The following is a 72,089-nucleotide window of genomic DNA, read 5'->3' as shown; positions in this document are numbered from 1 at the left end:
AGGCGCGCTGACTTTCTAGAAAATCTTTATTTTCTTGATTTCTTGGCTGGTTTGAGTTGGAAATCCTCGAGCAATCTTCCTGAGCACCATCCTAACACCAATTTAGCACCAAAACAATGTTAAATCTCCTGATTCTTTTATATATGCCTGAAATGCAAAAACACTACAAAAACACATCAAATACATAAATAACTCGAGTACAAAACATCAATTCAAGCCTTTATAAAGCATTTGTTAGGAATATGTTGTGAACTTGCTGATAAGTTAAACAAAACACCTTAGTAGATTTAATTTAGTGAAATTTGTAGCTCTCGAAGGATAATCTAATATAGTCCCGACGGATGAACTTTATAGTCCCGGCGGATGACAATTTGATTATCCATCGAGAGTGTAGCTTATGTAACAAATAAGTACTGTAGCTTATTTATGCAAATAACATGTTTTAGTCCAGTAGATTGTATAGGGTTATCTAAGTCATGTTGACTACTAGATTGATATGCAAAATAGGTTGACTAATTGTAAATATGAGATGTCTTGTAATTATGTATAAGTGAAATAAAGTCAAGTGGAAAATAGACTCCCGATGGATGATCTACAAGACTCCCGATGAATGATCAACAAAGTTCCCGACGGATGACAAATATAGTCCTGACGGATGATAAAATTCAAAATAGTTGTTGATAGTGACAACACAGTCACATGCGTTGGTTGTTTGCAAAAGGAATGTGGTAGCTTGTTAAGTAGGATTTTGAGAACAAAGAAGCATTACCATTTCCATGCAAATGTGAAGATATGTAAAGATGCTGGAATAGAGTAGTGAAGAAGCATGGAGTTAGACTAGATATGTTTTGTTTTATTATCTTGTCTTACTATCTTGTAAACTTGGTGATATATAAACCAAATGTAGCAAGTAGAATAATTAACTAAGCAAATACATTTTCCAGAGAAACATATCAAGTTGTATTCTGTAAGTATTTCTCTGTGGTTTGTTTGTTCAACTTGTAATAGTAGCTGTGAGCCATTCAAAGCTTCACAGAGTTCTCAAACTGATATATATATATGGTGGATACTTTCTAATCCTCCAGAAAGTTTTAAAGCTTGTGTTTTATTACTTAGTATTTTGATTTCCATTATCTTTCTATTCCGCAATAAAGCAAATCAAACACTGTTATATGTATTGAGTTAGAACTATTTTAAAATCTTGAAAAGAAGCCAGAATTACATTCAACCCCCCTTGTAATTCTTTGTATTGTTAGGGAATAACAATTGGTATCAGAGCAAGCTCTTGAAGTACAAAGAGTGTAAAGATCACAACAAATAACAAGATGAACAAAAAGGATGTTGGAGTTAAAATTCCATTTCTGAACAAAGATAATTATCACCACTGGAAGGTGAAGATGCACCTACATCTTCTTTCCCAAGATAAGGCCTATGTGGACTGCATAGAGAGAGGTCCTCATGTACCAATGAGAGCTGCAACTGGAAATGAGCCATCTGTTCCAAAACCTAGGCATGAATGGTCAGACCCTGATATTGAGCAAGTCAGGAAGGATAAGAAGGCCATGAATATATTATTCAATGGAGTTGATGGTGATATGTTTGATAACATCATTAATTGTAAAACAACCAAAGAGGTTTGGGACACAATACAAATTATCTGTGATGGTACTGAGCAATTAAGGGAGAACAAGATGCAGCTACTGATTCAGCAATATGAGCATTTCCACTGTGAAGAAAGTGAGTCTATCACTGATATATTTAGTAGATTTCAAAAGCTACTAAATGCATTTTCTAGAAACTCTCCATATTCTAGATATACAGATATGCCATTTGAATTTCACGTAGTGTATCCCTCAAAAGGGTTTATAAGTCTAGTTCCTATACACCTAGCTTCCTTGGGGTTTTTGACTGACCTTAGCATTTATCGGTTTTCCACCTAAATTAGGGCATTACTACCATGTATGATTCATGTAGGCCTACTTTAACCCGGGTTTCATCAACTTGGCTTTCCCATACCATATGTAAACGCTTGCTTTGTGGGATCCATATATATTTTGATCCAATCCAATATGAAATTTAAATTAAAGTTATTTAATTTTCAAGTACTCACTCTAAGGCAAATATCTAGTTTTAAATTTACTTTTAAATTATAACCTTTTTAAGGCATCGCCTTGGGGTAGACATTCATAAATACGTAACTACCCCCGTGTTCTTTAGTCTAAATTAACTTTCAGTGAAGAACTAAGCTTAAAATATTCAAATCATGGGATTCATACCCTTGGGTATCCAACCCTAGGATGCCTAAATCCAGGGTGCTCGCATCCCAACCAGATATCAAAGCATAATTGAACATAAATAAAGAATACAAGTCATAAATTGTGTAACAACTAACAAGTAGTTATATAAAAAGAGAGAAACATGCATGATTTCATCAAGACAAATTGTTATAACATGTTTCTCCTGGAGGCGTACATACACTACCCCCTCCCTCCACGGAGCATCTAGTGAAACAGATTGAACATATAAAAAATAAATCCTAAAATTGCAACATCCCCAACTAATAGGCCACCTTTGTAATATCCCATATTTTAGATATTATTATTATTATTATTATTATTATTATTTGGAATTATTTATGTGACCTTATGTGAATTTTAGTGAATTATATGATAATTAAAATTGATGTTGGGATGTTTATATGTGATATTATTTGAGTATTTTAATTTTTATATGCCCAGAATAAAATATAGATAATTGTGATATTTTTCTGGTAATTTTTGGATTGTTACATGATTTTATAATGATCTATAGATTTAATAATTATTTTCTGAATAATCACCAAAATTATTTTATAAAGCCGGGAATCGTCCAACTTCATCTGTTTTTACGTTATTACAACCCGAAACTCTTCCGAAAACTCCTTCATAACCTAACCTGGTAATTCTGGACATTTTTTGTGTTTTAACTTTTTCAATCCGGGTTACGGTTTGACCCGTACGCATCCCTGCGTACAATTTTCGATACGATAACCATTTCGATAAATCAACAAAACCCGTATTCTCGAGAGACGGGATATTTTTACATTATTTTCGTATATGGTGTTTTATAAGAAGCTCAGTTTTGATAATAATCCAAATTTGGTATTAAATTGTATCATTTTTATAGTTACTTAGCGGCTAAGTAATCTACTTTTGGATCGTTTTGCAGTTACTTAGCGGCTCAGCAACTAATTTATCGATCCAAAATGATCCAACACTTTCCAATATTCCATAAATATATATAGCTTTTTTCTTATTTCATTTTATTCGTTAAAATCATATCAGTATGTAATAATATAGAATTTACAGAGAAATCATATTTTTTCATTACGTTCTTGAAAATTAATCGCACAAACGAAAGCGTTATCGAACTCCAATTCGGGCGTGCAATATATCAAAATGAAGCTCTCGAAAAGTACTTTTTGATTCAATCAACCATTTCACTGCAGAAATCAAGGTGATTTTGTTATTTATTTATTTTAATTCGAATTATTTGATAATTAAAAATATGAATTTTTGTTCTTGATATTGTTGATGTGATTTGATGCTAGAATCTTGTAGATAATTTTTTCCTGATCAGTTTGGTATATTATATGACTAATTTGGGATTCAATAACATATAGAAAATTGAGTTTGATTCTCGAATTCAAAATTAGGGTTTATATGTTTGAATATTCTTGATTGGAAATTGGGCGTTTCTTTATTTGGGGTTATTAGTTGATTCTGAGGATTGGGTTATGCTCCTTATTTGATTTACAATTGATTTATGTATTCGCTGATAACAAACGATACCTGGATCAGTTTAATTGAACATCGCCGGAAAATACAACGGGACGGCGGCGGGAACTTCGATCTGATTTTCTGGCTTGTTCAGGGATTGTTTATGATTGGTGTTTGTACGATGGTATTCCTGGGAGTTAGAGCTTTAATCCCTGTTAATTTCAGTCGATTCTGGGTAAGGTTTCAGGTGGCCGGAAAGCTCGGGGTCGCCGTTAATGGCGACCGCCGGTGAACGTCGGGGAAGGTGGCAAAATTGCTACTTTGCCCATGTAGTTTTGTAAACGTTACAAATTAGTCCTTCCTGTTTTCAAACTTATAAAAATTGGATTTCTGTTTATAAAAACTTAAAAACTGATATTCTGTTTATTTTTATTTTTAGAAAATTGTTTTAATTATTTTAAATTACAAAAATCAATATTTTAAATTCTGAAATTTGTTATTTTTTATTTGAAAAATAAATCTTAATTATTTAGTTAATTAATTTTAGTTGATAATTAATTATTTAATTAGTCAATTAATTTAAATATTAATTGATTAATTAATTTAATTAGCTATTAATTAATTTTAATTATTATTTAATTAGATTTAATTATTTATTTGGATTTAAAATTCTGAAAAATAGTTTTGAGCTTTAAAATATTATTTTAAAATTATTTTCAAGGCTCGATAATTATTATAAAATTATTTTAAAGTCATATTCGGTTATTCAAACTCTATTATTTAATTTAAAATGATTCGGAGACCCGTTTTAATTCCGAGAAATGTTCAAAAATTCACAATTAAATAAACCGTTCGTCCGTTTAATACGAAAGGAACACGTACAGATTCAGAACTTTTGACCTGATTTGAGTTTTGAACGTACCAAGTCAAAGTTTTTACCGAACCGAGGCGTGTGTTATATGAATTATGTGATACGTGAGTTATGTATTTACGTGCTATGTGAATTATGTGCATATGTGGATCAAGAATCCTGTGTTTGTCTGTTATTTTTATGTGTGGGCAATCATATGGGTAGACAATAGGGTTTTGATGCGCAGTTCGTCGAGTGATTATCGATTAGACGATTAAAGTTCTATATTTTAATTATAGATGCGGATCTCTCGAGTTGATCGGGACAAGACGTTGGATAAAGAATAAGATGGAATGGTATTGGGTAGCTGGCTTCTAGCAATTGCAGGAGCAGCATATCAGTAAAGTGATGAAAAGAAAGACGGTGATATTTTGAGACAGAATGTCGGAATAGATGCGTCTTTGCGAGTGTGACTAACTACTAAATCTCAAAGGCAAGTATCCCTATCATCACTTATTGTTCAAGTGATAATTATTTTAAATCTTCTTATGCAAGTATTACTTTCCCTATTCTCAGTTCGGAATAGATAAATATTTTAAATATCGCTGAATTAAATGATTCTGTTTATGCAAGTACTTTTCTGCTATTCTACATTCAGAATAGCTAAGTGATTTTACTTATCAAATTACTAGATTTACAAATGTTTTGGATTTTGAGAAAAGTGATTTGGTTGCGAATATTCCTTTCTAAGTGAATAGGGGAATAAAATTATTTCGGGTGTCGATTATTAGGATTCCATTTCAATAAAAGGTTTTAAGATTGGATCATAATTGCGTAAGTGACCGGGACGGACGTTCCAGCGGAGGGCTATTTTTAAGTATCATATAGAATATTATGACATAATTTTTGCCACAGGCAGGTATATTGTCTTTTTGTTTGAGTACTCGTGTTTTTGGGGTCATGTTTCTACGAATCATGACTCAGTGCTATCACACGGGCTGATCAGCATGTGATAGTACGTCCGTCGGAGAATGATCCCAATCTAAATTATTATATCATTTTTGAAATTCATAGAATAAATGATTTATCAACTGTTTCTGTTTTGGAATAATGGTAAAATGCAGTTTTGATTCAGATTCTGATTTATGCCGATACTTACGTTGTTGTTAAATATCAAATGTGGTATTAGTATAGATGATTAATGTTGCTTCAGTATGGGATTTTGTGAGCATCAAAGTTCGTATTGATATCTAATTTGATATGACAGCAAAATAAGTATTAATTTCTAGAGTTCGGTTTTGAGTAAAGTTTATGATTCAATCCATAATCATTGTTTCTTGTTATTGTTGTTTAGGATATTTCCGTAAACACTGTTTTACGAGTTTGATTCTCGTCAAGATTCAAAGTATTGCTGAAGCATTTCACTTGAAAATATAAAAAGGGTTTTGAATACAATTAAGGAATCAATTCTGGGGTTCCTCAACTAAAATTTTCTGTTTTAGCAATTATAATTTCAAAATGTTCTGCGCTATTGCAGATGTCGGTTTTATATCAAAATGACCCGATATTTACTATAATGAACTTGCTGAGCATTTATTCTGCTCATACTTGCCTGTTTTTAAATTTAACCTCCAGTGAGGATTAGCTTGTGCTGTTTAACTGCGTAATTCGAGGAAGCAAAGAAAAAGCTTTTGGATGGTGATTATTCCAGGGTTTGTGGGCTAATGTAAGTTCTATTGTATAAAGTTGTTTATATTATATTATATTGTAATTATATTATTTTATAGTTGGGCCTAGTATGCTTCTTTTCGAAGTTATACTAGGGGGTTTAACTTTGAGTTTGGAATTTGTTGAAAAGAGTTTTAAAAGAAAGTGAAAATTTATTTGTGGAATTTGGATTTCTTGTTTCTAGAACTGTAACCTTAAAAGATCTTGGATTAGTTTGGGGTCATAGATGATAAATATCTTCCGCTGGCATTTATTTATTGATTTAACAGGTTATTTTGGATTGAGGTTTCATAGTGACGACCAAATCCCTTGACCCCGGATTTGGGGGCGTTACAGGTTGGTATCAGAGCTGGGGTTATAGTAAACTAGAAACGAGAGTGTGTAGGGGTGTGTATAGCTATGTGAGGATGTTTGAGCTCATATCGAGGTCCTGTTGGACTATTGGATATAGTACCAACGAGTAAGTTAAGATAGGCGCATTCGTTTGAGATGATTGTACTGAGGTGGATGGAACTCCATGAAGCTGCAAACTTATATTGTGGAATCTTCTTTGACTATGATTCGACAACGATGAAGATTATCGATATCCTTGGAACATGAAGAAGCGTCTAGAATCAGATGGCGCGTCAACTGGAGAGTTCAAATTGGAGATAAATATTAAGACTTTGGCAATACCTTCTTTTTCTATAAATTCTTTTGACTTCTCTCAAAAAGAAATATCAGTTAGAAGACATAATCCCTGACACCCGTTTATTCATTTTGTGCCAGAATTTTTATTCTCTGGACTTCATTTCCTTCAGAAATATCAGCTTTGAAATCTTTCCAGTTTTATTCATTTGATTTTGGATTCTTTTGATATTCTTTTATTCTAACTGAGATGAACAACCCTAACTATAGGGGACACAAGGTATACATGTCTGTGTGATAAGAGTTGGATGGGACGCCATCACTTGTGTGTGTTGTGAATACAAGAAGGTTAACAACCTTTAGTAGTGTCTTAATTTGGGCACGCAATACCAAGTTCATTTGATCATATTGATCTCTCAGTTATTCTTTTATTTCAACAATACTTTTTTCACAAATTCAGATTTTGGTCCCGCTATGACATGAAATTCTCTTCTCTTTGAAATTCCATGATTGTATCATCTGAAATATTCAAAGGTATGCCAATCAAGTTGGGCTGAGCTATCTTGAACAAGGAGTAGTAGGGTTATGTGATGGGATTACTAAGGACAACTGTGGATTGCAATGTGATTAGAATATCAGTGGCGTATAACGAAGTAAGTCTATTTCTTTATTTCTCTCTATATTTAACTCTATCTCTCTTTCTTTTTCTTTCTCTCCATCTTTCTTTCTATTCTTCTTTCTCGCAATCAGTAAAAGCGATTCTATTAAGGAATTGGTCAAAAGGATGTGGATGGAACACTGGTGCAAAACGAAGCTCGTGTAAAAGTTTTATTATACAAGGAATACAAGATTTATTTGAGATTTTGGAAAATTGAGGTTATTTGGGAAATGGAAAGTTGGTAAGAAGATCCATAGTGCTCTCTTCTGCTGATTCCGAGGACGGAATCCTTATAAGAGGGTAGATTGTAATATCCCATATTTTTAGATATTATTATTATAATTATTTGGAATTATTTATGTGACTTTATGTGAATTTTAGTGAATTATATGATAATTGGAATTGATTTTGGGATGTTTATATGTGATATTATTTGAGTATTTTAATTTTTATATGCTCAGAATAAAATATAGATTATTGTGATATTTTTCTGGTAATTTTTGGATTGTTACATGATTTTATAATGATCTATAGATTTAATAATTATTTTCTGAATAATCACCAAAATTATTTTATAAAGCCGGGAATCGTCCAACTTCATCCGTTTTTACATTTTGACAACCCGAAACTCTTCCGAAAACTCCTTCCTAACCTAATCTGGTAATTCCGGACATTTTCCGTGTTTTAACTTTTTCAATACGGGTTACGATTTGACCCGTACGCATCCCGGCGTACAATTTTCGATACAATAACCATATTGATAAATCAACAAAACCCGTATTCTCGAGAGACGGGATATTTTTAAATTATTTTCGTATATGGTGTTTTATAAGAAGCTCGGTTTTGATAATTATCCAAATTTGGTATTAAATTGTATCGTTTTTATAATTACTTAGCGGCTAAGTAATCTATTTTTGGATCGTTTTGCAGTTACTTAGCGGCTAAGCAACTAATTTATCGATCCAAAATGATCCAACACGATCCAATATTCCATAAATATATATAGCATTTTTCTTATTTTATTTTATTCATTAAAATCATATTAGTCTGTAATAATATAGAATTTACAGAGAAATCATATTTTTTCATTACGTTCTTGAAAATCAATCGCACAAACGAAGGCATTATCGAACTCCGATTCGGGCGTGTAATATATCAAAATGAAGCTCTCGAAAAGTACTTTTTGATTCAATCAACCATTTCACTGCAGAAATCAAGGTGATTTTGTTATTTATTTATTTTAATTCGAATTATTTGATAATTAAAATATGAATTTTTGTTCTTGATGTTGTTGATGTGATTTGATGCTAGAATCTTGTAGATAATTTATTCCTGGTCATTTTGGTATATTATATGACTAATTTGGGATTCAATAACATATAGAAAATTGAGTTTGATTCTCGAATTCAAAATTAGGGTTTATATGTTTGAATATTCTTGATTGGAAATTGGGCGTTTCTTTATTTGGGGTTATTAGTTGATTCTGAGGATTGGGTTATGCTCCTTATTTGATTTACAATCGATTTATGTATTCGCTGATAAAAAACGATACCTGGATCAGTTTAATTGAACATCGCCGGAAAATACAACGGGACGGCGACGGGAACTTCGATCTGATTTTTCGGCTTGTTCAGGGATTGTTTATGATTGGTGTTTGTACGATGGTATTCCTGGGAGTTAGAGCTTTAATCCCTGTTAATTTCAGTCGATTTTGTGTATGGTTTCAGGTGACCGGAAAGCTCGGGGTCGCCGTTAATGGTGACTGCCGGTGAACGTCGGGGAAGGTGGCAAAATTGCTACTTTGCCCCTTTAGTTTTGTAAACGTTACAAATTAGTTCTTCCTGTTTTCAAACTTATAAAAATTGGATTTCTGTTTATAAAAACTTTAAAACTGATATTCTCTTTATTTTTATTTTTAGAAAATTGTTTTAATTATTTTAAATTACAAAAATCAATATTTTAAATTCTGAAAATTATTATTTTTTATTTGAAAAATAAATCTTAATTATTTAGTTAATTAATTGTAGTGGATAATTAATTATTTAATTAGTCATTTAATTTAAATGTTAATTGATTAATTAATTTAATTATTTATTAATTAATTTTAATTGATTATTTAATTAAATTTAATTATTTATTTGGATTTAAAATTCTGAAATATAGTTTCAAGCTTTAAAATATTATTTTAAAATTATTTTCAAGGCTTGATAATTATTATAAAATTATTTTAAAGTCATATTCGGGTATTCAAACTCTATTATTTAATTATAAAATGATTCGGAGACCCGTTTTAATTCTGAAAAATGTTCGAAAATTCACCATAAATAAACCATTCGTCCGTTTAATACGAAACGAACACGTATAGACTCAGAAAAATATTCTGCTTTTAATAAAAATACTTTCGAGACCCAAATCCTTTTGTTTCGAAAGGTCGCTTATTTTACGAATCATTCTGAGTCAAGTTTTTTTATCGATAAATCATATTTTTGACCTGATTTGAGTTTTGAACGTACCAAGTCGAACCCTTTGACGAACCGAGGCGTGCGTTATATGAATTATGTGATACGTGAGTTATGTGTTTACGTGCTATGTGAATTATGTGCATATGTGGATCAAGAGTCCTGTGTTTGTCTGTTATTTTTATGTGTGGGCTATCGTATGGGTAGACAATAGGGTTTTGACGCGCAGTTCATCGAGTGATTATCGATTAGACGATTAAAGTTCTATATTTTAATTATAGATGTGGATCTCTCGAGTTGATCGGGACAAGACGTTGGATAAAGAATAAGATGGAATGGTATTGGGTAGCTGACTTCTAGCAATCGCAGGAGCAACATATCAATAAAGTGTTGAAAAGAAAGACGGTGATATTTTGAGACAGAATGTCGGAATAGATGCGTCTTTGCGAGTGTGACTAACTACTAAATCTCAAAGGCAAGTATCCCTATCATCACTTATTATTCAAGTGATATTATTTTAAATCTTCTTATGCAAGTATTGTTTTCCCTATTCTCAGTTCGGAATAGATAAATGTTTTACATATCGCTGAATTAAATGATTCTGTTTATGCCAGTACTCTTCTACTATTCTACATTCAGAATAGCTAAGTGATTTTACTTATCAAATTACTGGATTTACAAATGTTTTGGATTTTGAGAAAAGTGATTTGGTTGCGAATATTCCTGCCTAAGTGAATGAGGGAATAAAATTATTTCGGGTGTCGATTATTAGAACCCCATTTCAATAAAAGGTTTTAAGATTGGATCATAATTGCGTAAGTGACCGGGACGGACGGTCCAGCGGAGGGCTATTTTTAAGTGTCATATGGAATATTATGACACAATTTTTGCCACTGGCAGGTATATTGCCTTTTTGTTTGAGTACTCGTATTTTTGGGGTCATGTTTCTACGAATCATGACTCAGTGCTATCATACGGGCTGATCAGCATGTGATAGTACGTCCGTCAGAGAATTATCCCAATCTAAATTATCATATCAATTTTGATATTCATAGAATAAATGATTTATCAACTGTTTCTGTTTTGGAATAATGGTAAAATGCAGTTTTGATTCAGATTCTGATTTATGCTGATACTTACGTTGTTAAATATACAAGGTGGTATTAGTATATATGATTGATGTTGACTTCAGTATGGAATGTTGTGAGCATCAAAGTTCGTATTGATATCTAATTTGATATGATAGCAAAATAAGTATTAATTTCTAGAGTTCGGTTTTGAGTAAAGTTTATGATTCAATCCATAATCATTGTTTCTTGTTATTGTTGTTTACGATATTTCCTTAAATACTGTTTTACGAGTTTGATTCTTGTCAAGATTTAAAGTATTGCCGAAGAATTTCGCTTGAAAATATAAAAAGAGTTTTGAATCCAATTAAGGAATCAATTCTGGGGTTCCTCAACTAAAATTTTCTGTTTTAGCGATTATGATTTCAAAATATTATGCGCTATTGCAGATGTCGGTTTTATATCAAAATGACCCGATATTTACTATAATGAACTTGCTGAGCATTTCTTCCGCTCATACTTGCTTGTTTTTAAATTTAACCTCTAGTGAGGATTAGCTTGCGCTGTTTAACTGCGTAATTCGAGTAAGCAAAGAAGAAGCTTTTGGATGGTGATTATTCCAAGGTTTGTGGGCTAGTGTAAGTTCTATTGTATAAAGTTGTTTATATTATATTATATTATAATTGTATTATTTTATAGTTGGGCCTAGTATACTTCTTTTCGAAGTTATACTAGGGGGTTTAACTTTGAGTTTGGAATTTGTTGAAAAGAGTTTTAAAAGAAAGTGAAAATTTATTTGTGGAATTTGGATTTCTTGTTTCTAGAACTGTAACCTTAAAAGATCTTGGATTAGTTTGGGGTCATAGATGATAAATATCTTCCGCTGGCATTTATTTATTGATTTAACAGGTTATTTTGGATTGAGGTTTCATAGTGACGACCAAATGCCTTGACCCCGGATTTGGGGGCGTTACAACCTTTATTAATCTTATAGCCTGACAGAGGACTACAAGAATAGTACCTTGAATGGTTTATTGGTAATATTTCTTCAAAAGTTCGGCGTTCCACGCCCGCAGGTGTAACTTTCCACTCCAAATGAAATGTGCATTCCCATAAAACAATTTTTATCACGTACGGACATCCCAATTCACCCCGAAGGCCCCATATCCTAGAATAACTGACGAGTTGATGAGAATTCAGGCCTAAATCGAGCCTTATAGTAGTCTTAAGGCAGGCTTCAACTGCCAAAACCGAATGGTAAAATGTGATAATGTTTGAACTGAATTTAGAGGTTATATGAGCAATGGTGACTGAATATTTCATAATTAGTCGTTGAGGTGCTCAATCAAGTACTCCAGAATAGGGTTGTTCACGAATCGAGCCTACCGAGTTTTGGCGTAAATTCTTCGAGTTTTCATTTTTTTCTCTGATGAGCCGAGCTTACTTATCAAACGAAGAAACTTGTTCGAACTCGAGATCGTTAACTAACGAGCAAAACTCGAGCTTGTTTGCGAACAAATATGAGTTGTGTCGTACTGGAGCCTCAAACGAGAAACTCGTTAACAACTAATTATATTTTACAAATAAAAATGATTACCTTTTTGTGGCCCAACCCAACATCCAATCCCAACCCAACTTTCTCTCTTTTCTCCTAAATCTCTAGATAATGAAGGAGTCCAAGATGAAGAATTTAAGAAAAGGAAATCCAGAGCGACATACACGAACAAGATAAACCTAACTCAACTAACGCTGATGAAGATGAACAACAAAGAAGGTGTGTCCTCTTTCTAATATATATATCGTGTGTTTATATATTTACGATTAATTGGGGTTATATATTATTGCTTTAATTTGGAATATGAAGTTGAATATTGTTTTTAATTTTTAGGAGATTAAATTTCTTCATAAAAAGAGGGAGAAGAATTATGGTATCCCGGCTTTGCTTCACTTCACACAGCTGGTCAAGAGAGTTTTGTGGTCTTCACATTGCTTATTTTAAAGGTTCAGTGGGAACTCTTTTTATTTTGTTGTATTGATCGAAAGTTATGAACAAAGAGATATACAAGTATATTGCTGAAGAATGGTAAGTAGTTAAATTATGGTACAAATATTAAAGATATGTCGCATATTTTTCGAGTTTATGAATGAGCCAAGCCGAGCGAGCTCTTAACTAGCCAAGCTCGAACAGCTCGATTCTTGAATAACCATACTCTCAAACCTCTCTATTCGATATTTTGTAAAGAAAAAGATTGCTTAACCCCCATAAATTGCTTACATATCCTATATTTATAGAAATTAAATCCTTATGTACTTCTTTAGCTTTGGGACTCCTTCAACTGTGATAATCCACAAATTAGTTAAGCTTGTCTTCTTTCACACCATTTATGGTATAGCGGTTGAACCATGCCCTATTTCTACTATTATAGTTTAGTATGGAAAATCATTAAAACAAAATATATTATTCAAACAAATGCATCTTACTTAACAATTAACTTTTTCTAGGTTTTAAACTATTTTTGAACTTATTTAAAACATTTTTAAATTTAAATATCACTTCAAACTTTGAAGTTAGGCAAATTCGCTCTCAGATCTATGCAGGCATTATGTATGCACTATATCCAATCAGATTTTGGCCTTCTCATGAGAATCCCACTGATAGAAGGACACTGTAATTCCTATTTATTCGAGATTAATTGCCATCTTTATCCAGTTAAATGATATATGTATATATCTCATGCATATACATCATAGTCGTTTAAATTTTTTTCCTTTTCGTACTAATATAATATGTGTACAACTTCTTTCCCTTATTCATTAAGATTATCCATTAATAACCAGTCTTCTAGAATAACTCTACCTCCCAGAGACGTACATAATTGCAACCCTTGTTGGAAATGTTAAAAAATTGAAAGTTTGGAGCTTTAATATGGTAGGTTCTTTATATAATTTTCGGAAATTTTGGATATGAGTTTAAGTAATTTTCTTAATGTAATACGTAGATAAATAATCACAAAGATGTTTTTTTGTATGGAGTACATGTGTTCTGTATTGTCTAAGACAGGATCAAGGGCTTGAAATTTTGCCTCAAGGTCTTGATACAAACGGAAGCATTCTAAAGTCCTTGACCGTCAGAATCAAGGCCTTGACAGGAACGCTCTAAAGGTCTTGAGTGACAGAGTCAAGGCCTTGACCTGAATAGACACACACACACACACACATATATATATATATGTATTTATAGGATTATTATGTAAATAATAATAGATGGCTCTATATATATATGTGTGTGTATATATAGAGAGAGGAGGAGGGGGAATCTATGGATACCACATTTTTATCGGAGACCTCGAAGACCACTTACGTTCTGCAATCAAAACACTAAAAAATATATTATTTTGTGAAGGATGTTCAACGAATATTGTTAGTCGCTAAACACGCGCTAAAATTCACGCAAGTATACGCGTTCGCAAGTAGTATAAGATATAAATCAGATTCGTTCCCACAGAGACTGGTTTAGGTTAACTTTATAATTTATGCACTTATGCAACAATGATATGGCTATTATTCAATGCTTAGACGAATAACAAATTGAAGTTGTTTTATAACTAAGATTTAAACTAACAATTATAACTAAGATAATAAGAATGGTTGGATTAATATATATAACAAACATGGGATTCTAACTTCATTTAATACTTCATTCTATAGTCTTTTCGTTCTTAACCTTAGCATGTAATGGCGATGATTCTAATCAGATAACACGAAACTGATAAATGCCAACTTTCGTTGAACGAATACCATACTACCAGACATCCACAAAATAGATAGAAGTTCAATAGACACCAATTATATTGAGACCCTATATGTCTATAGAATTTGACAACATAACGGTTTAACGCACAAGTTATCTATCATCATTACATAGGGCAAGTAAGATGGTTAAAATTACCTCCAAATCATGCATAACAATAACACATGAACCTATGCTAGCATGGCAAGTTCTAAACCCTTAAATTCACTTTCACTTCATTAAGAATTAACAAGCTATCTTATAACTTCACGACGCTCATAAGATGAATAAGCACAACCACTACTAGGTTATCATACAATCACCACACACTAGGGTATCGAAACAAATTAACTAAAGAAATTCATAAATAAATCCGCTAGAACCCCACGATAACGATTAGCCCATAATCGGACTCATCATCAACGTAAGTTCCGATGAAAGCATGGTATAATAAATGTAGTCTTTATAAACGAATAATAAACAAAGTATGACACAAGAGTATAGGCTCAAGAATAAGAAAACTAGCATCCAACGTTACAACTTAAACAAAGAATCACAAGTCAAAACTAGGTCTTTTTTGCCTTGAATTAATTGTGCTAAAACGGCCTTCTTTTCTCATTTTCCTTGTTATTTGATGTGTCTCCCTTGAAAAACGAACTTAATTATGTATATATAGCAGCCCTATGCAGAGTAGAAGTCTTCTGGATCAAAACAGAGTAGAAACGGGATTCTTTAAATTCGACATGGCGCGGCCGCGCGCTTGACCATCGCGGGCGCGCTGAGTTTCTGGACTTTGGGCGCGGCCGCGCGCTATCACAGCGCGCGTGCGCTGACTCCCTGGATCAACTTCTGATTTCTTCACTTTCTTGCTGATTTGAGCCAGCTTTCCAAGGGCTTTTATTCCAACACCACCTTAACACCAAATTAGCACCAAAATAATGCTAATTTACCTGATTACCTAGATAATGCCTGAAAATGAAAAAACACTAAAAAACACATTAAAATACCAACAACTTGCGTACATTTACATCAATTCAAAGTTTTACGGAGCGTAATAAAGTGTCATAAATGCCACTTAACAAATATCACTAATTCATTAAAATTGCTGAAAATTATTTAAGTGAAATAAGTATAATGTGTTTGTTCTGCAATTTGAATAAATGTTCTGCAAACTAAACATGTTTCGTAGAATAAAATATTTTGTAATGTTCTACATGCAGTACATGTATGATGTTCAAGATTTTGAATAAAATATTGATCTTTGTAGAATATTATTCAAAAAATAATACATTTTGTAATATTTTTATACAAGATTTTAGTTTAGAACATATGTGGTCTCCGTGATTTTTAACGAAAATGCGGCATCCATAAAATTTGACTCTCTCTTTATATAATATACTCTGGATAGAAAAAAGAAAGGGAAGAAAAGAAAGACAACAATCGTACCAAGCCTCTTTTTTTCTCTCTCCCAAATATATGTACATATACGTGGATTTTTTGAGCGAATTGAGGTATGGTTGTTGAGCTTTACTGACTTATGACGGATTGCTCTATTTTTTTTTATACTGAAAGTGAATTCGCGGCATACCAACACAGCATAGCTGGGTGAATATGTCTTTGTCTTTTACGAGATTCGACGACTCATCTGTTATGCAATATTAAAGTACCAATATAGATAAGCTTTAATTCTCATTATTGTTTAATATTATTGATTCCTATTATCAAATTCGTTTGAATTTCGTAATTTGTTCTGTTAATTAATTTTAATTGCATATTCTTGAGTTCTGAATTGAATTGAATATAATTATCCTATACCCATGACCATAACAGCAAGTCAGCGACCCGTGATGCAACCCCCTTGGAAAATCCCATGGCAGAAGGCCTATAATACAAACTCGGAGGGGACCCCTTTAATCCATCATTCTACCGACCTCGGATGACCCATAGAAGGCCTCTGCCCCTTTTTGAATATGCTTTCAGACCCAAAATACTTAAAAAGCGGTTCAAGTCACAGTAAAATAACCAAAACTGAAGACCCACATGATGATTGATATACCAAATTATAGCATCAAAAATAAATCGACGTGTTACCTTATTATTTAGTATACTTAGGTAAACCCTATTAAAAAACATGCTCAGATGCAGATTTCCTGCGTGCTCCAATTTACATAAACAGCAAAGAATCGGGCATTCTGAAGTGATGTTTATTGTAAGTGTTAGAGGCCGCTAAATAGTGAGACCAAATTATCCACAAACTTTTTTAAATTTTGCAATTTTTTTTTATATCTGGATTTAGCAACAGTTCCTCCCCGCAAGCAAAAAAATTAATGTCAGACTCTATTTCAAAGTCAGCTCATTGTATTACTAACAAAATCAAACTCTATATACTTCATTTGTCTAGTTTATCAACATAAATTGTTTTTCCCCATCTACGTATAATATACCAATTCTAGGCTAACAGCCGTCTATAAATTAAGTTAAAGTAGAAAATATACAGTTATAGTAAAAGCTTTGTAAAACTAAGAAGTAGAATGCTGCCTCATCCATTTTGTAGCTGACCACTTTTCACCTGCAAGTACCTCACAGCCACCATGTATGCTATTTGGATCCGATTGACCATCTAGTCCCTGAAACAATTAGGACAAGTCAATTTCAGTGCAGGCCAAGCTCAAGTAAAATGAATCTTCCTAGAAAAATGTACATTTTTCCATTTTTTTATCTTCAAACAAGAGGGAATTAAGTATGTAAAGAATGATGTTAGAGGTATAGGAAATGTCTCTCAACAGACAATCTAATATGCACACATGATCAGTATCATCATTGTTAATCCATATAATATTATACTGAGCCATGCATATCCTAGTTTTATAAGATACACCAAAATGTAGAATCTTCTAATGCCACAAACACACTTGATTACTAGTTTTTAGAATGCAAGTTCCTTGACTTGGTCTACTGGAGTAACCAAACACTGTGTTACAATTAAAATAAGTACTATCATTAACTAAGAGCTTGTTTGGTTGACCATTAAGTATTTAGTATTTTACTTCCATTGGAAGTTATAATTCGTAGCTTTGTATTTCCTATAAGTCCCACTTTCATGTACATGTCAGTTTGACACCTCCATAAAATATTACTTCCGCGGTACTTAAAATTCCCTGGGTAGGTAAATGCTAACCAAACAAGCACCAAGTATTGGATTTAATGTCAAACGTTGATTACAAATTAGTTAATGTTAGAGATTTACTTGATTTCGTTTGATTTGGTCAGCTGGAGTTTTGGCTGGAGTTTAGGATAATGGAATAAATTAGTAGTCATCAAGAATAATTAGGAGATTGCATTCGGTTTTACAGCTTTCTGTTTTTACCCACTTTCTTCATATATATTGTATTGCCTGGTGCATAATAAAAGATGTCTTTGGACAATCACGTATATTCTTCTCCTCTCAGTTTATACAAATAGTTAGTGTTATATTGTGCTCTAATATTTGGTATCAGAGCGGAAAGAACTTGGGAATTGTTAGAGACATCAACGATGGACATGAACAAAGGAAAGGGAGGATCTATAGGCTTCAGTTACCCAATGCTTGCAAGAAGTAATTATACTGCTTGGGCACTCAAGATGAAAGTCTTCACGCAAGCACAAGGAGTCTGGAGCAATTTGGAAATCTAGATACAATGTGTATTGAAAAAGCTAGAGGATCTCTTAAGGCCCATGAGGAGTGAATAAAAGAAAAATAGAGGTGAATGAGAATCAATTATTGCTCACAGAGGAAGAGTGGGAAAACGTGAAACAGACAATGGCAAATTGTTACCCGTGAAGAGTGGTTTAAACGAGGTGATAAAGGATCAAACTACAGGGGAAGAAACAATCGTGACAAGAGTAGGATAAAATGCTACAATTGCAACATATATGGTCATATCGCTGCAGAATGTAGGAGACCAAGGAAGAGTAGAGAACAAAAACCGGAGTCGAATATGATCGTGACGGAAGATGATGAACCAGCAAGGCTGGAAAAACACGTAAAGGAAAATTCATGTTTAACACTGAATGGGAACAAAACGATCATGTCGTTACTGTCAAAAAATGAAGAAAAGGTGAGTGAGTCTAATCTATGGTATCTAGACAATGGTGCAATGGTATCTAGACAATGGTGCAAGCAATCATATGACGGGATTCAAGACAAAATTCACAGAATTGGATGAAAGTGTGAAAGGTCAAGTGCGTTTCGGAGATGGATCCACTGTTAGGATTGAAGGAAAAGGAACTGTTATGCTAATGTGTAAGAATGGAGAAGAAAAGGCTTTGAAAAAAGTATAATATATCCCAAACCTACGCAACAATATAATCAGCTTAGGGAAAATGTCCGAGCATATATAAGTCTGTATATATATGTGTTAATATATTAGTTGGGCCTTTTATTTGGGCCTGGGTATGTCAACTATTTGACTGGTCCACTAAGGCAAGGGGTGGCAAAATCATACATGACCCGAAACCCGACACGAACCCCACCCGCAAAAGTACGAATTAGGGTTGAGGATTTTGACTTTCGGGTCGGGTTCGGGTTGGGTAAAAATTTACCCGAAAAAATCGGGTCATTTTCGGGTTGACCCGAAATACCCGAACCCGGCCTGTTTATTTAAATAATTAATATATATATATGTATATAAATGGTAGGTTATATTTTATAAATCATTTATAATATTGTGTTTTATTATATTTCTATTTTTTTTATTAATTTGGCATAACATTTTAGTTTCGTAATGATGTAAATTATTTTTTTTAATTTTAATTTTATTATTTTTTTCTAATTTTTGAATTATTTCGGGTCAAACAGGTCAATTTCGGGTTACTCGGGTACCTACCAGGTCAGGTTCGTGTCATAAATTTTGAACCCGTTTCTGGTCGGGTCGAGTTCGGGTCTGACTAAAAAAAATCAGGTACATCGAACCCGACACGAACCCGACCCAAAACCCGAAATTGCCACCCCTAAAGGCACAAACTTAAATCTCTATCACATGCTACACTCAGCCTTATTGTTACTTTGCTGTCATTTTTTATAATTATGTTTGTAAAAAATTGTTTAATAAATATATATATGTTGTAAAATACTCGTTATATTATAACCACTAACTACGCAGATAGAGAGCAGAGAGATAAATGTGAAGCAACAAAGAAAGATAGCTGCTTGAGGTGTGTTTTGCTTCATTCCGAAGAAGGCTATTTGTAGCCAAAACAAGGAATAAGAGAATTTAATGCAATGTAAAATTTCCAAGTCTAAACCTAACCTTACTATTTAATGTTTGACAATAACGATCAATTTACAACACTCCCTTTGATTGTTATTTTGAAATGGATCATAAACTGCCTCGTTAAAACTCTGTCAAAGAAAAACCTAATAAGATAAAAAATTTGGAGAAGGAAAAAGAGTACAATCTCCCCTTGGAAAAACTAATCATTCTCCGAAGTTTTGTTTAACAAATCCTTGAGTCGACACATTTCAATGTTACGTCGTAACTTCCCAAATGTTGAATTCGGTAATGATTTCGTGAATAAATCAGCAAGGTTGTCACATGACCGAATTTGTTGTATATCAATTTCACCATTCTTTTGAAACTCATGAGTGTAGAAGAATTTTGGTGAAATGTGCTTCGTCCACCTAAATACCCTTTCCACGTACATTCTGCTGGAATGACATGTTATTTACTTCAGGGAATGGGGCAGATCCTGTTGGACGGAATTAATGATTCTTAATCACCAATTCATGATTTTGTTCAGCAACGAGGAGAGTTGATAGAATATCCCCGAACTTAGTAAATTTGCTCCCCATCTCTGCTAAGTTGATATTGTTGGGTTGAAAAGTTGATAGTGTTTTATCGATTTTTCTTTCCTCCGTAACTTTTTCACCACACATAAAAGCCTAGAACGTATTTTGAACAAAGCAGAGCTATATGCTCGGACACTCTTAAAATCCTGAAATCTTAAATTAGCCCAATCATTTTCAACTGCAGGTAGATAAACTAGTTTCTGGTGATCGAACCTATCCTTTAGATTTTCCCATAAAATAAAGGGATCTTCGATTTCTAAGTACTCAGATTTTAAATCTTTGTGCATATGGTGTCAGAGAAAAATTATAGAGGTAAAGTTTTTTTTCAGCCGTGGTTTTATTTTCTGCCTTTATTATGTTGCTTAATTTCTTTGAACCCAAGTGCAACTTAACATCTTGTACCAATGATAAATAATTATCTCCAGAAATATCCAAGGCAACGAACGATAAGCTTGTAATATTTGTCATACTAAATCTGAATTAACACGAAAATTAATCTTTAATTCATCAATATAAATATTACATAAAATCCTACTTAATCGGGTGCGTTAACAAGTATGCAATAATCAATATATATATATATATTATCATTGATATTATAAACAGATCTATATATAAAATGACAAATGAATTTTCATCCGCCATACGGACGTCTGCATATGCAGGTTATCTCCGTCCAATAATAAATTAAAGTGGACAATCCTGCCTAAGTTAGTTAGGGGCAAAAAGTTATTATCCGATAGTTATGCAATTTATAAATTAAGGTTGCCACTATACTTCGATATTATCCAAAATTAAATAGTACCGTAAAATAATTTTAATAGGTTATGCTCTGGCCATATATATTAATATTATTAGCAGAGTGTGTAACCACGTCTACTTCAGTCATATATATATTTAAATTATATGTAGAGGGTGTAACCACGTTTACTCGTATATATGTATATTTAAATTAAAATTATACTTTCTCAGTTTCGGCAGGGCTTCGTGCTGATAACGTGTTGTAAAATACTTGCTATATTATAAACACTAACTATGGAGATAAAGAGTAGAGAGATAATTGCGAAGCAGTAAAGAAAGATAGCTGCTTGAGGTGTGTTTTGCTTTATTCCGAAGAAGGCTATTTATAGCCAAAACAAGGAACAAGAGAATTTAATGTAATGTAAAATTTCCAAGTCTAAGCCTAGCCTTACTATTTAATGTGTGACAATAACAATCAATTTACAACAATATATTATTTTTTTAATATTTAAAATTATCCGTATCCCCCTGCACCTGAATCCTAATTTTTTAAAATTTACCGAATTTCCGTATCCCCGCACCATGCACTCACGCACCCGCACCCGTGCTTCACAGGTTTCCGTGGATATTTGACAAGCAAGAACGATTACTTATAAAGGTGAAACGTTCTCCAAACAGGTTGTACGAAATCCTCGTTGATACAAGTAAATAGGTGTGATTGTTGATGAAGACAAATGAAATATCACGGTTATGGCACACCAGACTTGGGCATGTCAATTACCAAGCTATGACCTTGATGACCAAACACAAAATGGTGATTGGAATGCCAGAAATTGTTCAGCCAAGGATGTTGTGTGATGGATGTCTATTGTCAAAGCAAACCAAAAAACAAATCCCGAACAAGGCCCCTTATAGTGCAAGCAAGATACTTGATCTGGTGCATGGTGACTTATGTGGGCCAATCTATCCGGCAACAATGCCTGGGTTCAGGTATTTATTTTTACTTGTGGATGATTACAGTCGCTACATGTAGGTTTACTTTCTTAAAAACAAGGACGAAGCACTTGATAACTTCAAGATTTTTCGAGCTCTAATTGAAAAAGGAACTGGTCGGAAGGTGAGAACTTTCAGGACAGATTGGGGAGGTGAATTCACCTCGAATGATTTTAAGGAATATTGTGAAGGCGCGGGGATAGAAAGACACTTTACCACACCATATACGCCGCAACAAAATGGTGTAGTGGAACGACGAAATCGAACAGTGGTAGAAATGAAAATAAGCAGCTTGAAGGAGATGAAACTTCCGAATGAATTTCGGGGTGAAGCAGTGAGAAACTCGGTCTATATTTTGAATAGACTTCCAACACATGCTCTGACAGGACAAACCCCCTATGAAGTTTGGAATGAAAGAAAGCCTGATATCAGCCACATTAGAGTATTCGGATGTCTGGCGCACATGAAAATGCACGGTACACAAATAAAAAAACTAGAAGATCGAATTAAAAGGGTAGTTAATCTCGGACGAGAACCAGGAACAAAGGGCTACCGCCTATATGATCCTGATGGTGATCGCATTTTTGTGAGCCGTGATGTGATCTTTGGAGAAACAAAGATATGGCCTTGGACAGGTAATGGAGATGACAAGTACATTCCCATTCAATTCTCTAATCTGGAAGTGAGTCAATTGAATGAAGAAAATATGGCCGACATCGAGACTGGTCACCAGAGGGATGATGTTGATACTATTGAGAATAATACGAAAGTCACACCACCCGCACACTCTTTAACATCAAGAATCAGTCGTGAGAATTATGATGACAACACAGAACCTAAAAGGTTCAGAAAACTTGAAAAGATGTACAACGAAACTGAAGCGATTGAATTAGATGAGGAATTGTATCTTATGGGGATTGAAGAGCCTGTAAATTGTAAGCAAGCAGCACAGGGTAGCAACTTGAAATTGGTCATGAAACAAGAGATGGACTCCATTGGAGTTAACAATACTCGAAAGTTGACTGATTTACCACCCGGACAGAAAGTAGTTGGATTGAAGTGGATTTACAAGTTGAAAAAGGATGCAAATGGAAAAATCATAAAAAAAAGGCATGGCTTGTCGCTAAGGGATACGTCCAAGAACAGGGTGTGGATTTTGATGATGCATATGCTCTTGTTACTCGACTTGAAACAGTGAGACTCTTACTGGCGTTGGCTGCTAAAAACAACTAGCGGGTGCACCTCTACGTGAAAACGGCGTTCCTAAATGGGGACATAAAGGAGGATGTCTATGTAGCACAACTAGAAGGATTCGAGGGGGCTGGACAAGAGCATCGAGTGTAAAAATTATTGAAAGCACTGTGGAATGCGTCAAGCGCCACGAGCGTGGTATGCAAAACTGAACTCATGTCTGGTAAGCCTTTTAGTCGTCCTTATAAACAGGCAGTCTACACTAAACTAGAAGGGGATGAGAGCTTGATCGTAGCTGTGTACGTAGACGATCTACTCATCACTGGCTCTGGTGTTAAGGGAATTGAAGAATTGAAGAAGCAGATGAGCTCAATCTTTGAGATGAGCGACGTGGGTAAATTATGCTACTACCTGGGCATAGAGGTGGAACAAGGGGATGGTTATATTAAACTGATGCAAGCTGGATATGCACGAAAGATACTCGAAAAGGTTGGTTTAGCTAACTGCAACCCCACGAAGTACCCAATGGACCCGAAGGAGCAAATCAGTCGTGATGATGGAGGAAAAACAGTTGATGCAACTCAATATAAGAGTATGGTGGGAGGGTTACAGTACTTGGTGCATACACGACCGGATATCGCTTATTCGGTTGGAATAGTTAGTAGACACATGGAAAGGCCTACAAAATTGCACCTGGATGGTGTAAAGAAAATTATGAAATATGTACGGGGAACGGTTTACTTTGGTATAATATACTCAAAAACCACTGGTAACAATGTATTGACTGGATTCTCTGACAGTGACTTGGCAGGAAAGTTAGATGATAGAAAGAGTACAAGCGCCATGGTATTTTATTTGAATGAAAGCATGGTAACTTGGGTATCTCAAAAGCAGAAGTGTGTGGCTTTATCATCGTGTGAGGCTGGATTTATGGCCGCCACCGCTGCTGCTTGCCAAGGTAGCTGGCTTCGCAATATTCTAAGTCAAATTTCAGGTGAATCTGTTGGTCCAGTGACTCTGTGCATAGATAATAAATCAGCCATTGATTTGGCTAAGAATCCCATGTTCCACGGAAGAAGCAAACATATAGATATACGGTACCATTTTATCAGAGAATGTGTTGAAAGAGGAGAAGTTGTTTTGAAACATGTCAGCAGCAGCGAACAACGCGCGGACATCATTGACTAAGGCCTTGGCCACAGTAAGGGGTGAATATTGGATTTAATCTCAAACGTTGATTCCAAATTAGTTAATCTTAGAGATTTACTTAATTTAGTTTGATTTGGTCAGCTGGAGTTTTGGCTGGAGTTTAGGATAATGGAATAAATTAGTAGTCGTCAAGAATAATTAGGAGATTGCATTCTGTTTTACAGCTTTTTGTTTTTTGCCCACTTTCTTCATATATATTGTATTGCTCGGTGCATAATAAAAGACATGTCTTTGGACAATCACGTTTATTCTTCTCCTCTCAGTTTATACAAATAGTTAGTGTTATATTGTGCTCTAATACTAAGTTCTTGTTTTATGTCATTTTTCAAATAATAAAATCATTTAAAAGCCTTGTTGCATCAGCGTACTATAACTTCAGTCATAGTAGATACCGCTAATAGAATAGAGTTAAATCAAGTTTGCATCCCTAACTTCTGAATAAATGAGTTTTATATGCACACTTTCAAAAGATATTTTTTGCATCCCCAAGTTTGAAAAAGCAGGTCATACTGCAACCTAGGCTTGTCAACGGGTCGGATTTGGATCCGATTTAAGTAAATCCATATCCAAATTCATTTAATTTTGCCGGATCGGATTCGGATCGGATGGTGTGTCGGATAAATTATAGCTCAATCCATATCCATCCCATTAGGATTTTCGGATTTCGGATCGGAGCTCCAATCCATTTAGGTCTAAATATATACAATTTCTTAAATTAAATTATTCTTGCTACATGCTTGCTGATTTCTAAAAATTAAAATGAAAAATATTTGGAAATTAAAGCTCTTTAATATTGCAAATATGCAATGACATAGTCACCAGACCCATCAATTACGTAATATAATTGGTAATTGGTAGGAGTTAGAACTCTAAGACTCAATTATTATTTAGAGTTTAGAAGGGTTAGTTGGATTATAGAATAATTATGATATAAAATATTTATTTTATTTATTAATTATGCAATTTAATTGCACAATAATTTTGTAAGTTTTTTTAAAATTACCAAAAGTTATGAAAAGTAACTTTAAGAAAATTAAAATACTTGTAAAATTAAGAGTATAATGTGCGTAAAATTAATTTATCATCTAATGGAAAAAAATGGAACAAAATGGAATAAGCTAACTATTCAACTTATCACACGAGCAACATTGAAAATGAACGAACAAATAAAAATATTTGTAAAATAAAATGTATACAGCTAAAAATGTTAGGAAAAAACCTGATATCATCTTTAATGTCGGGAGAATAACATTAAAAAAAACGAACGAAGAAAAATATGAAATGATACGATACGTGTTTAGATAAATGTGCAAGCCATTCAAAGACTTGTGTCATCGGATTTCAATTTATTTATTTTTGTATTTGGAAACGAGTCCATCGAAAAATATGAATTTTAAAATATAGCACCGATATGGTTACATCACAAAAATTTGCACATAGATTCAGTTTTGAGTATTCATGTAGCGAAATTAAACTATTAGTAAATTGATTACCTAAAATTTCACTTTGCTACGGCTAAATATAGATATATTCCAGCTTGTTATAAAAAATTCCAAAAAATATATGAATACATTTGAATATTTTGTGTATCAGGTTCAATATATGGAATTTAAATTTAATGAAAATTTTGTACTTAAAAACTTAAAATATTTAAATATATAGATTTTATTACATATATATATAATATAATATAAGCCGGATCGGGTTTTTAACAGATCGGATCCCGTAAAATCCATATCCGCTTCTTACTGGATTGGATCGGATTCTTATCGGATCGGATTTTTAGAGGATCGAACATTTTTTTATACAATCCATATCCATTTATCAAGCTCCGGATCGAATCGGATCGGACCGGATCCCCGCTCCATTGACAAACCTACTGCAACCCATCACATTTTTCCTGTTCAGGTGCATCACATTTTTCCTGTTAAGGTGCATAGTTAACATCAAATAGTAAAACATGGGGAAAATGATTTCTTTAAATTGAAAAGTGTGGTGGGTTAAGGATACGTCGTCAATGGAAAGTGTGATGGGTTGCAGTATGACCCGCTTTTTCAAACTTGGGGATGCAAAATGATTTTTTGGAAATTTGTGTATCAAAACTAATTTGTTGAGAGGATGCAAACTCGATTTCCTTAATAGAATATTAATCACAGCAATACTATATAACTTGACTATTCAATGACAATATTCATTAATAACAGTCAAATAAATCGAAATAATATGTTTAGCGATCAAGTTGTTTGTCAGGAAAAAATACCATGCTCCAGAAAAGCACTGCATCTCCTTTATTAGGTTTAACACACATTCCTTTAACCATTCTCCCTCCACAGCTACACTCTCCCGATCCAGCCTGCAATCACCAAAAAATATAATAAATAAAAAGGTATAATATACTTTATGCACACAACTAAACAAATCAAAGCCTAATATATAAAATGATTTGTTTAGCTATAGTTCCTTATTCATAAAGCAGATGCTTTGTAAGACTCAGTAAAGAATCCCAGAAATATTATATCCGCATTTTCGTCTACACAGAGGTTAAAATTTTCCTGACCATTCGAGGGTGGGCTATCTCATACGAACAATTATGGCTCAGATTCAGATTTATTACAAAAGTAAACTAAATTCGTTTAGGCAAAAAACCATGAACATCTCTAGAGAGCATCGGCACCTTCTCTGTCGGCAATTCAACTAAGAACCCTGTGCTTATGTGGCTTTAAAAACAGTAGAGTAATAGGTTTATGAGCCACAAGAAAATGGACTTCCTTCTCCATCATGGGTTAACATTGTTGTTACATCAAAGTTTCATTTGGACAAGAACAAGGTTCGATAACACATCAATTAAAAACTCCTCAACGTTTTCCTAAATGAGAAATGTAAAGCTTATTATTCCCTTGAGATGTATGACTCCAAATAAGCTACTGCATACAGTCATTGTGATATAAGAAAGCATAACCATAGTCACTCTTAATATACAAAAATAAGTAACATATCACAAAACAAGAGAAGAAGCGTAAAAAACTAAAAAAGTCAGCGACACATGTATCCGAATAACATATTATAACCTTCTAATTTCATTAGGTATATATGTTGTTTATTAAACAGCAGAAATAGTATATTAATTGATAAATGAATTTACCCACTTACTAGTCCAGAGACATCATTGACAGTCATATGGTAAATAGTAGTCGTCTCCTTTCCTGAAATAACTATCCTTCGTCTTCTCACAATTAACACTAGCTTTTCCAATTACTAAAACCGTTCTCCTCCTTAACTTGTCTCTAGTTCTAAGAATCTCTCATCTGCAACATCACCTTTCACTCTCCCCAGGATATAAATTCATCCACCGATTCGTCACTATGAGTGATTAGGATGCAATCAACAATCTGGGACACGACTTGCAAACGATTTCCGTGTTCCAGAATGGATGATATAAATCCTAGTAAAAAGGGTAACTTTAGTGAAGGGAATTTTTTTTTTAAAACGACACTGATTTTTTTAAAAGTGTCAAGCAATTTAACCCCCCCCCCCCCCACTTTCTCCTTCTACTTAGTTACTCCATTATTCAGGCGGTTTGGTTCTAATTAAATTATTAGATATACAACGATATTTTGATTAAACATCTATCAACTTATTATTAATAATATAACTAATATATTTTAATATATATAAATTACTAATTGACAAATTACTAGTTGAGTAAATTAAATATTATTATATCACTGGGGTCTGCGTTCCTTGTTACTTTGGCCTATATAGATATTAAAAAAAATGTGCTCTCCACAAATGTTCTGTCACACACACACTGCAATATCACCTCTGTATTAATAATTTAACATGTTTGCCTTGGAGATGCATGGGAGGAAGTATCAATACCAAGCCCTACACATCTTCAGATCTAGTCAAGAGAGTTAATATACTTGTTTCCAAGTCATGGAAAAATTCTTTAGCATTTGTCTACTAGTAAAAAAACATAAATGTAAAGTACTTTACTTTGATGCAACAAAAAGGTTGGGATTATTGGTTTTAAATGCATTTACCATCGGAAAAAATGTCTCTCCACCTTCAACATTATCAGTTAAATACATAAGCATCGTTGCGACTCTTTGACCTCCGCGCTTTAAGTTAAACTGCAAGTAAAACATAGATCAAGTCAGAGCAAACATAAAAATGAATATGTTAATATACATAGCTTACGTTATAGAAAATATTCATGAGGTGTCAGAGAACTAACCGTATCAGAGAAGTAGTCATGATGTGGTTTGTAGAACTGATTTTTTTCATACCTGTGCTTCTGCTGATGTTAGTATTGCGGTACCGAAAAACATTAGTCTTCCCTTTAAAAAGAAGCATTGAATAAATAAACTACTCAGACGACTACCTTAACACTTGAATGAGCTCTCCATTCTCAATTGGTATTTGAGAGTAGACAGAAATTCGTTTTTCGATTTCCTAGACCATGCAAAAAGAAATAAATAGCAAAGGAAGAGGTCTTAAATTTTTATGACATACAACAATAAGCAGAATCTTTAGCTTCCAGTTCCGGATAAAGAGAAACATGAAGAATAAATTGCTAGTGGGTGGGGGGCAGGGGATGTCAGCATTCAGCTATGAGGCTTGTGCAAACACGCACAGAACATCATATTAATAATTAGAACAATAGCAACAAAATATTAGAGGAACACTTGTAAGTACTACCTGTATCATTGGATACTTTTTCTCCTTGGAGTTCAAAAACATACCAGAGCTTGTCCTCACATCACTCTTGATTCCCTACAAATTGGGATTCAAAACACAAAATTGTTACAATTCAGAATTTGTATAAGTATCCAATTTAGATATGTAGCAATTTTTATATGGAACATTATATCCTATATATAATCAGCAAAGTACTACCAATGTCCAATAGTCTAGGGTAAAACTCATGCCAACAACGTATTCAAATATTATCTTAAAGATAAGAGGATGCCACCAAGAGATAATGCAACCTCTGTGCCAATAAAATATTGCAAGGGACCATAATCCTCTACAACTATCATCAGGAATAATTATAAAATGTCATCAGATCAGGATGAGGAATAGCAATTCCTTAATTGAAATCTTGGTATGTGGTAACTGGCTAAGTGTGGTGGTGTGCCTACTACAAATTTCTCTTAACACTTTTGCATCTTCAATCCAAGTAACCTGGAGGCTTCAATTCTTGTATTGGACTCCGCTATGTCGAAGTTTTGAGAACTCATGATTTTCAGTGTCTGTAAAAACCAGCTTCATGGTTTGCACTTCAAGAGTTAATTGTGGACCAGCACTAGTAGCATGTAGAAACATACATGCCTATCATAACTAATATTTGATAATACATTTACACATACATAATTTTATCTAGAGTTAATTGCACTTTGCAACCCCCACCTTTTAATTAAAATCAAAATAGTATATCTACTTTGTAAAACACAGTTTGCAACCCTTAACTTCCAATATTAACTTCAACATGCATCCCTTCTGGTTATAAAATTGAAATTGAGATGTTAATATTAATAATTTAAATTTCAAATCAATAAAAATATTTATTTTAATGCATATTTTACATGAAAAAAAATTATACCCCACCCGTTCTTTACTTTGGTGACAGAAAATCGGCACGAATTTTAAAATTTCCGTAAAGTATGCACAATTAGATAATTTTAATTATTTTTTCTTTTAAATAAAAATATAATGTTTCAATTTTTTTATAAAAAAAAAATTAAAAATAAATTATAAAATATATTTTATAGTAGCCTTAATGCGTGCCAAGCACGGGAAAAAGTAAGTTAAAAATCAGGGAGTAGCTATTTTCCATTAGTAATGCTCTAAATTAATCATAATGTTAAATACTTAAAATATATTTATCAAGCAAAATATATATTTTTAAATATAATCATAAAGTTTTTAATATATTTATATTTTAAAATTTTAAAAATTATACTGAGTAAAATATAAAATAATTGATATTAATATTAATTTGAAATTCTAACTTTTAGTTTAATTTAAAAAAATAAAATTATAATTTAAATATTTTATTAAATTTCAATTTTACTCTTCAAAATATAATTTTTTTTAACAAAATGGTTAAAAGGATGCATATTGTATTTGATGTTGAAAGTTAGGGGTTGCAAACTGTATTTTTGAAAGTAAGTATATAATTTTGTTATTGAATGAAAGGTAGGGGTTGCAAAATGCAATTAACTCTTTTATCTAAACACTTAATATGCATTACATTTAATATATTAAGATGGATACAAGTAAACATTCGCATAGCATTCTTTTATAATAGTAAAAAATTTATGATTCTAACAACTTCAAAGTAAATATTACATATAAATGAAATAAAATTGTTGGGACATAGAAGGTATGGATTTGTTTTAAATTAATACGTACAATGGTACAAATGACATTCCAGAAAAAGAAAAACCTAAGATTCTACTAAGCAATAATGTTACACCAAATTCTTGCACCTAAATAGTAGAAGTTATAGACTCTGGTCAGAAAAATCATTTTACACTAAAAAGGTTCCAAACCGCCGTCACGTTGCATTGGAGTACCCCTTCAAGAAACTATTTGGATCTTATTTTAGTTATTCAATTATAAACAGTAGCCATCCGACAATCATTTAAGTCAAAAAACCACATATAATTACGAACATGACCAGAGTCGTGTAGTGATGGAAGCAGCATTTATGTATAGTTCATATCCTAAAGAAATAAAATTTCCTACCAAGACCATAAAGGCTATTATATCGAACTTTCTCAATCCCAAGAATGGCCAAAGGGTTCTATGGATATCTCACATAATAGATAACAACAATAAGCCATTAATTTTCTGAAATAAATAGTGATAATTCTACTGATGAAACTAATGGAAAATAACAAACCATTAACTAGCTAAATAGTGATATTGAGTAACAACTGAATCTACCTTTCCTGTTTTGGCATCTACAACAGTTGAAACTTGAAGTCGGGGCTTTGCAAGTGCTCTAAGGTAATCACATTCCTGTACAAAGAGTTATCTTTTAGAACACGATAGCGTCATATGCATCTATATATTTTTACTGAGCAATTAAATTCAAGAAAATTTGTTCAGCAAAAAAAAATCAAGAAAAATTACTGATAAGGTTATCAATGTAGAGTCATTTTGACATTTCTTGATTGTTTTCAGTGTGGGGTATAGACAGTGCAAGTTATTCCAATATTTACTGCTTGAGGGGCAGCAGCTCTACATACCCCTGTTTACATGTTAAAAATGAAGCTGGAAATGATCTGATTAATGATTTCCTCTAACATCACTTGACAAGATCCTTTATTCTATTAGATGCCTTGAATTTTTACAATTTTTCTCTTTAAAGGTCTACCTAGTCTCTGGATTAATAACTAAAATCCTAAATCTAGGCAAAACATCAGAAAAAAAGAATTTTACATCATTGAGATATCACTAACTAAATCGTAGTATGATCTTGGCTAACCTTCAGGCAAAAATGATACAATCAGAGGATAAAGATAAATAAATTAATCCCCAAACTAAAGATGCAAAGATTTTACTTCAATGTCGCCCTAAGTGAACTCTCATGCCAGAGGAGTTCACTACAAGGCAAGCCTCTACTGAAGTGAAAATACAAACTTTATGCAATGATATTTACAGCTAGCATTAAAACCAAACTATGGAAAACCACGTCATTATAGTCAAAAATTTCAAAATAGCTGACAGCATGCTCCAAGAACAAACTATGATTTTGTTATGGATAAAAACTAGGGTCTAGGGTTTGAGAGCTCAAGACTCTATTTGACTGCTCTCGTGTTTCGTGACTCAATCTGTCTTCACAAGATGTCTACTTGCTGTATGCCAAGGATCGAGTCAAAAACGTAGTTCTGATTTGTGCGGTGAGACCCTTATATAGGCATGGGAAACCGTGAGTTAAATTAGGGTTAGGAGACTTGGTGGGCAAGTCTCAAACTTAGAATGGACTTTGAAGTCCTAGAAAGTAGGGATTTGCTTACTTATGAAATAGTGTGGCTTGAGAATGACTCTTTTAAGAGTTTAAATCTGATTTGAACTTGTTTTCTCAACTACAATATGGGCTGATTTATGACCTATGAATTTCGTAGAATCTGATTTGAACTTGTTTTCCCTATAATTTGCCCCCCAACTTCTAGGAAAGCGTATAGAATTTCGTAGAAGTTAAGTTTCTATATGTTCTTGCAGGGTACCGTTTTCAGCGTAAAATTTGCAGCTTTTCTCGAGGCTACTTATGTTTTCCCAACTCGAATCACACTCTCTTCTAAGAATGTCAAGATTCTTGAGAGAGGGTTTCTTGTCGCTTTTAACGGAACAGATTTGAGCTTCGCGACCTATTTAGCTCCCCGGATATAATTATTCTTTAGGTTTCAGTTACCATTGCAGATAACTAGAGAACATTTCCTTGGCTTACTATGATTCAAGAAATATGTTTCTGGAATATTTTTGCCATTTCTCCCAATTTTTCTGATTTTTTCTTAATTTTTCTGCTATTTTTCGACCAGGATCCGCGACCTGTATTTCGACAAGAATCCTGGTCGAAATTTCGCCAGCTGTTACATCCTAGTCGAAATTTTTCGACCAAGATTCACGACCTAGATTTCCACTAGGATCCTGGTCAAAATTTTGGTCACTTCTTACATCTTAGTCGAAATTTTTTTACCATGATTCATGACCTGGATTTCGACTAGGATCCCGGTCGAAATTTCGCCAGCTGTTACATCCTAATCAAAAATTTTCGACCAAGATTCACGACCTAGATTTCGACTAGGATACTGGTCGAAATTTTGGTCACTTCTTACATCCTAGTCGAAATTTTTTGACCATGATTCATGACCTGGATTTCAAACTACGGCCTAGATTTTGACTAGGTTTCTAGTTCAAATTATGGTCATTTTACAGGTCTCTAGTCGATTAATTTCGACTTCAAACAATGACCTGGATTTCGACTAGGTTTAATGGTCATTTTACAAGTCTCTAGTCGTTTGATTTCGACTACAAACCACGAACTGGATTTCGACTAGGTTTCTAGTCAAATTTATGGTCATTTGTGTGATTTATTTTTATTGGGCTTCGCCCCCATTTCCAAATCCAGCTTAATTCGGGCTTGGCCTATTTCCAAATCCTAATTTGATTTGGGCTTGGTCCATTTTCATATTCTAATTTGATTTGGTCTTGACCCATTTCCAAATTCTAATTTGATTTGGGCTTTCTTTATTCTTTCGATTTCTTTTGAGAATTTTGAGATTTTTCCTGAATTCTTAGAGAATGTTCAAGACAATGGGCTTTTTTACCTTGGGCCTCAACTTTAAAACGGTTCCTCTCCCATAATCAGCCTATATAATAGGGTGTTTAGGATTAATCTTTTCTCATTTCACATTTCGTAAGTTTTTCTCTCAAATTTCTCGAAGAGTTTAGGCGATTTGCGACAATTCCCCGATTAGGGTTATGCGGTAAGGCGATTTTCCGCAACCAAATTCTCCAATTTTCGGTTAAAGACCTTCAAATCTTCAAACTTTTTCAGGTATATTCATCGTTTTCTTCATATTTTTCCAGATTTTCGCCTAATTTCTTGGATTTAGCTTTATAGTTTCTGCATAATCTTCATGTTTTCTGCACTTTTACACGCATGCTTTCATATTTTCTGCACTTTCTGTATGCATTTCTTTGAATGTGTACATGACTTTCTGGGTTTAATCTTTATACATATTCATAATTTCCATATAACATCCATAATTTCTGGGTTTTTCAGATGGCCGATAAAAAGCTCTGCGTTTAGCAAAGATGAGCGTGGCCAAGAAATCCAACGAATTTCCCATTCTTTCGAGGTACTCCCTGATCGACATAATCAATACTAGGGAGATGAGTACCCGTCTGAAGCTCATTTGGATGTGTTTGACCATGTCAACACTTTTTATGACTTGAAGGAGTTGGAGAAGATGAATCTTATTTACAAGGTTGAGAAGCCTTACAAATTGGTCTTAGCTAGTGCTGCATACAGGGTGTGTCACTGGAAAAAGTGCCACTCTAAGAAGGACGCGCTTTGCGTCTTTAGGGACACGATCAGGGCTGGTGTTAGGTTCCCCTTTCACCCTTTCATCCCTATTTTACTAGTTGATGCTCAAATTAGTCCATGCCAGCTTCCTCTCAACGCTTGGAGGTTAATTGTTTGTTTTTTATTGCAATGTGCTAAAAACAACTTGTCTCCATCAGTAGCTCTTTTTAGATCAAATTTTCAATTCAAAAATAATCTTGACAAGAATCCAAGTTGGGTTTCTCTGAACCAACGCCCCATTATCCCCCATATTGTCAAATGGGAAGTCCATTCCAGACAAATTAAAATGGAAGAAAGAATTTGTATACTTGGTCAGGGAGGGAGGAGATGGGAGCACCCTGTTCTGCTCGTCTTTGGCCAAGTGGTCTATGGGAGCCCTAATGACGTTTCTTTGTCCGCGGAGGAGACGGCGGATTTCGACATCCTTACCGAGGACAACGGGACGTCCCACTCTTGGGACCTCATAAAAGAAACTGTCCTTGTTGAGCGCGGACTTTCTCCGATTTCAATGAAAGGTAATTTTCAACCTTAATTCATTATTAAGTTCTTTAGTGTAACTGCCGTTTTTGGATTTAATTGTTCTTTACTTTTTCTGCGCAGTGGCTGAAAAATCGTGGAAGTGACAAAGCCCAAGGACCTGGAGTCCAAAAGAATGCAGATGGCTGTAAATGTTTTCAAGATCCTCGTCAGGGAGATCGTTTTCCTAAGTTCCTAGCTCAAATGGGCGCATAAGGAGATGAAGAAGGCCCCAGCCAGCCTTTGAGGGCTAAGCAGAAGCCAGGGTCTTTTTTCCAACCCGCTTGGGGCATAAGAGGAAAAGACCCTATTCTTGAAGACACTAAGCTGGCCAAGGACTGGTCGGCGCTCGGGCCCTAGCCACGGTGCTTTCTTACTTTAAAACTTCTTAGTACGTAACTCAATTTTCCATTTTCTGAACTCATTTGTTACCCCTTCCCCTTTATTTTTAGGAAAACGTCCATTTTCAAGGGTCGCTCCACCAAGCGAAGGCTTGGAAGGTGGGTTACGAGGACACGGTTAAGAAGCTTGAGGAGGCCAACGAAACAATCGCAAATCTCCAGGCCCAGCTTGCCTCCTCAACTTCTAACTTGGAAATCGCTCGAACCAGAATCGTTATTTTAAACGATGATAAAGAGAAAGGTTTTGATGCTTGGATGGATATCCCGAGTTTAAAAGCTTAATGGAAGATCATGACGCCCTTACCCATTCAATGAGCTATAAAGAAGGCTGGGACGCTGCGGTCAAGACTATTCAAAACGAGTATCCTGAGATGCTCAAAGCCGAATCATTCCCCTATCCCTTTAAAATCCCTAACCTCGGAGGTGTAACGTAAAAGGTCGTTGATCTTAGCAGAGAAGAAGACCACCCAACAAATTCTTCTGATGTATGGGCTTCTAGATCTAGAGCGCTTGCGCGGGATAAAGGCAAGAAGAGGAAAGAAGCTGAATCGAGCTCTAGTGAAGAAGTATCTTTATTAGAGGAAGAAATTGAGCCTGTCGGCCAAAAGGCAAGGACCAACGATTCTTCGAAGAAATCCTCACAAGAGGTGTCTGAGGAGACATCTAATGGGCCAACCAAGGAGACTTCCGAGGAAACCTCGAAGGACAGTTCTAAGAGCAGATCTGACGGAAGCTCCGAGAGCAGTCCAGAAGGAGAGCCTGAGCCTTCTAAGGCAAATGTTTAGACTCTTTATTCTTTATATTTCTTTCTTTGTTATGTAAAGTACTTGAAACGTTTATTAATGACTCCTAGTCTTTTGTTTTGGATTTCATTCGCTGATTTTCGCTATCTTTACCTTCGTTATAAATAAATATGTTTAAGTTTACAAAAAAAACTTAACTTTGCAAACACAACTTGGTCTTTCAAAACCTCATATAACGGGTCCAACCCTTACAATCTGAATCAAAGATTCTTATAAACTAGAATGTAAATCCTAAGATATTGGAAAGCAAATCCCAAGGAGCCAAAGGCTCATGGTTTCAACGAACCTTATTATAGTCCTAATAACTTAATATTATATGTAATAAGTCTTTAAGTTCTGTGCATGCCAAGTCCTTGGCACTTCTTCCCCATCCATTGTCTCTAACTTACAGAATCCTCGTCTTTAAATGCTTTCGACTCAGTACGGCCCTTCCCAATTTGGGGCTAGCTTTCCTTTTTGTACCACTCCAGATGCTTCAACTTTCCTTAAAACTAAGTCTTCTTACTTGAAGAATTTTTCTCTCACCCTTAAGTTATAATAAAAAGAAGCATTTTTCTGATATTCGACAATTTTAGCATGAGTTTGGATCCCGAACTTCGTCGATTAAATCTAAAGCTAACCCCTGCACTTCCTGATTCTCTACAACATTGTAAGTTTGAATCCTTGGAGATGAATGCGATATCTCCACAGGGACAACTGCTTCAGCTCCATATGCTAACATAAATGGCGTTGCTCCCGTCGTGACTTTGCACGTGGTTCTATATGCCCAAAGTATTGGGGTACTTCGTCTACCCAATTATTCTTGGACTTTCAATCATCTTCAATCACTCTAGAATAATCCGGTTTGCTACTTCTACTTTCCCGTTGGCTTGAGGGTGGGCGACAGAAGTGTACCGCAATTCGATTTCATTTTCCTTACAATACTTCTTGAATTCCTCAATGTTGAACTGTATTCCATTATCGGTTACCAGGATACGAGGAATTCCATATCTACACATGATATTTTCCCACAAGAATTGAGAAACTTGTTTGGTTGTAATCCTGACCAAAGGCTTGGCTTCAATCCACTTAGTAATATAATCCATAGCTCCGATTAAAAACTTTCTTTGTGCAGTGGCCATCGGGAAAGGTCCAAGAATATCCATCCCCCACATAGCAAAGGGGATGGAAGAGTTTAAAAAGGTAAGCATTTCAGGTGGCTGCCTGACAACTGGCGTGTGCTTGTGGCAACGACTCACACCTTTTTACGAAGGATCTCTTGTACAGAATCCCATCGATCAGGGAATACCTCTACGCTTGCACAGACAACTTTCGTGCCTCCATTACATCACTAGGGAGCCACCAGGTTTGAAGGTGAGCCTTGATGGGGTCAAATCCAAGACTCCCTAAGCCCTATTGGGGCGACCAGTTTAACAGCAATGCTCCGTTTTCTTAAGACATGGAAATACACACTTCTACAACTATTCTCAATCTCTAAAGAGACAAACTTGGACAATACATCTGCCTTGGAATTTTCCTCCCTTGGGATGTACTCAACGTGACATTCGTCAAACTAAGTCATTACAGCTCTTACAAGTCGTACGTATTTGGCCATGGTTTCATCTCTGGCCTCAAACGCTCCATTGACCTGGGACACCACAAGTTTCGAGTCTCCACAAACTTTCAAGTTTTTAAATCTCAGTATTCCAGCTAGGCCCATCCCAGCTTTCAGGTTTTCATATTTTGCCTCGTTATTTTTGGTCGGAAAGTCCAACTTCATAGCGTATTCAATAAGAAATTCATCGGGGCTTTGTAAAACCAGGCCAGCTCCACTTGAATTTGCTTTTGATACCCCATCAAAATAGAGCACCCAGAACTCTTTATCCTCAATCTTCTTCTCTCCATCCATGCCTTAGGACGTATCTTCCTGGCCCCCACGACTTCTTAGTTGTCGATGGTACATTCAACCACGAAATCAGCCAAAGCCGGAACTTTGATCGATGTTCTAGGCTTATACTTAACATCAAATTCCCCGAGCTCAATGGCCCATTTGATTAGCCTTTCACTGGCTATAGAACTGTGAATGATATTTCTCGGAGGCTGATCTGTCAATACCTCAATCTTATGAGCTTGAAAATAAGGACGCTACTTCCGTGAGGCCATAACTAGGGCTAAAGCAAAATATTCTATGGCGGAATAGTTTAACTCAGCCCCATGCAGAATCTTGCTGACATAGTATATGGGTTTTTGGACTTTAAGTTCCTCCTTTACCAACACGGCACTCAAGGCGCTTTCGGAAACGGCCAGGTAAAAGTACAAAGTTTCATTCAAGACTGTTTTTCCAACAAAGGGGCTTGAACCATGTAATTATTCAATTCCTCAAACGCCATTTGACTTTCATCAGTCCAGGAATTTTTTTTTACTTTCTTTAAAGCCTTGAAGAATGGCAGGCACTAGTCTCCGGATTTGAAAATAAACCGCCCCAAAGCAGCAATCCTTCCAGTGAATTTTTGAACATCTTTTACAGAGCGTGGGGGTTCCATGTCTAGAATGACCTTTATCTTGTCTGGGTTGGCCTCAATCCCGCTCTTGAAGACCATTAATCCTAAAACCGTTCTGAATCCTACACCAAAAGCACACTTGGCAGGATTCAGCATCATTTTATGACATCTTAGGACTTCAAACGCTTCCCTCAAATGGGATATGTGATCAGCCTTTACAAGGCTCCTGGCTAACATGTCATCTACATAGACTTCTATGATCTTTCCAATAAGATCCTTACAAATCTTATTTATCAATCTTTGGTAGGTGGCTTCTGCATTCTTGAGACCAAATGTCATAAGAAGATAACAAAAAACACCAGAGTCAGTGATGAAGGATACGTTTGAAATGTCATCTTTATGCATCTTGATCTGATTGTAGCCGCTGAATCCATTTATGAAACTCAGTATCTCATGGCGTATCTCATGCCATGAGGTACCGTCTATCAAAGTGTCAATCCTTGGTAGAGGAAAACAATCCTTCAGGCATGTATCATTCAGATCAGTGAAGTCGGTACATATTCTCCACTTTCCATTAGCCTTCTTCACCATTACGGGATTCGCCAACCATTCCGGAAATTGTATCTCTTCAATAAAACCAGCCTCTAAGAGCTTCTCAACTTCTTGTTTGTTGGCTTCCTGCCTTTCGGGAGCAAAACTCCTTTTCTTTTGCTTTACGGTCTTCCGATTATGATCCACATTCAACTTGTGTGTGATCAACTCAAGATCAATGTCGGGCATATCTGTTGTCGACCATACAAACATATCACTATTTTCTTGCAGGAACCTTATTAACTTCTTTTTAAGGGGCTCCTCCAGCGACGCTCCAATGAAAGTTACCTTCTCAAGATCATCGGGAATCAAAAGAATCGCGATCAAGTCCTCTGTCGGCTTTCCTCGTTTTTCATCATTCTCACGGATATCCATATCTTCAATGGGTAAAACGTGCCCCCGGCACCATCTACCCTCAGTGCGGCTACATACCAGCTTTTTGTCATCTTCTGATCTCCCCTTTCTTCACCTATCCCGTTCCTGGTTGGAAATTTAATTGCCGAACGATAAGATGAGGAGACTGTCTTAAAGGCATGTATACCCGTACTCCCCATGATTGCATTATATGTCAATCAGATTTGTATCATGAATTGAAGTAGACACTTAATTTCCTTTTTCACATCCATAATATCTACCTAGTAAAATTAATAAAAAAAAGTGAAATGGCATAAACTTATTCAAAGAAAAATTTTGAATGTGGGTCACCCGGTCAGCATAAAATTGAATTTGTAGCGGGATATTTGCTGCGGATCAAACAAATAGGTAGAGAAGTCAACTTCTTTTGCGTCTTTATCCCTCCTATCCGGAAGAAATAATGTTTTCTGATCCTTTATGGCGAGGTATTTACTCCGGACCAAATCTAACTTTAAATTTTTTAACTCTTCATTTCCAAAAATATTTCTTCACTATCAATTTATGAAACTCATCTTTTTTCTACAATTCAAATATGCAACTTAATGCTACCTGCTTTCATTGATTATGGACGACTTTACAAGAGAGGTGTGTGCTTGCCAAACTCTACCATCAGTGAGTCTATGCTCCAGTTATAACTTATCCCCGTATACCTTCACTAAGTCTATGCTTCGTCTAATTACACGTCCCCCCACCCTAAGCTTATATTCTCTGGTGAATGGAATCAGGAAAATATAATATAAAAATTATTTTAAGCTACGATTTGCCCTTCTACAATGTTGCACTGGGATTGTTCACTGCTTTTTCCACTAAAAAAAATTACTTAAACAACAAATTTAAATGATCCTGTTAATCACCAGGGACATGCGGAATCACTAAAATGGATTATGTAATGGGCAACCAGTGTTGCAGCAACAAATATTACCTAGATAAGCAGAAAAGAAAATATAATAATTACATAATGCTTCCCGTACCTCCATACTTAAAAAATTATGTAATACAATGATTCGAGGCGACCAGCTTATAATTTCTGGTTTGACCTGCATAGAAAAATTAACAAAACTTTCAGCTACAGGCAGAAAATACATAAAACAAAACCATATTTGAAAAGAAATCACAAAAAAAAATGACAGTAAATTGTCTTCATAATTAGCAAAAGACAAAAAATTATGAATCGATGATGATGACATGTACTGCTAGACTACTTCCCTGTTCTACTTGTATGATTTAAGTATACGAATTTTAGTCAAGGGCTTGTAGTTCGTTAATTAATTTATCAAGTCCAGATCATCCCCGACAGGAGGAAAACTTAGTTCTATGGTAAGCTCAAAATGTATTGATTTGAACCTCCTCTTTAATCTTTCTTTTTAGTCCACGTGTCTAATAAATGAGCAAATGTCTTTTTTAATTGCAATTCCCAAACCAGTGAACGGAAGAGTCATGAAAATACAAATCATAGTGACAAAGCACCGGCAGCCACGCTACAAACAGTGCTTGTTAAAACTGACTTCATATATATATTGAAGCATGCACGTATGCTTTAATATTGATAGCAATTACAAAGTGAAAACCAATAGGAGAAGCCGAGAAGGGGATCATTTCTTTGACAAGAAACTGATGTCTAGTAATTACTGCAGTAATTTGGTGTTGAAATCTTAAAATCAAATCTATATTATACGATGTGATGCTATGTAATTCACTACTATGACATTCAACCCGTGGTGTGTTGTTCAAGCTCAAACTCCTTTAGCTTGCATGATTACAAATAAACTAGCCATAGATTATATGGAATTACTCTAGTCTATTACGATACTTACTCAGAATACGACTAATGGAACTAATAGAAGAACACAACAGTTTTGTGAATGTAAATTACAATGATGGACTTTCGAGAGGTCCTCTCTCTCCCAACCTAATTAGAATAAGACCAACTCAATTATCAAATTCCATACCCTAATTTCTCCCCTCTTCCGCTTCTTATTCCTTCCTTCATTCTTTGTCAACATTGTCATTTTTGCCCCTTACTTTTCTGTGAACTTACTTCTTTACCCTTATATGTCCTTGCCAGGTGTAGTGTTCACTCTTTGTAGTATTCATTACAATACCAGGGGCCCAAAGTTTCACCTTGTCCTCAAGGTGGAAATTTCGGATGCTTGTATTTCCTCCAATGTCCAGCCCTTGGTTTCTGGAACCAACTTTGCCACAAAAACCATTGTTAATCCGCATACAACAGAAAACATGAAAAGATAAAATCCCTTCCCAGCTCCATTTCATTAGAAAATTAAAAGCGTATGAAATCACCAAAGTTCTAAACCAGTTGACTACCGTCACAAGACTACCAGCTGGACTCTTACTGATCATCGGAAATATCTCTGACATTACAATCCATGGAATTCCCCCATGCCTACTGGACTGATCTCCTTCAACAGTTGAAGGTCCTGCAATAAAAATGGGAAACGTCTGAAGAAGCAGCCCAAGCCTGTTCTTGTCGCTGAAATCATCAATAGTGATCTTTCGCCAGATTTATCCATCAAAAGTATGCCTAACTACGTCATGGGAACCTGAACAAGTACTATGCCTATGGTGCCAAATATACTTGAAAAACCAGCTGATATGAAAATAGCACTTGCATTATACATAATCTCAGTCACCCCTCCTAATTGCTGCAATACCATTAGACCAACTCCAACAAATAGCAAGTGAGCAAATTTCCTCTGGAATAAGTCAAAGAAGCTATTACAATTTACTTGAACTTGTGGTTGTGGTGGTAAACTGATCAAAGACTTTATGTTTACGTACTTCTCTTTTATGCTACGGTAGTCCAAACAATCTGATGCACCGACATTATCAAATTCTTTGAACATTGATGATTGTAAGTTAAAAGGAAGGCTATTATTGTCAAAATTGCATATGGCTGCAGTATCATCAATTGTTTGTGAAGACAAATATGGGTAGCTTGTAGCCATTTGGAAGTAACACTTGTAATTTGAGTAATTAGAAGTAGAAAAGCTAGTCATATTAGATGGACCTGGCTTAAGTGAACTTTTTGTAGTATCTGAGCTGAACTGAGCACCGTTGACAAGCGGATAATTTATCGTTTCAGAAGAAATCATGATTTCGTGCAAGTCCGAAGAGATCCAAGAATGAGAAAGAGCTCTATGTGCATTCGAGTAGGCTTTCTTAAAGATTCTACATATTTCATATGCATCATTGAGAGGAATGATATTTTTTTCCTTGGAGGGGACTGAGTTAGCGAGTGAAAGCAAGCAAAACTCATGCATCAGCAAGTCAGTTTTCATGCATTTGGCAGCTCTACCCGTGTATTTTATAATTTCAACATATTCTGACGATCTTTCTTGATTCTTTCCCCTAAGGCGCTTTAAAGCAGACTCAATGTCTTTCTCTCTACAAATCTTTGTCAGCCATATAGGGGCCTCTGGAACGAAGGGCAACCCCAGAAGATGTAGCAGACACTGAACAATTCCTAGTCTAGTCAGGAGACATACAAAGATATTTCCAACTAAAAACGGTACCAATATGCCACAACATATCATAAACTGATTAACCGTTATAAATTCTCCTCGAAGATTCTTTGGTGTTAATTTTGCTACGTATACAGGTACCACATATGAAAGAAGCCCAACGTTGTAACCCATTGACAGTGTTCCACAATCAAGCCACTAAGGACCCTTTAATAAAAATATTCCTGCCCAACCTAGGAAGCAGAATATCTCCGAAAATTCCATAGCACCTCTCCGACCAAATAGATCTGCTAGTTTTCCACTCATAAAAGCTCCTAGCATTGTTCCAATTGTCATTATCGAACCAAAAAGTGAATTATGTGCTAAAGAGAGACCAAGGTCATCCATAATCCCAGACTGTGCAGGTGATGAAAAGCCAATCTTGTCCTCAAAATATTTTTTCTCCAGTGCTATAATCTTCAATACACAAACAGGCTCCAAAAGGCAGAGTTTCACATCTTTAACCGGTAATTCATCAAACATTTGTGTTGTGTTAATGATATTCTTATGATAATTATATGATTTTGCTTGTAGTTTACCATACTCATTTTCATGAATCCTATAGGACATAATTGAATCAGCTCCGTTAATTTCACCGGTAGAATAGGTTTTCAAAATATTCTCAATCAATTCATCCGAGACAATAATGGAGATTATAGCCCGCTTAGTAAGTCGCGGGGTTTTAACACACACACTATTTCACCACTGTCCTCAAACATTCGAGGGCTTGACTTGGCAAGTTTTGACACTTGTAATTGGGTTAAATTCTCAATTGCAATATTAATTTTTTTATCAACTCTACCTAATTTATGCAGTTGATCAACAGCTAAAGTATTAGTAGGAGTATCAGAAGATTGCGTTACTTGATTTGAGCGCAACTCCCTTGATTGGAATTCTTCTTCACCAGCTTTATCAACCTTCATAACCATCTCCGAAAGCGCACGATGCATCGCTTCCACTCCTCTATCTACTACCTTAGACACTATCGCCGAAATCGACTTCTCCAGATCTGTGAACTTCTCTTCAAGTTGTTCCTCCCTTTGAGTCACCGTCGGCGGCCCCATTTCCGATCAACGCTCTGATACCACTTGTAATAAACTAGCCATAGATTATATGGAATTACCCTAGTCTATTACGATACTTACTCAGAATACGACTAATGGAACTAATAGAAGAACACAACAGTTTTGTGAATGTAAATTACAATGATGGACTTTCGAGAGGTCCTCTCTCTCCCAACCTAATTAGAATAAGACTAACTCAATTATCAAATTCCATACCCTAATTTCTCCCCTCTTCCGCTTCTTATTCCTTCCTTCATTCTTTGTCAACATTGTCATTTTTGCCCCTTACTTGAACTTACTTCTTTACCCTTATATGTCCTTGCCAGGTGTAGTGTTCACTCTTTGTAGTATTCATTACACTCAAACTTTCGGAAAAATGTATTTTCTAGCTGTTATCACATGAATCAACAAGACATGGTATAGCCAGGTGTAGTGTTCACTCTTTGTAGTATTCATTACACTCAAACTTTCGGAAAAATGTATTTTCTAGCTGTTTTCACATGAATCAACAAGACATGGTATAGTCATGGACTGATTTTTAACCTGCGACACTTGTATAGAGATATGGATTAGACCTGGATATACTCAATTTATTCCCAGAGGTAGTGCCAAATCCTTCTATTTCTTTTATTAGAGGAGAACTCCTAGAGCCTGTACATATATCTTCTCTAAGGTTTTGAATTTTAATAAATGACTGGCAACAAAGTAAAAAAAAACAGCCCCTATTGAAGAGTTATAGAAACAACCAGGTCCATGATGTAGATAGACTTAATAAAGAAGTAAATATGTAATTAAAAGCAATAAGAAGATAGCTTGGGTGGATTAACCGCAGGAAACCCATAGGAGATTGAACTGCAGAACAATCTCTACCCCAATAGATTTCTAACAGCAGAAGGAAGAACCTCAATAAGATAAACAATCTCAGTTGTATATATTTTCAAGCATAATTATACAAGGGACCAAAACACATATAAATAACCTAACAGCTGGGCTACAATAAGTGAAACTAACAACCAACCAACTACTACTAGGTAACAAATTAACTAGTTGGACTATATTCAACTGTCAACTACATAGTACATATAGTCAAATAATAGTAAAGAGGCACACTGATCCCTATGAACTCCATTTGATAACATATGTAAAAATTCTCCTTGATGTTCACTTTAGTTCCTCAAAGTTTTCCCCTTGTTGAAGAAGACAAGAACTAGGATTCACCCTCTTGTATATAATGTAACAGCAACCACCACTTATCATTCTCAAAATTGTTCTCCGATTTCTATTTCCTTTCTCTTTTACTCTCTCCTCTGATTTCCTTCTTGCTTCTCTTTTTTCTTAATCTAGTCATCTAGTCTGGTCTGTCTATTTAAATTTCTAAGCAGCAGTGTTTAGGAGACTGTAAAGACGGTGTGCAGGTCTTGTGACTGGGTTATGAAGATTATTTATGACGGTTTTGAGTAGGTAAGAAGGGTGGACAGCCACAGAAAATCTGGGTACTGATTGTAACAACTAGGGTTTCTGTTTGACAGTCATATTGGCTCAGAAATTTGATTAGTTCGATGAACAGTAGATCAAACTTTTAGGATAGAAATTCCAGGTTTCTCTGATGCCAACTGATGTAGGACAGGCTTGATAAAGAACTACCAATGGAATTGAAATTAATAAGAAGCCTTTGTGGATCAACCGCAGAAACTTCACTACCCAATTAATAACTTCGGGAGATTGAGCAGCAGAACAATCTCTACCCCAATAAATTTTTAACCGCAGAAGGAAGAAGCTCAATAAGATACATAATGTCAGTTTTATATATTGTCAAGCCTGATTTTACAAGGGTTATTGCAACAGCTGGAGTAACAAAAGTGTAACTAACAACTAGCCAACTACTACTAGATAACAAATAACATTTAACTAGTTGGACTGTTTCTAACTGCCGACTACATGTTACATATAGTCAAATAATATTGAAGAGGCATTACATTGTACATATAAAGTCCAGTTGACAACATAGGTAAAAGTTCTCCTTAATGTTCACTTTTGTTCCTAATCAGTCCATTAGTCCATGTTAAGTGGATGAAAATATTATTCCAGCAACAGGGTTAGACATGAATATAACTTCATATCTAGATAAGGTCAGGCATAAGCAATGAACTAAAAAGTACATTTCTGATAGAAGTGTGAATTGTTTAACTCACCTAACCACTTTCTGAGATAGTTTTCACAAATACACAGTAACAATAGTTATGTCATAAAAATCTAAAGGAAGAGATGCAATCACAACAATAGAATAATTTGCAAGTAAAAACTAATGTAAGCTACTCGCAACTAGCTACTTGGATCATCAGAAAGCGAAATTGATATAACATAATACATACTTTAATTAGAGTTATTAGACTTTAAATAAGTGTTCGCTGGCTAAAAGACTAAAAAATCAGGAAAATATAGATGCATATGTAACTGGGGTCTATAGATGTGATAACAGGACACAGGAGAGGAAGAGAGAAGATTATTGATTCAAATAGATAGTTATTGACGAATTTAACATTGATTAAGCAGATATTTCATGATTGTAAAGCCTAAAACAGATGCCTAATTCTTGCACAGCAAACAATTATGCACCAAGTAATGACAAATCAACTTCCATTTCATGTGTAAGAGTAGGCTGCGAACATACATATCCAACACGTAAAGTTATTGCCTCTTTGTCATTTGCCCAAGGAGAAAATCCTGAAAACAAGGAAGAAGAATAATAATTTAAAAGTTAGCTAGACTCATCTGAACAGCCATATTCCCTCATATGGGAATCTGAAGTCATACCTTTTCTATTTATCTTGGAATAATAGAGTTAAAATGACATGTCTTAAGTCAGAATAATATAGGGTCAGTAACATGAGAACATGAAACTATATAGAATAGAGCTGAAACTTCTTAGTGGATCCCAACCATGGTTGTCACGTCGATAAGTCGAGTCGAGTCGATGGAGGTCCAGCTTGTCTAGTCGAATAGTCGTGGACTAGTGTCACTAGTCGCTGACTAGTTGACAAATTAATAATAGTTAATTAAATAATATACAATAATATTTATCTTTTATACGTGGCTTTCCACAACAGAAGTCTAACATTCTCGTACTCATATGTATATCAATCAAAAAATAGAAATATTAAACACAAACATATCTATTTTCCCTTTTATATACTCACATTATTAATCTGACTATAAAAATATATTAACTGATTATACTACATAAATATTCAGTTTTAATCAATTATACATACATAAACACACCTACATAAAGATATATAAGTTGAAATTAGCATGTTGCTGATGCTTAGTTGGTTTTTAGACTTATTTTTATTTTTATCGTTTTAAAGTTTGATTAGATTTTGCACTTGCGGTCGACCAAGTCGACCGAATAGTCGACAATTTGCAAGTCGAGCTCTCCAGTCGACTTTCTCAAACCAACTAGTCGACCTCCATGACAACAATGATCCCAACACAAGATTAAATTATAACTCTGGGAGGCATATAACTAATAAGTCACACACATGCAAACTGAAAATTATTGAGAAGTTGATTTATAAAAACCATAGGAAACACAAACAACCTCGTGGCAGTTTAAAATTTCCATAATTGCCGCTTACATGTTTTCTCCCGAATGAAGGAAATTCAGACACTGTAACAACAAAATTATAGTTAATTGCAACAGATGAACAAGATTTCAGCAAACAATGAAGATGAAAAATAAGAATTTGTTCAGGAAGCAAGAAAATTAAGGCCCTAACTGAAGAGCAGTTTTTGGCTCTAAATTTGTACTGTAATTATGTTTTCGAATATGTTGTACAAACTGATGTCTGAATATTGTACCAACTGCTGTCTGCTGATACAAAAATAAAGTCGTGCAAATATATCTATAAAAAAGGTGGCCGACTTACTAAAACATCTCCTCCAAATACGTCACAGCAATAATAGCTAATCAATTACCATTTTTAACTAAAACCTGTTAACTTTTCTATATATTTCAGCTAAAACATCTCTTTCTCTAAAAAAAATCACAGGTCTATTTAATAAAATAGAATATTCATATTATAATTATTAATAACTAACTAAATATATTCTCTAACTAAAGCACATTCTATTTTTTTCTAACCAAATCCCCTAACCCTTTTTTTCCAAAAGTAACATATATTAAAATAAAATAAAAATGTTATAATTATTACTAACCAATCAATTACCATTTTCAACTAAAGCACATGAGCAACAAAGTAAGAGAAATGAACATATAACACATAATTTAGAGGTGGTAAACCCAGTCAAGAAAGGTTAACATCACAAATTCAGCTGATATGAAGAATGTAATAATACAAAGCAACACAAAAAAACACAAAAAATATCAACCTGTGATATCTTCCAGCCTTCGAATGAATGCTAATTGAACCAAAGCACCTGCAGAAACATATATATATATATATATATATATATATATATATTACCAATTAGAAATTGTGTAGTACAAAAATACGTTCCCATTTAATATATTTCAATTATAGAATTACAAAACAAATAAATTATGTAATTTATAAATGAAAACAAATTATTATAGTTGACAAAGACTAAAATAGAGGGAACTAATATAAATAATTTTGATTTACAGATTATACATTTTAATTTGTTTTGTAATTCTATGTACCCGAATATGTTCTGGGATGAGAAAAATATGAATAAAAAAGTAATGCAACTATATATACCCCGAATATGTTTGATATTTTGATAATAAGAAATAAAACATAGATGAAGATTGGCTGGGGGTACCCAAGATGATGCAGAGAGTAACAAGTGTAAGCAATCCAAACACCATTTTCATCGAAGGACGACCAACAACAAAACCCATTTCAATTCAATTCTTAGCTATGGATGCGGAACTGATTTCTGATGTGTCCCCCCTGTTCCTGTGTATTTATATATTATATCCTGCCTGTATCCTATGTATGTATATGCGCAAATCTCAACTGGATTCACCCCTTTTTTTTCTTTTCTTTTCTTTTTATGTACCCCGCGGCGCCCCCAGATTTTGCGGGATTCATTCCTTTTAATGGGCTCGACTCGCTTTATTTAGTTAATTGAGTTGAGTTTAGATATATGTTTTAATTCGTTTAATTAAATGAGTCGGTTCAGCTCCATTCATGAACTTAGATATTTGTTTAGACTCGATTAAGTGTAAATTTAAACGAATTGGTTCCCACGATTGGTTAAAACCGTCTCGTTTAGCTAAACTAGCATCTCCGGCTTGTAAAATTATGAGTCCACGGGCAGAGGTTCGAATAGTTAATCGAGTTGGTTTGGCTCCAGTCGATTAAACTCGACTCAAATTACGTTTCGCTCAAAACTTGTCTCGCTCGACCCGAATTACAGCCCTGTAATGTATATATGTCTTATCGATTTAATAAATTACTTTTAAACGTATGGTTTACATACAGAAAAAAATGTAATAAATTAATTATAGTTAAGACGGTAAATAACCTGAACCGAACTTGTTAGATATTGAATATAACACACAGGGGGTGAATGTGTTTTGGATATTTTTAACTTTTTTTACAACTATTTGGAATGGTGCACAAAGTTGTCTTATTTGTAGAGATATTGTGTTTAACATAATAAACAAAGCATTCACAATAAACACAGTATTTTCAAAATTCACTTAACTTTGTATTCAAATTAAGTATGTCTTGCTACAATCCTGGGTTCTTTGTAGGTAAAGAACTTAGCTTCTATCTTGAGAGAGTTACAAGAAAAATTAGATCTGTTTGTTACAAACTAAAACAAAGGACCGGTGTTTACTTTATAGATTAGTAAACACAGGTTTACACAGCATGCAATAAGATGTACTAAACACTACTTTAAGTTATCCCTAAAGCTTTTCATTTTGTGGCTTAGTAAATCTTTGCAAATCGTGTAGGTCTGTGACTTTCCTTTGTCGGTGAATCTTGGCTTTTGATCTTGCATTCTTCAAGCGCTTTTGATCTTGCATTCCTCAAGCGGCTTTTGTAGACTTTTCAATCTAAGTGATTAGATCGTTTGTTGATTGATAATCTTGAATATTTAACTTGTCTGTATTCTGTACTTGAGGTTCATATCGAAATCTCCAGTTTGTTGTATAGAGAACTGACATCTCGATAAATATAATGGCTTATCGAGATCTCTAAGTTCTCTATAAGTGTCTTGACTTGTCAAGGTCTCTGAGTTCTCTATAAGTAATTTGGCTTGTCGATGTCTCCAAATTTCTACATGTAAAAATACCTTGTCAATATCTCTAAGATCTCTATATGCATTTTGCATTGTCGATATCTCTAAGATCTCTAATGAGAAATTGACTTGTCGATATCTCCAATCTTCATATCTTCATTTGTCTTATCGATATCTCTTAGTTCTCTATATGCTAAAATAACTTGTCGATATCTCCAATATTCATATCTTCATTTGACTTGTCGATATCTGTGAGACTTCTCTATAAGCTATTTTGGACTTCTCGATAAGTCATTTTGGAGTTCTCGAATGACTTCCCTGTATGACTTGATCTGTGACTTGTCGATAACTTGACTTAGAACATTTTTCTTAAAACAAATTTATCCAACTCCTAGCTTCTTCACCTTTTCTATGAGGCATGATCTTTTGATCTTCTTCCAGAGTTTATTCTTAGGCTTGAGACTGTTTATAGAAAAATACTCCAGTCTGATCTTTAACATTTTTACAAATTTGATGAGGATCAATGAATGAATATGTTAATTTGGATTTGGTTATGTGTGCTCGTGGTGATGTTCAATTGGAGAGAACGCAAACATGGGTTATGCAGTTTACTTGGACAACAAGGAATAAAGGAGTGATGCATGAAGTTGGACAAGTAGCTGATTATTATATAATTATTAATTAAAATTTTGCTTACAAGTTTTTACCTTTCACTTGAAAGGGTTTTTCTTGTTTTAAGCACTTAAGATTTTATTTTCCTATTTGGATTTGGTTTTTGTTTTTTTTCTATTCAGATTTGGTTTTTGAATTTGTTTCCTGGAAGGATTCAGATATTGGCTAATTCAAGCTGATATTGAATTTCTCTTGGAATCCTGTTGGGTTTGAGTTATTGTCTAAGCCTATAAATACCCTGTTGTGAATATGTTGTGTACTTGATGATCACTTAAACAAAATGTCTAAGTAGATTTTACTTAGTGAAATAATGTAGCACTCGACAGATAAGAGTTTTAGTCTCGACGGATAACTCATTAAGTCCCGACGGATGATTAACTTATTATCCATCGAGTGAGTAGCTTATGTAATAATAAGTTTGTAGCACAGTGATGTATGCACCTTTGTATAGAATCTGTAGTAGCATATAACTCATGTTGACTTTAACTAGATATGCAGAATAGGTTGATTAACTGTACATAAGCAATGTCTTGTAATTCTGTATAAGTGAAATGAAGTCAAGTGCCAAAATAGCTACCGACGGATGATTAACAAAGCTTCGACGGATGATCAAATGACTATCAACGGATGTTTAACATAGCAGTCGACGGATGATCAATTAAGTCATCGACGGATGATCTGAAAGTCGACGGATGATCATATCAAGATTCAAACATCAGTTGAACAGTGAAAGCTGACACACAGCCGTCGAGTTGGATACAAACACACTGTGGAAGCCCATTAACTGGGTAATAGAGGATGAAAAGCAGCAAAGATCATGACTGTTAGATTTTATATTTGTTCAGTTCTTTTGACTTTGTAATCTTGGTAATATATAAACCAAGAGAGTAGCAAATAGAAAAATAACTGAGATAGCTGAGAAACATAAAAACAGAGAAATCTTTGTAAGCATAATCTTTAGCATTTCCTGTATTCTCATCAGTTCTATTTTGTAAGCAGCTGTGAGCATCTCTGCACACAGAGTCCTCTCGATATATTATATATATCTCTGGTGGAATTGTTTAAATCCACCAGAAAGTTTTTAAAGACTCTTGTTTTTAATTACTTATGTTTTGATTCATTCAAGTTTACATTCCGCATTGTGCTAATCAAAACAAATATATCCATAATCGAGTTGAACATTTTTATTTCAAGAAAAAGGTTCAAGAATTCCATTCAACCCCCCTTCTGTAATTCTTGCTATATTGTTAAGGGACTAACAATTGGTATCAGAGCAAACTCTTAATCTACAAAGAGTTTAAAGATCAAAACAATTCAGCAAGATGAACAAGAAAGATGTTGGAGTCAAGATTCCTTTTCTTGATAAAGATAATTACCATCATTGGAAGGTAAAGATGCATCTTCATATGCTTTCTCAAGATGAGGCCTATGTGGACTGCATAGAAAGAGGCCCTCATGTTCCAATGAGAGCTGCAACAGGAAATGAACCATCTGTTCCAAAGCCAAGGCATGAATGGTCTGATCCTGATATTGAACAAGTCAGGAAAGATAAAAAGGCCATGAACATTCTGTTCAGTGGTGTTGATGCAGACATGTTTGATAACATTATAAACTGCAAGACTATCAAGGAAGTTTGGGACACAATACAGATAATTTGTGATGGTACTGAGCAAGTAAGAGAAAATAAAATGCAGCTCTTGATTCAACAATATGAGCATTTTCACAATGAAGAAAGTGAGTCACTCACTGACATTTTTAGTAGATTCCAAAAGCTACTAAATGCTCTTAAATTGCATGGAAGAGTCTATCAGACTAAGGACTCCAATCTGAAATTTCTCAGATCTCTTCCAAAGGAATGGAAACCAATGACAGTCTCATTGAGAAACTCACAAGATTATAAGGAGTTTACTTTGGAGAGACTGTATGGCATTCTGAAGACCTATGAGCTCGAAATAGAGCAGGATGAAAGAATGGAGAGAGGAAAGAAGAAAGGAGGATCCATTGCACTAGTTGCTGATCTGGAAAAGGAGAAGGAAGTGAAGATGGAAGCTGTGGAATCAACTTCAAAGGCCTGTGAAAGCAAGGGTAAAGGGCTAGCTGCAGAAAATGAAGATTCATTGAGCCAAGATGACATGGAGGACATTGATGAGCACCTAGCATTCCTTTCAAGAAGATTTGCCAAGCTCAAGTTCAAGAAGAACTTTGGAGCTGCCAAGCCAAATAGAAACATGGTGGATAAATCAAAATTCAAGTATTTCAAATGTGGCTTGGCAGGGCATTTTGCAAATGAGTGTAAAAAGTCAGATTTCAGCAAGAAAAGATTTGAGTTTGTAGATTACAAGCAAAAATACTTTGATCTACTCAAACAAAAGGAAAGGGCTTTTATCACACAAGAGAATGACTGGGCAGCTGATGGCTTGGATGAAGATGAAGATGTCAGCTATGTCAATCTAGCCCTTATGGCCAAGTCTGATGAAATAGAGACAAGTTCCTCAAGCAATCAGGTAATCACTACAAACCTTGCACATTTATCTAAAGCTGAGTGTAATGATGCAATAAATGACATGTCTACAAAATTGTATCATTTGCGTGTTACACTTAAGTCCCTCACTAAAGAAAATGCTAAAATCAAAGAAAACAACTTGTTTTTGAGTGAGAGGAATAATGTGCTTGAGTCTCAGTTTGTTGAGTTTGAGAAACTAAAAATTGAGTGTAGAATTGCCAAGGAGAAATTAACCGAGTCCTTGAAAAAGGAAGAAATTTTAAAGAAGCAGCTCGATTGTGAACAAGAGGTGATTAAAGCATGGAAAACATCCAGAGATGTTCATGCTCAAATCACCAAGGTTCAAGGAATCGAGTCTTTTTGTGATGAAGCCTGGAAAAAGAATAAGGAGAAACTAGAACCTATTTTGGTAGATGGGTTGCTGACAGATGTAGACTCGACGGATGATGAGGACTATCCGTCGGATAACAAAAAGTGTTATCCGTCGAATGATAAAAATCCTCATCTGTCGGCTGTAAGCAAACCCATTAGCAAAGCCAAATTAACCAAGCTAAATGATAAGTATGGGTCTGTTTCCAAGAACTTTGTTTCAGGAGAGTCAAGTCAAGCCAAGAAAGGGAAGAAGGCCAATGTTGGTCAGATGACTGTCAAACAGTTAAGTGACAGACTTGAGAAGATAGAGGTAAAAACAGAGACTAAAAAGAAAAACAATAGGAATGGTAAAGTAGGGATTAACAAACACAATAACTACACACCTGACAAATATGCTCCTAGAAAAATCTGTGTCAAGTGTGGTAGTGTAAATCATTTGTCTGTTAATTGCAAATCTGCCATGCCTACTCCCATATCTGTTCAGCCTCAATTCTCTAACATGAATGCCATGCCTCCCATGCCTGTTAATGCTATGCCTACACAGAACATGAATGCACAATTTGCTAATATGACATTTGCACCTAATCCATATTATGCTGCATACAATATGCCTCAAATGCCATTTAGCATGCCTTACTGGAATAACATGTGTGCACCAAGCATGCCATTTCCTGTTAGCCATAACATGCATGATAATTCTGTTGCATTCAGTGGTTTCAAAGGCCCAACCCAAATGACTAAGGAAGAATCTGAAATTCCTAAGTCAAATGAGTTAAGACCTAAGAAACAGAAGAAGAAAGCTAACAAGGCAGGACCCAAGGAAACTTGGGTACCAAAATCAACTTGATTTGATTTTGATGTGTGCAGGGAAACAGAAGGAATCTTTGGTACTTGGATAGTGGTTGTTCAAGACACATGACTGGTGATTCTACCCTGGTCACAGAGTTTGAAGAGAGAGCTGGCCCAAGTATCACTTTTGGAGATGACAGGAAAGGTTATACTGTGGGATATGGCTTGATTTCAAAGGACAATGTCATCATTGAAGAGGTTGCCTTAGTGGATGGTCCCAAACACAATCTGTTGAGTATCAGCCAGCTTTGTGACAAAGGCAACTCAGTAGCCTTCAACAAAGAAACCTATGTTGTGATTAATAATCAAAACAACAAAGTGGTTCTCATGGTGTGAGAATAGGAAATATGTACCTAGCTGACTTCAACTCAACTAAAGCAGAATCTGTAACTTGTCTTCTGAGTAAATCAAGTCAAGATGAAAGTTGGCTATGGCACAAGAAACTATCCCATTTGAACTTCAAGACCATGAATGAGCTGGTAAAGAAAGAGCTAGTTAGAGGCATTCCTCTGGTGGAGTTTACAAAGGATGGACTGTGTGATGCCTGCCAAAAAGGGAAGCAGATTAAAGCATCATTCAGGAAGAAACTTGATTCAGCAATTGAAGAGCCTCTGCAACTGCGTCACATGGATTTGTTTGGACCAGTCAATGTATTGTCAATTTCAAAGAAAAGATTTTGCCTAGTAATTGTAGATGATTTCTCAAAGTTCTCTTGGACCTATTTCCTAAAGTCCAAAAATGAGGCTAGTGAAATCATCATCAATCACATAAGGCAAGTTAACAATCATCCTGATTTCAAAGTTAGAAGAATCAGGAGTGACAATGGAACTGAGTTCAAGAACTATGTCATGAGAGTATTTTGTGAGGAAAATGGGATCTTGCATGAGTTTTCAGCAGCAAGGACTCCACAACCAGATGGAGTAGTAGAAAGAAAGAATAGATCTCTTATTGAAGCTGCAAGGACAATGCTTGAAGAATCAAAATTACCAACTTATTTCTGGGCTGAAGCTGTAAACACTGCATGCTACACTCAGAACATCTCTCTGATTAATCAAGCAAGATGCATGACACATTATCAATTGTTCAAGAACAAGAAGCCAACTCTAAACTTTCTTCATGTCTTTGGCTGTAAATGCTATATTCTGAGAAATCAAACTGATCAAAATGGGAAGTTTGATGCTAAAGCAGATGAAGGAATTTTTGTTGGATATGCTGTTGGTAAAGCATATAGAGTCTACAATCTAAGAACCAACATTGTTGTTGAATCTATACATGTTGTGTTTGATGATAAAAAGATTGAAGGACTAAAAGATGGAGATTACCATGAAATCCTCAAATTCGACAATGTTGAGATGGTCAGTGATGAAAGTGATGATGAGAGTGATCAAGAGACAGTGTCTAAGGATAATGCAGACAAATCTACCACAAATGAAGCACAAAACTCAACATCCGTCGAGTTACATAATGCTTCATCCGTCGGAAGGCAATCTGCATTATCCGTCGGAAGGCAACCTGCCTCATCCGTCGGTACTCAAAATTCACCATCCGTCGGGTTATCAAAAGGAGCAGGAAGTCAAGGCAGATCACCCATAGAAAGTACCCCTATCTCAAATCAAAGATCCACAAACTCAGGGGGAGTTTCTAGCAATCAAAACTCAATCACACATCAAGACAACATTGAGGTCTCTTCATCTAGGGCTAATCTACCTCAACCAAGAAAATGGACAAAAGATCACCCCTTTGAACTGATTATTGGTGATCTTTCTTCCAGAGTTCAAACCAGGAGAGCAACTCAAGAAGAATGTCTATACAGCAGCTTCCTGTCTAAGGAAGAACCAAAAAAGGTAGAAGAAGCCTTGTTAGATCCTGATTGGATTTTAGCTATGCAGGAGGAGCTAAACCAATTTGAAAGGAATAAAGTATGGAAGCTGGTACCCAAGCCTACAGGAAAGAATCCAATAGACACCAAATGGGTATTCAGAAACAAGATGGATGAAAATGGCATAGTAGTAAGGAACAAAGCAAGATGGTTGCTAAAGGCTATTGTTAGCAGGAAGGGATAGATTTTGATGAAACATTTGCTCTTGTTGCAAGACTTGAAGCCATCAGAATCTTCTTAGCCTATGAAGCCCATGCCAATTTCAAGGTATATCAAATGGATGTCAAAAGTGCCTTTCTGAATGGAGATTTGGAGGAAGAAGTGTATGTAAGTCAACCTCCTGGCTTTGAAGATTCAAATTTCCCAGAGTATGTCTATTATCTACTGAAAGCACTTTATGGACTGAAGCAAGCACCTAGAGCCTGGTATGACACTTTATCAAAGTTCCTTTTGGAAAATCACTTCACAAGAGGTACTGTAGATAAAACTTTATTTTTCAGAATTGTTAATGGCTCTAGCATACTTGTTCAAATTTATGTAGATGATATTATATTTGGCTCTACAGATGAGAAACTTTGTAAAAAGTTTGCCAAACTGATGCAAAGTAAGTATGAAATGAGTATGATGGGAGAACTAACTTACTTTCTTGGTTTACAAGTTAAGCAAGTTAGTGATGGAATATTCATTAGTCAAACTAAATATATTTTTGATCTTTTAATGAAGTTTGATCTAATGGATTGCACATCTGCAAAAACTCCCATGGCCACTGCAACTAAGCTTGAACTAAACACTACTGAAAAGTCTGTGGATATTTCAAGTTATAGAGGCATGGTTGGCTCACTTCTGTACTTAACAGCTAGTAGGCCAGATATAATGTTTGCTACATGTTTATGTGCTAGATTTCAGGCTGATCCTAGAGAGTCTCACTTGATAGCTATTAAGAGAATTTTCAGATATCTCAAAGGAACACCAAAACTTGGCATTTGGTATCCTAGAGATTCTGGTTTTGATCTAACTGGTTATTCAGATGCAGATTATGCAGGTTGCAGAATTGATAGAAAAAGCACAATAGGAACCTGTCAATTTTTAGGAGACAAGCTTGTGTCCTGGTTCAGTAAAAAGCAAAATTCAGTTTCTACTTCTACAGCTGAAGCTGAATATATTGCTGCTGGCAGTTGCTGTGCACAGATTTTATGGATGAAAAATCAATTGCTAGACTATGGTTTGTAAGTTGAAAGGATTCCTATTTTCTGTGACAACACAAGTGTAATTGCCATCACTGAAAATCCAGTGCAACATTCAAGGACAAAGCATATAGATATCAAGTACCATTTCATAAGGGAACATGTAATGAATGGTACTGTAGAGTTACATTTTGTTCCAAGTGAGAAGCAACTTGCAGATATTTTTACCAAGCCACTGGATGAATCCACCTTTTTTAGGTTGGTAAGTGAGTTAGGTATGCTTAATTACTCTTGAATTTATCTGAATTACTTTGCAAGTTGAAAAGTAGCCAGAAATTTAGTTGATTTTTAGTCTTGGATGAAATTTTGGCTAAGTCAAAATTTGCATCTCGACGGATGACCATTATCCATCGGGTTGAGTCATCCGTCGATATACAAATTATAAATAAAAATCAATTACTTTTCTAGAATATTTTAAAGCTCGACGGATAACAGTTTATCCTCATCCGTCGAAGTGTCTAAATCTTAACCGTTAATTCCCTGAACATTATCCATCGAGTATACTACAGTTTGTAAGCATTATACGACGGATAATGGGTGGAATTTTTACAGTTTATTTTAAAATGGCTATTTTAGGCAATTTCTATTGGGTAATTTACTTCTCTTTATTATTTTTATCCGTTGATTTTGAGTAAAGTATAAAAGCTTATTTCATTCTAATCATTTTCTTTTATCATTCTCAAATTCAACTGTGTTATTTCATTCTCTCTCAAGCAAAAATCCTCTTTCTCTTCAAGCTTTTCTTCTCTAACAATGGCACCCGTAGTGAAGATCATGTCACAGACTGGGTTCATATATGAGAAGAATAACTTCACTGCTTTGGTCAATAAGGGTATTCAGCAATCAGAAGACTATCATAAGATGATGGACTTCGTGAAGAACTGCAAGTTAAGTTTTGCCATGCTGGAATCACCCACAATTTATTGTGAAGTTGTTGAAGAGATGTGGACAACAGCAATCTACAACTCTACTGACAAAACCATCACTCTGACCATCAAAGGTAATGAATTCTGTATCAATAGTGATGTAATAAAAGCATGTTTCAAGATTCCTGATGATAATGTAACTGCACCACACACTGACAATGATATTGTCAATATGCTCAATTTCATTCATTATGCACTTCCTACTACAAAACTAAGTGAAATTAGAAGACTAGGTCTTAGGAAGGAATGGAGTTATTTGTGTGATGTTGTAACTAAAGTCTTTTCTGGAAAAATCAGTAATTTTGATTCTGTGAACATTTTCATGCTTAACATGCTATACATGCTAGTTACAGACAAATATTACAATTTCAGTGACCTTGTTGTGTATGAGTTAGGTTTTAAACTAGGTGACTTAGCCAAAAGAGGAAAGAATATTTACTATGCTAGATTTTATATGCTTTTGGCTAACCATCTTTGTCAACAGATTGTGCTTGAGAACCCAAACAACAAATTAGCTTGTTGGGTTCAAGAGAGAAGAATCATTGCAGACTTGAACAGAGCCAACCATCACAGGGATGTGCCAATGTTCTATTTCCCTGCAATGCTGACACCTCAGGTAAGTGAGGTAATTTCATCCATACCCTCAACTATTCCAATTTCTTCTATTTTTTTGACTTCAGGCATAGCTATGGCAACTGTGACAATGACCAAACAGTTGTCTACCAAAGCTGCCAAAACAACTGCAATTTCTAAATCCAAATCAAAGAAAGCCCCCTCTGGTATCTCTCAAAAGGTACCAGTTGAAAAATCTACCAAAGCCAAAGAGGGGAGTGTGAAGGAGGGTAAGATAGGTGAGGGAAGGGGTGAACATCAAAGAAACCCCAAGGATAAGGTTGGAGAGTTGAGTGAATCCCAGCCTAGCCACACTGCAGTTTCCCAACAAACTGCAGTGCTTAAAAAGGACAAAAGCTCACTTCTAGCTGCATCCTCCCAAAAGGATGTGGCTATTGAACAAAGCTCTCATCCAAGAGCACATGCCAAGAGGGTTAGGGACACAAGCTCACCCCAAACTTACACTAGAAAGAAGAAATCCAAAACAACTGGGGATGCACAGGGCACACACTTAGTGCAAACTGGTGCTAAAGACACAGTCCCTGCACCTTCTTAAATTCAGATTGATGTGGCTCCAATCAATATGGAGTCGCAGCCAAAATCTCTCATTATAGAAGCCACTGAAACACAATACTCACCAACTAACTCACTGGAAGTGGACATGATAAACACTTCAATTCCTGATTCCCCTTCTTTAACTCTGTTGGGGAAGCCAAAATCTAGTGCAAGTGAGCATCATCTTTTAGATGATTTGTTGGCTCACTTGCCAATTCTTTCAGATTCTATTGTGACATCTGTGCCTCAAATAACTTCAATCAACACAGAGTCAACAATAGTTTCTCTTCCCACCTCATTCATTTCTACTCTCTCGATGGATATTGCTCATCCGTCGAGTAGTGATTGTATCCCGACGGATAAGCTTAACAGCAGTTATCCGTCAGATAGCTTTACCACTCACCCGACGGATATCACTTATCCGTCGAGTGTCTCTGCACAACTTCAAACTTCAATAATTTCAAGTGCAGAAGATTTGGTGGTAATACAATCACTCTTAGGACTGAGAGAGGAGAGTGCATTGAGTGAGAGGCTGGGTTGCTCCCAGGAAAAAGGAGAGGAAAAGAGTGAATCTCAGCAATCCATTCATTCAGGATTGGCAAAAGTGAGTGAGAGGAGTCCCACCTTAGTAGGTGAAGGTGAGGGTGTGAGGGTGGGGAGCCAGGGTGAGACCCTGATGCAACAAAAGAGAGAATATGAGAGAAAGGCAGGTATTGGAGAAATAAGGATGGAACCAGCCATTGCTAGTGAGTCAATGATTGTGGATGATGCTGAAAAGGAAAGACAATTTCAGCAACATTATAAAGCTGTAATTGATAACATTTCCTTGGATGCTGACACTTTTACTCACCCTGTTTCAGCCTATCAATTGTTGGCTGCTCAGGGCAATGTGGAGGCAGAGCAGACTTTGAATTTAGTGCACACCACAGAATCTCTTCAAAGAGATAAAGCTGCTGTGAACAGAATGCCTTCTCAAGCTGGAGAGCCATCTGAAGAATTTGGAGTAAATTCTGATGATGATGACTCTGGCTCTTTGGATGGAAGCATGAACTTAGGGGGAGCTGAAGGCCCAAGTTCTGCTTTAAGTTTACCTGAATGGGCATGGGCAAAGGATTCTACACCAGGACAATTTGAGGTGTCTTTGGTCAAACAAGTAATAGCTATTCAACAGGCCCTTCAGGAAATTTCAGATGCTGGTACCAAGGTTGTTCTTCAAGCTCACATGGACTCTCTACATCTAATGAAGATCCAGCACTTAAGACAGAATCTCAGTGTGGATGAATTGAAAAGGGATATAGCTGACTTGAAGACCAATAACTCTGAGAAGCTGGATTCAGTAATGCCATATGGTACCATGCAAGATCTATTACTGAGATTAAGGAGAGAATCAGATTCTGACAAGAAGATAGCCAAGCTAGAGAACAGAGTTCAAGTTATTGAGAATTCAGTGGCTCTACTTCTTCAAAATCAACAGACTCAGACAAATCTTCTTATACAACTGGCTAAAGCACAAGGCCTAACTCCTCCACTTGATGATAACAAAAAGGGGGAGAGAGAATCAAGTAAGGGGGAGAAAGGACCAACTGAGGGGGAGAAACTTCTAGTTCAAATCAGCAAAGTAATTATACCTTCAATTACTATCTCCAAGCCACCAGTTGCAGATGGTATAGATCTTATCAATGCAGCAGCAGAAAATTTGAAAGATGCTGATAAAGGAAAGTTGACTCTGATCAACTGGAAAAAGATTGATGAGGACATACAGAAAAAGTTTGAATTAGTCAAGGAACCAGTTCAGTCAGCCATCCATCACTCTCATGTCAAGCCAATCAGTGTGAATGAGATGAGCATGAACTATCTGGAGAAAGGACAATCTTCCAGCATCAAGACTACAAAGGCTGAGATAATTCTAAAACCAAGGGCAAACTATCCAAAGTCATCTTTGAAGAACCCTATGGATACTGTGTATAAGACACCCAGAAATCTATTGTCAAGATTCTGTCAAGATCTATTGTCTTCTACAAAGATCCAGTTGATTCAGCCTCAAGAAAAAGAATTGCAAAGATATTCAGAAATGGGAAGAAAATTTGTGTGGTAGCTGGACATCCACAATTTGCTCATGCAAAGAAAGAAGAAAAAGCCAGATTGAAGCAGGAAAAGAGGCAAGCTGCTCTAGATGCAAAGAAGTCTAAACAAAAGAAAGAACAATTTGCTATCTTGGCCAAGCTACAGGCTGTGAATTCTTCTCAACAAATTCCCTCTCAACCATCTCAAGCTACTGAATCAAAGAAGAAGATTGAAGAACAGAAGAAATCCCCAAGAAAGAAAGAACTGGCTAAAAGAACAAAAAGGAAATTGGATGTTGTTGACAAGGAATTGGAAGATCAATTTCCTAAGGAATCCACTCAAGCTAAAACTCAATCATCAAAGCCCTCTGTGGTATTTGAAAATATAAGGGTGGTGGACCCCTACAGGAACATACATGGAGAGCCTATTGTGCCAAAAGATGAGCCAATAGAGTGGGATAAATTACCAATTCCTGACTTCAACTTGCCAATTCTTACTAAGCCAAGAAGGACAAAGTCAAGGGCAGTCAAGAAAGTGAAGTTGTCACCTCTCAAATCCAAGTCAGTAGTCAAAGCTCAACCCAAGGTCAACAGGGGAGATGTAACACCCCCAAATCCGGGGTCGGGGATCCGGGTTGTCACGAGTTCCATTTCCCTTAATAACACCCAATCTTAATAAATAATCAACTACTCTGTACTGTGACCCCACAATAAACACACACACCACAAGTTATAGTCTCAGAGATGAACACTCAAAAATAACACAAGTCCTTATGTTCCACAATTATAAACCGTTACACCTTAAAAAGGTTCTGAATAAATTTACATATTCCTTGCCATTATTACAATTCATATTATACATAAATCTGGTACATCAAAAGTTGAAAGCCTAGCCTATTGGTAGCTCCTACCTCAGCTACAACGACATCAACGCCTATAGGAAACTGCGGAATGTTTCCTATCCGCTCGCGAATTGGGAGCTTGGTCCTGTTCATCTTGTCTATCTGATGTTGTGTGATGAAAGAAGAAAGCAAGGGTGAGCAGCAAGCCCACCAAAATAATATGTATAATGATTAACAATATATATGAGCCTACTCATAATACTCATGAAAGTCTTGGTCAAAAGAAATGAACCAAGTTTGATATCTTAATGCGATGAAGTCGCAAAATATTCAGTATATATACATATATACTTTTCAAAATATGGGAAGTCCTCTTCCCTGCATAATACACACAGAGTTCCAGTGTATAACTGTATAAAAATATCGTTGCAAGGTGATCTCATATATCTAACCTTGTCTCAACGTTTTTCTGAAAATCTTTGATATGCATAAGATAATCATTAACTAGATATAAGTTGAAAATATAAAGTTACAAGATACCCCAATATACTTATATCTTTTCCAAATATTAATTGAACTACCACCGTTCAAGTTATAATCAGTTCAAAAGTTCATCACATAGATGAGACTACAAGACAAGATTTGAATAGATTCAATCTTTGAATATCATTATAAATAATGAAGTTACGAGATACTTCATTAAATCCCGATATATATATACACCTATATATATATATTTCATACACTCCTTGAAAACCTCTGTTATGAAAATTATAAACAGAGTTGCAATATCCAATGAATTTGGAAAGGAGAAAACCTTGGCATAAATCTGATATCTTGCTGATCAGGCAAAGATACCAATAAGTAACCTTTTCTACTAGTAGATGGACGAATTCCCCACTGGTCATCACCCTGGTCGCAATAGGACCTTATGCTGGACTGCCACTCAGCCACTTATGCATTTGATGGACTCCCACTGAGCCACTTACACTATCATGGATGCCCACTGAGCCCATGTTGCTTATGCCGACTCGATAGATGGACTTACTTCCCGAACGTTGGGTAAGTAATCAATTCATTTACCAAAACTGCAACCTTGTTGCGAATATAAAATACACCATAGAGCCGGATCCCTCAGGTTTTGAGCGAGTATTTAAATCCCCTTTAAAAGGAAGATCTTAATTATAAAAATGAGTTTTGGGATCCGCTCTAACTTTTAAAAATCATTTTGAAGACTCGAAAACACTTTAAAGAGTGTTTGGAGTAATGCTGATTTAATGAAGTAAATCAGCCCAATATATTAGAAAATATCTGAATATTATTATTTAAATAATATTCCCATAATGATAATACTTATAAAAATAATTGAAGTAGAAGTTGTAAAACTTTATACTTGAAACGAGTATTAAATAACCAAAGATATACTTATTCGAAAGTACTATCTTTATTTGAATAATCAAAAATAAGTTTGATTATCGACACCTTATTCTTTAATAAAATAAAGAATATATCTCAGCAAATAATCGGAGTCATAGATCCTCAAATGAATATTCAAAATAATATTCAATAAATAAAATAAAAGGAGTCATAAGTCCTCAGATGAATATTCAAGTAATATTCATTAAATAGTATAAAGGAGTCATAAGTCCTCGAATGAATATTCAAGTAATATTCATTAAATAAAATAAAGTGAGTCATAAGTCCTCGAATGAATATTCAAGTAATATTCATTAAATAAAATAAAGTGAGTCATACATCCTCAATTGAATATTCAAATAATATTCATTAAATAATATAACTGAGTCATAAGCTCTCGAATGAATATTCAAAATAATATTCATTAAATAAATATTCATTAAAGAGAATAAAGTTAAAGTTATCGAATAAACCTTATTCGATTAATAGTTTTGAAAACTATAACCATATATATATATAAAAATATATATATATATATATATTATACTCGGGAACATCGACTCCCGGTTTAGAAATATGTTCACCTTTTGATCCCCTATACTAAGGGTAAACTCGAATACCGCTTATCTCTAGCATAGGTATTATGCAACTATAAGCATTTTAACCAACAGATATATAATTCAAGAATATGAAACAGGCATGCATATATACCATATCACATGCTACAATATATCGCAAGAATTTGCTAATAACAAATATGCATTTATCGCAAGATCATGCATATACATATATACATCACAACAACAGTATAACGGGTAGAAAACTTGCCTGAGCGACTGGGGGTTACAATGGCTCGGGACGAGTCTGGTAACCTATAAACAACAAGTTGGAATTAAACCAAAGTCACTTGTAAATCTATATTTTAACCGAATTAGACTCTAACGCTCGTTTTGCGCTTACTGATTCTCTTAAGTCGCTCGAGTACCCTCGGCTCCACCTTTTTTATTAAATTAACTATTACGAGTTTTAAGGTGATTCTTTCGCGAGTGTCTTACCAAATACCTAATCCACTTATTATAAATGTTTCATACTCCAATTAGTCATTTAAGGTCCTTTACCAAGGTTTCAAAGTAAGGCGAGGGGTAAGGGTTCATTCGTGAAACGTCGTTACTTAAAACGGCCGTTTCTCCTAAACCGTTCATCGGAATCCAACGAACCACATATCAAAACGAAGCTCGTAACATGAACTATCTAATCATGGCAATGGTCAAAACCTAGCAGTGAGTTCAAGGGTTCTGATGTTAAGAACAAAAGCAGTCTAAGGTAAATCGGGCATTACGACGGCTATGTTTACGCGATTACCAATATTTATACCACTCCAATTCCTTACCAATTCACTACAAACCACCCAACCATCAACAATACATCAAACACAATTTAGATCAAGGCAAAGTCAGTCCATAATCTCAAGGTTTTCCAACTCATTCAACCACAAACATGATCTACTAACCATAACTTAAGATTCATTAACCATTAACCAAGATTCATATCCAAAATCACCACAAATCCAACCAAACTATCTAATATACATGGATCTTGCTATACATACATGGATATTTCTATATATACATTAATCCATCCATAAACTCATCAAAACTCAAAGTTCAAACTATAAGTTAAAGGTGAAAGTTGTTTATACCTCCTTGAAGCTTCCTAACACAACCCAAGAGCTTTGAATGCCTAAAAGAACCTTGATCCTTGCTTGTATAACCTTAACATTTCATAAAAATGAAGAAAACTAACATTAGTTCTTGAAAGTTACTATTCATCATCACTTTTGATGATTTTTTTGCCTAGGTTAAGAATGGAATTTGGCTTCCAAACTTCTACCATGCATTCACTAGTAGGTAAGGAAGCTATGGTAATTACCTTGTGATTTTAGAGCAAGAGAAGCTAAGATTTGGTTTTTGAAGAAAACCAACCGAGAGTTTAGGTGGGGAGAAGAAGAAAGCTTGCTTGATTCTTGAATTCTAAAGTTTGTGAAATGATTTGCTTGGCTAGGATTAATCCTTGGTAAATATCTTCCTTTAACTTTAATAAAGTGATGACATCACCTCCATTACATCATCACAAGGACACTTGTCCAAACCTTATGGTTGGATGATGTCACAACCCACTAATCCCATCTGATTAGTGCTTAATTACTTGGCTAATGGTCGTTATCTATTTTACGGTTCGCTTAGCTTTCGTTCTCGTTTATCGTTTGAGAGATCATACCCGGGATCTTATTACTTGGGTTCCCCTAAACCTTTCTCAATATTTTATATTCCTTTTATGATCCTCTCTTATAATCCTTAAATTATAATCCTTTTAATCATGTTACCTTATACTCAATTATTTCAGTATCTGGTGGATTTTCGAGAAAAATCAAAGTGTTCGGATTTGGATTCTGACAATCTTTACATACACTTATATACCACATAGAGTACTAATAATATTTCAGAAGATCAATAAAAGAACCCCTACATAGTGTGATATGAAAAGTTTTCTTATTCAGCATAATCAGCAAAATCACTATTCATAAGGGTTTAAAAAAATTCCAAAAATTGGGGTTATGACAGGAGACTACTTGTACTTATGTGACATCAAAGAATTCTCAGATCTAAACCTTTATCTGGAGGAGCTGGATGAGGTAAGGGCAATTGATGCATACAGAAACCTACCTGAAAGGTTGGTGTTCAAGTACAAAGGAGGAAGGGAGATTCAGTGGCCTCTTCACAGGATACTTCAAGAAAGTCAAGCTGTGTTGATCAAAGTCTATTCATCCTTCAAGAAAAACTTTGGGTTCAATGTAACTGCAAGAAGATTAGTATTGAAGAAGATTGAAGAGCTAAGGAGTGTTAGAGCCAAAGATGCACTTCCCAAGACTCTTATCATCCCATACACAGGGAGAAGAGTGCATCTAAGGCCCTACTGGGTGATGGAATTCATGGATGACAAGGGTGTGAGAAGATTCTTCAGATTAGAAGACCAATTGAGTATCTCTAGTAATGAGACTCTCTTGGAGATGCAAGAAATGTTAGATCTCTCAGAATCTGATGAATTAGAATTCCACAGGCAGCTCCAGAATCAAATTGAAGAAAACAACAGAAAGCTTGGAAGAAGATCCAGACCTTCAAGAAACTAGAAAAATCTGTTCAGGCTAGAGGAGCATCTTGAACTGACTGTGAGCCAAACCTTGTACATTTTGTTTAAATTGAAGCACTTTCAGTTTTATCTACTTATCTTTAAAGATATATGTTAAGGATGTTTTGTAATCATCAAGTGTCTCTTAATTTATGGCTACAATTCCAGTAGACATAAATTGGGGGAGATTGTTGTGAATATGTTGTGTACTTGATGATCACTTAAACAAAATGTGTAAGTAGATTTTACTTAGTGAAATAATGTAGCACTCGACAGATAAGAGTTTTAGTCTCGACGGATAACTCATTATAGTCCCGACGGATGATTAACTTATTATCCATCGAGTGAGTAGCTTATGTAATAATAAGTTTGTAGCACAGTGATGTATGCACCTTTGTATAGAATCTGTAGTAGCATATAAGTCATGTTGACTTTAACTAGATATGCAGAATAGGTTGATTAACTGTATATAAGCAATATCTTGTAATTCTGTATAAGTGAAATGAAGTCAAGTGCCAAAATAGCTACCGACGGATGATTAACAAAGCTTCGACGGATGATCAAATGACTATCAACGGATGTTTAACATAGCAGTCGACGGATGATCAATTAAGTCATCGACAGATGATCTGAAAGTCGACGGATGATCATATCAAGATTCAAACATCAGTTAAACAGTGAAAGCTGACACACAGCCGTCGAGTTGGATACAAACACACTGTGGAAGCCCATTAACTGGGTAATAGAGGACGAAAAGCAGCAAAGATCAAGACTGTTAGATTTTATATTTGTTCAGTTCTTTTGACTTTGTAATCTTGGTAATATATAAACCAAGAGAGTAGCAAATAGAAAAATAACTGAGATAGCTGAGAAACATAAAAACAGAGAAATCTTTGTAAGCATAATCTTTAGCATTTCCTGTATTCTCAGCAGTTCTATTTTGTAAGCAGCTGTGAGCATCTCTGCACACAGAGTCCTCTCGATATATTATATATATCTCTGGTGGAATTGTTTAAATCCACCAGAAAGTTTTTAAAGACTCTTGTTTTTAATTACTTATGTTTTGATTCATTCAAGTTTACATTCCACATTGTGCTAATCAAAACAAATATATCCATAATCGAGTTGAACATTTTTATTTCAAGAAAAAGGTTCAAGAATTCCATTCAACCCCCTTCTGTAATTCTTGCTATATTGTTAAGGGACTAACATACCCTTCTCATGTAATCTTTTAAGGGAGACAATGGATGATATAAAACTTGTGTTTTGAGATAAACTATGAGTAGTTTTTCTTTCTCTAAATTTCAATTACTGGATTGTTTTGAAGATTAGATTCGAATTAATTAGTTTCTAGATTGATCTAAGCAATTTGAGATTCAAAGTTCACGTTTCTGGATTGATCGTGTTCTTTTGAAATATCATTTTCTTTTCTTATCCCTTTTCTTTCTTATTTTTGTTTCTTTGTGGTGCGATCCACATCAATTTGGTATCAGAGCCAAGGTTTTTTCTCCAATTGGAGATCTAGGTTTCAAAAAAAAAAACTATTCACGGGGTTATTGTTCACGAGTACTGTTCATCGGCATTGTTCACGAGTTACTGTTCATGGGCACTGTTCACGAGTACTATTCATCAAAAAAATATTCAGATTTTTCTTATGGCTACGAATGAATTCCTCAGAAAATTACTTGGAAAATTGGATGAGATTGATAAACGTACTCAAAAGCTTGCTAATTCAACGGAATCGAGGTTTGATGAATTGGATAAAATTTTAGTTAAGGTGAAAGATAGTGATGAAGTCTATGATCCTGGTAAAGAGCTTGGTTATTTTACAGGTTTGGGTAGCATAGATGATTTTGTTGAATGGGTTACACAAGTCGACAAGATTTCTGTTTATACAGGTTGGACTGAGATGAGAATATTCAAGATTGCAGCGCTTAAACTTACAAAGAAAGCAGGCTTATGGTTTGATAATCTAAACACAAAAAGAGTTAGATCTGGAAAAGAAAATATTATGACTTGGACATCTCTGAAGAAGAAACTTCGTGCAAAATATATTCCTTTGCATTATAAATTTGAATGTATAATGAAGATGACATCCCTCTCTCAAGGTACTATGAGTCTTTCTGAGTATACTTCTGAATATTATAGATTGCGCCTTATTTGTGACTTGGAGGAGACAGAAATAATGAAAATTGGAAGATTTATTCGTGGACTGAACTTGCCTATTTATCGAAAGGTTAAATCAAGTCCATATATCTCGTTTAATGATGTTGTTATTCCTAGTGGACTAACAATGAGATTTATAGAAGGGGGGTTGAATGTAAATCTCAAAACTTTTTCAAGTTTTGAGCAGTTTTAAAGGCTTTGTGTTCAAGATAAACAAGTGTGTGAATTGCTTTAAGCTAATACAGACAAATATATATTTAAGCACTAATGTAAAGAACCCAACAGACCTTAAAAACTTTTCTGGTGGATTGTTGTTCCACCAGAGATGGTATTTCAGAAAATCTGTGATTCTAGATGTTGATCACAGCTGCATCCTAGTACAAACTAGATAATTTTTCTCTCAATATTTTTCTAAACAGCACTGGAAAAATTCTTATCTAATTACTAGCTGCTACTTGGTTTATATATCACCAAGTGTACAAGTGAAGACAAAGATAAAAATACAATAATAAAATAAGTTCTCCACTTGTTTCTTCTCCATATCACTCAAGTACTTTGTTGACTATTGCCTCTTTGTACTAGAGTAGAACGGCTGCTTTTTCTGATGTTCCTGAAATTAGGCTTCCACATTTCAGTTATCTCTGTCAACCCATGTGCCTCTGTCTGCTGTTACAACTACCACTTATCAACTGCTATATAACAGAACATCCGTTGAAGCCTTCATCCGTTGATGGCTTTATCCGTTGATGTGTTAGCAGTTGAAGCTCTATCCGTTGAAGCTTTAGAGACATCCGTTGAAGCTTTGTTTCTCATCCGTTGAAGGTCTTTAAGATATCCGTTGATACCACTTCATTTATACAAAATTACAAGGCATAAAATATTTACAATTGGCCTTCCTATTTGCATATCTTCTAGTAGTCAACATGACTTATATTTTCTCTCAACTTCTAAGAATTATATCTTAAATACAGAGACTGAAATGTGCTACAACACTATACTTATTTCTAAGTAAAGCTGCACCATCAACGGATAGCCAATGTGGTCTTATCCGTTGAGGCTACAAACACTAAACTTCTACTTAAGTGTTTTGTTAAACATATCATCAAACTAATGCACATATATTCCTAACAATATCCCCCTATTTATGTCTATAAGAATTGTAGACATAAATTCAGGGTTAACTTGATGATAACAAAACACTTAACAAATATATGAATTGAAACTAAGTAGAAATTTAAGAGTGCTGCAAAAGTGTATGTACTAGGAGGTAATTGAAGATTTACAGAATTTCCAAGGGTGCTCCTTTAGTCTGAGCAAATCATCTTTTTCTTCTTTGTTCCCTTGTTTTCTTTCCTAGCCCTTTGTCATTTTCCTCAATTTGGAGTTGGAGTTGTCTGTAGAATTCAACTTCATCTTCATCACTGATATCCAACTTAGATTGCATTTCTTTGAGAGTTTCATTGCTGGCAATCTTGAGTTGGTCTTCAAGTCTGAAAAATCTTCTGACTCCTTTATCATCTCTAAATTCCATCAACCAATGAGGTGATTTGTGGATTGTAATTCCCCTTTCTTGAATAAGTAAAGTTCTGGGCAAAGCATTGGGCTCCCTCCAAGTTTTCCTTATGTTGGCAATCTTGTTGAGAATTTCAGTCTTGGCAGTCCTGGTAAAGCCAGAATCCTTTTGTATGGCTGAAAAGACTCTGATCAAGGTAGAGTAGCCTTCATTCAGAATCCTGTAGAGAGGCCATGTTCTTTCCCCAGCTCCTTTGTATCTGAACAC

The 72,089-nt window shown here is 35.1% G+C and overlaps 1 protein-coding gene and 1 pseudogene across 3 annotated transcripts; both read right to left on the bottom strand.

Annotated features, from left to right (window-relative positions):
* Positions 1 to 17,277: 17,277 nt before the first annotated feature.
* On the bottom strand, positions 17,278 to 49,861 carry LOC141686819 (prolyl 4-hydroxylase 1). Of its 3 annotated transcripts, none has more exons than XM_074491897.1 (12): positions 49,594 to 49,856; positions 49,180 to 49,227; positions 48,389 to 48,457; positions 47,459 to 47,511; positions 41,177 to 41,242; positions 31,853 to 31,927; positions 29,600 to 29,674; positions 29,283 to 29,353; positions 29,136 to 29,187; positions 28,942 to 29,031; positions 27,159 to 27,251; positions 17,278 to 17,564 (listed from the first exon to the last, which is right to left on the bottom strand). In XM_074491897.1, the coding sequence occupies exons 1-12, from the start codon at positions 49,670 to 49,672 to the stop codon at positions 17,457 to 17,459; spliced, it is 879 nt and encodes a 292-aa protein (XP_074347998.1). In that variant the 5' UTR covers positions 49,673 to 49,856; the 3' UTR covers positions 17,278 to 17,456. The 3 variants fall into 3 exon arrangements, with proteins under 3 accessions (XP_074347998.1, XP_074348000.1, XP_074347999.1); XM_074491898.1 differs by lacking the exon at positions 17,278 to 17,564 and adding an exon at positions 26,497 to 26,822 and having other exon boundaries at positions 49,594 to 49,861; XM_074491899.1 differs by lacking the exon at positions 48,389 to 48,457 and having other exon boundaries at positions 49,594 to 49,857.
* LOC141687179 (sugar transporter ERD6-like 5) lies at positions 42,171 to 44,348 on the bottom strand (annotated as a pseudogene).
* Positions 49,862 to 72,089: the final 22,228 nt, after the last annotated feature.

The sequence above is a fragment of the Apium graveolens genome, chromosome 9, assembly GCF_009905375.1.
Source record: "Apium graveolens cultivar Ventura chromosome 9, ASM990537v1, whole genome shotgun sequence".
In the NCBI taxonomy this organism is placed as follows: Eukaryota; Viridiplantae; Streptophyta; class Magnoliopsida; order Apiales; family Apiaceae; genus Apium; species Apium graveolens.
This window is presented reverse-complemented; position numbering and strand designations above follow the sequence as displayed.

Excerpts from the sequence above, each read along its gene's own strand:
- LOC141686819 (XM_074491897.1), bottom strand. The coding sequence starts at position 49,672 with ATGGGTTTTGTTGTTGGTCGTCCTTCGATGAAAATGGTGTTTGGATTG. Across the intron at positions 41,243-47,458 it reads TAACTTTACGTGTTGGATAT|GTCAAACCAGAAATTATAAG; the intron begins GTATGTTCGCAG and ends TTTTCTATGCAG. Across the intron at positions 29,354-29,599 it reads AAAAGTATCCAATGATACAG|GAAATCGAAAAACGAATTTC; the intron begins GTAGTACTTACA and ends TGCATGGTCTAG.